Genomic DNA, 72,089 nt, shown 5'->3' with positions numbered 1-72,089 from the left:
AACTGGACTGTGGGCGCTCCTTCCAGCACTTGCAGAGGGTGTGCAAATGGTGGAAGGAGCAACCTCTTCCCATCCAGTGTTGGGAAGGTCAGGCATCGCAACCGCCGACACACTTGGACTCTCCTTGGGGATTTATGATACCATCTTAGAACACACAGTTCTTTGCTGTGCTTTTGCCAGTTTAACTCTTTTCATTTTTCTAGCGGGAGGATAAGGGCTTCAATCGTCATGTAAAGCTGAACCACTAGTTATGAACATAGGCCAGGGCCTTAGCCATTCCTTGCTACTCCGTGTCGTATATTGCCAAGTTTACGTTTCTCCTCAGACAATTGAAATTTATTTTTGTGGGTAATTTTACTGAAATTTGGCTTTTTGGATTTTACATGCCCTCTACTATGACATTGGGTATCGGCCTTAGCAGACGATGTTGATGGCATTTCATCGTCTATGTCACCATGACTAGCTTCATCACCAGGAGGAAGTAGTTATTGATCTTTCCCTATTTTAGCCTCCAATTTTTGTTCTCCATTATTTTTCTGGCGTTATATAACACAATATGCAGCACAGGAGATCATACCCCTACACCACACAGGGAAAACCCTGTAAAAATGATTTGGATTAAATATTAATAACCCCTTTATATGTTGTAAATAATATACAGCAAAGGACAGCACCACTGGACTTATACGGCAGTACCCCTGGACTTATATGGCAGTACCCCATGACTTTTACGGCAGTACCGCTGGACTTATACGGCAGTACCCCTGGACTTATATGGCAGCACCACTAGACTGGACTTATTTGGCAGTAAACAAAATCTAACCAAAAAACGACTTGGCGCTCCTTGCTAAATAGACTTCGTGCGCATATATTAAATGCTAAAAAAGTCCACACAAATTTATTAGCAGCTGTTAAAAAGGGAGAGTACTCAACCCTTAAAGAAACACAATATATACACACAAATAACAGCGCTTATTAAAAAGGTGTGTTCTTTTATTTTCACAATTTAAAAATTAAAGACAGTTTCTCAAATAACAGATCTCATCACAAGTGCCGGTCACTCCTGCAAAGGATTGCATTAATTCAAAAGGCAATTAGTTCCAAACATCAGCGGTGATATTAATAAGCAAGTTTTCCAAATTTAGCTAATTAGTTAGTCTCTTGACTTATTAGATAGTATATTGGGGGTCATTCCGAGTTGTTCGCTTGTTATTTTTTTCCGCTACGGAGCGATTAGTCGCAAACTGCGCATGCGCAATGTACGCAGGGCTCCTGCGCCAATAAATTAGCACAAAAGTTTGGTATTTTACTCACGGCGTAACAAAGTTTTTTCATCGTTCTGCTGATCGTAGTGTGATTGACAGGAAGTGGGTGTTTCTGGGCGGAAACTGACCATTTTCTGGGAGTGTGCGGGAAAACGCAGGCGTTTCAGGGAAAAATGCGGGAGTGTCTGGAGAGATGGAGGAGTGGTTGGCCGAACACTGGGCGTGTGTGTGACGTCAAACCAGGAACGAAACTGACTGAACTGATCGCTATTTGTGAGTAGGTCTGGAGCTACTCAGAAACTGCCAAGAAATTTCTATTCGCAATTCTGCTACTCTTTCGTTCGCAATTCTGCTAAGCTAAGATAAACTCCCAGAGGGCGGCGGCTTAGCATGTGCAATGCTGCTAAAAGCAGCTAGCGAGCGAACAACTCGGTATCACCCCCACAGTCCTTTGCAAGGTATTAGTTGCTGCCGCTGATAGCAGCCACTTGGTTAGTTGAATCAAGCCTTACAACATTATAACAATGTTGTAAGGCTTGATTCAACTAACCAAGTGGCTGCTATCAGCGGCAGCAACTAATACCTTACAAAGGACTATGGGGGTAATTCCAAGTTGATCGCAGCAGGAATTTAGTTAGCAATTGGGCATAACCATGTGCACAGCAGGGGAGGCAGATTTAACATGTGCAAAGAGAGTTAGATTTGGGTGGGGTGTGTTCACTCTGCAAACTAATTTGCAGTGTAAAAATTAAGCAGCCAGTATTTACCCTGCACAGAAATAAAATAACCCACCCAAATCTAACTCTGTCTGCACATGTTAAATCTGCCTCCCCTGCAGTGCACATGGTTTTGCCCAATTGCTAACTAAATTCCTGCTGCGATCAACTTGGAATGACCCCCTATATACTATTTAATAAGTCAAGAGACTAACTAATTAGCTAAATTTGGAAAACTTGCTTATTAATATCACCGCTGATGTTTGGAACTAATTGCCTTTTGAATTAATGCAATCCTTTGCAGGAGTGACCGGCACTTGTGATGAGATCTGTTATTTGAGAAACTGTTTTTAATTTTTAAATTGTGAAAATAAAAGAACACACCTTTTTAATAAGCGCTGTTATTTGTGTGTATATATTGTATGGCAGTACCCCTGCACTTATATGGCAGCACCACTGGACTGGACTTATATGGCAGTACCCCTGGGCTTATATGACAGTACCACTGGACTTTTACCGCAGTACCGCTGGACTTATACAGCAGTATCCCTGGACATATATGGCAGCACCACGAGACTGTACTTATATGGCAGTACCCCTGGACTTATACAGCAATACTGCTGGACTTATATGGCAGCACACTGGACTAAACTTATACAGCAGCACCACTGGACTTGACTTATACAGCAGTACCCTTGGACATATATACGGCAGTACCCCTGGACTTGTACAGCAGCATCACTGGAATGAACTTATATGGCAGTACACCTGGACTGATACAGCAGTACTGCTGGACTTATATGGCAGTACCCCTGGACATATACGGCAGTACCCCATGACTTATATGGCAGTACTCCTGTACTTTTACGGCAGCACCACTGGACTGGACTTATATGGCAGCTTACTGGACTGGACTTATACTGCAGTAGCACTGGACTGGACTTATACAGCAGTACCCCTGGACTTATACGGCAGTACCGCTGGACTTATACGGCAGTACCCCTGAACTTATACGGCAATACCCATGGACTTATATGGCAGTACCCCTGGACTTATACGGCAGTACCCCTGGACTTATATGGCAGTACCCCTGGACTTATACAGCAGCACCAACCGACTGCACTTATATGGCAGCACCACTGGACTGGACTTATACGGTAGCACCACTGGACTTGACTTATACGGCAGCACCACTGGACTGGACTTATATGGCAGCACCACTGGACTGGACTTATACGACAGTACCCCTGGACTTATACGGCAGTACCGATGGACTTATACGGCAGTACCCCTGGAGTTTTATAGAAGTACCCCATGACATATACGGCAGTACCCCATGACTTATACGGAAGTACCCCTGGACTTATATGGCAGTACCCCTGGACAAATATGGCAGCACCACTGGATTTATATGGCAGCACAACTGGGCTGGACTTAGACGGCAACGCCACTGGACTGGACTTACACGGCAGTACCCATGGACTTATACGGAAGAACACCTGGACTTATACAGCAGCACCACTGGACTATCACACTAGCACCACTGGATTGGACTTATACAGCAGTACCGTTGGACTGATATGTCAGTACCCCTGGTCATATACGGCAGTACCCCTGGACATATACGGCAGTACCCCTGGACTTATACGGCAGTACTCCTGTACTTTTACGGCAGCACCACTGGACTGGACTTATATGGCAGCACCACTGGACTGGACTTATACAGCAGTACCGCTGGACATATACGGCAGTACCCCTGAACTTATACGGCAGTACCCATGGACTTGTATGGCAGTAAACCTGGACTTATATGGCAGCACCACTAAACTTATATGGCAGCACCACTGGACTGGACTTATATGGCAGCACCACTGGACTGGACTTATACGGCAGTACCCTTGGACTTATATGGCAGTACCCCTGGACTTATACAGCAGCACCACTGGACTGCACTTATACGGCAGCACCACTGGACTGGACTTATACGGCAGCACCACTGTACTTGACTTATACAGCAGCACCACTGGACTGGACTTGTATGGCAGCACCACTGGACTGGACTTATACGACAGTACCCCTGGACTTATACGGCTGTACCGATGGACTTCTATGGCAGTACCCCTGGAGTTTTATAGAAGTACCCCATGACATATACGGCAGTACCCCTGGACTTATTCGGAAGTACCCCTGGACTTATATGGCAGTACCCCTGGACAAATATGGCAGCACCACTGGACTTACACGGCAGCACAACTGGGCTGGACTTACACGGCAGCGCCACTGGACTGGACTTACACGGTAGTACCCATGGACTTATACGGCAGCACACCTGGACTTATACGGCAGCACCAGTGGACTTATACAGCAGCACCACTGGATTGGACTTATAGAGCAGTACTGCTGGACTGATACGTCAGTACCCCTGGACATATACGGCAGTACCCCTGGACATATACGGAAGTACCCCTGGACTTATATGGCAGTACCCCTGGACTTATACAGCAGTACTCCTGTACTTTTATGGAAACACCACTGGACTGGACTTATATGGCAGCACCACTGGGCTGGACTTATACGGCAGCACCTCTGGACTGGACTTATATGACAGCACCACTGGACTTATGGCAGCACAGGATGCCATTACTGGACTTATGGCAGCACTGGACACCACCACTAGACTGATGCAGCACAAGATAGCACCACTGGACTGGACTTATACAGCAGCACTGAACTTATGGTAGCACAGGACACCACCACTGGACTCATAGCAGTACAGAACACCACGACTGGACTAAGACAGCACAAGACAGCACCAGTGGACCAGACTTATACAGCAGCACTGGACTTATGGCAGCACAGGACACCACCAGTGTGACTGTACTGATGCAGCACAAGACACCACAACTGGACTGATGCAGCACAAGACAGCACCACTGGAATGATACAAAAGAGCAGGTCGCCAACCCATGTGCCATGCTTTTTCCCGCACAGTCACTGAAGAGACACATCCTCTCGCTACACTCTCCAGGACTGGAGTGAAAATGGCATCGACGCGCGGCTCCTTATAAGAAAATCCAAAACCCGCGAGAATCCGACAGCGGGATGATGATGTTTTGCCTTGCTCTGGTTTCCGAGTCTGGTGGGAAAACCCGAGCCGGACTCAGATCCGGACTCGGAGCGTGACGTTCTTGGGGGGTTCAGTACTCAGGGAACATACAGTAGTATAATTTTCACCTGATTGTCAGAAAAAAGAGCCTACAGATCACTGCTTCGCTATGACAGTGCAATTACATTGTCAGCAGATGCATTGTACAGTCAGCAGAAAATATAGCAAGCAGTTAAACCTTATACCAGTAGCAAGAACATATGAGCTCCACTAATGATAAATGTCTGAAAGCAGAGCGTTAGTGTCAGGGAGAATTTGAAAATGCCAATAGCTCTTCTGAATAAGGATTGTGTGTCTAATTACCATCACTGCTGAGAAATGTAAATTCTACACCATTGAGATTTTATTAAACATTCATTGTACTGTAAATGTCACTTTTTATGTGTTATTTTCTTCTGGCTTTAAGTAATATAAAATTTTCCAGGAGACAATGGAATCATCTGCGCAAATATGTGTTCTGGGTACACAATACACTGTCTCCTACAATATGTATCACAAAGAGCCATACATGTATGCAAAGTGAATTCTAATACTATATGCAAAATGAATTCTATCAATACTATTTTTTCAGTGGTTAATTTACCTTTTTGTATCACAAATGATAGGCAGACGTAAAAATCAACCTAACCTTTTACTATGCCATAAAGATGGTCTACAGGTGTTGTAGAACAATTTTGGAGGACACAAGAATGTGGTACAGTATAATAGCTGCTTCCTTTATACAGCCCCACTGTGTCCACAAAAGCATGTACTGTATCTTGCTATTCATCACTGTGCAATAATACTGTACAGTAGACACCACTGATTTGGATGTATGTTATGTATTATGTAATGCACCAGTTATAGTAATTACTGTATTCTGTCATTCAGGGCTACAACTGGGGGGGCACTAGATTTGCAGGGGCGCAAAGATTAGCACTTTTAAATCTATCAGCAGTGGGAAGACTTGCGGCTGTGTGATACAGAGTGGCCGACACGCATTGGAGACACACCGCAGACATCTAGCCATTTCTCCCATCATCCCACCACCTTGTCTCCACTTCATCCGGCAGATACAGCCAACCCAGAAGTCACATTTCCCAGGAAGCACTGCAGGGCCATGCCAGTTGCCAATGTGTGTTCATCCACACCAGGGCCGGCTCCAGGCATGTTTGAATTGAGCGGTCGCGTAGTGCGCCACCCTTATTGGGCGCCGCCATATTGGAGCCTGGAGCCAGCCTGGTCCTGTAGCCTGCAGCAGTCTACGAGGTCCGTCCCGGCCCGCCTTCGATTACCAGTCGCTGCCTGTGTGTTAGGGGGAGTGCTGTAGGCAGTACTATGCTAAACTTCTCTGTGCGCGCTGTGCGGCACCGGCGTTTGGCATCAGGCACCAGCTCCGCACAGCGTGCATAGCGTGCACTGAGTAGTTCAGCCTTTAGTCCGCCCGCGGCCCACAGTACTCCTCCTCCCTCATTGCCGGCACAGGTACTGTGGAGGCATATCTGGCACACTGGAGACATGTGTATCTGGTACTGTGGGGGCATGTGTATCTGGCACTAGGGGCATATCTGGCACTCTGGGAACATGTGTATCTGACCCTGGGGGCATATATGTATCTGGCACTGTGGGGATATATCTGGCATTGTGTGGACATGTGTATCTGGCACTGGGCATATATGTATCTGGCACTGTGGGGGCATATATGTATCTGGCACTGGGGGGGCATTTATGTATCTGGCACTGTGGGGAAATTTATGTATCTGGCACTATGGGGCATTTACTTATCTGGCACAGTGGGGGCATTTATGTTTCTGGCACTGAGGGCATATATGTATTTGGCACTTTGGGGCATATATTTACCTGGCACTGTGGGGACATGTGTATCTGACACTGCTTGGGGAGCATATCATGTGTATCTGACACTGCTGGGGGGCATATCATGTGTATCTGGCACTGCTGTGGGGCATATTATGTGTAGCTGGCACTGCTGGGGGGCATATCATGTATTTCAGGCACTGCTGGGGGGCATATCATGTCTATCTGGCATTGCTGGGGGGCACATCATGTCTATCTGGCACTGCACTACTGTAGACATTATGTGTATCTGGCACTATACTGTTGGCATTATGTGTATCTGGCACTATACTGGATACATGATGTGTACCTGTCACTATACTGGAAACATTATGTGTAATTAACACTACTGTGGCTGTTATTTGTAAGGCTGCTAATTGTGTGCGTAGAGGGGGTGTGAATATATATTTATTTATAGCTTGAGAATATGACGTTGCGAGGCCACGCCCACTTTTTCAGGTGTGCCGGGGGAGGGGGGCGCTTTGACATTTTCTCGCTCAGGGTGTTAGTAGGCCTGGAGCCGACCCTGCTCCACGCACACCAAAATAAGGACCAACAAGACAGGGCTCTGTAACAGGTACCACCATGTTATTGAGGAGCGTACTACATTGCACACTGCCAGGACTGACTGCTCCTTCCCTGGCTGCACATCCTCCGGGCACTGGCTGCACTGTGGGTTCCCTTTATGTAGCACCGTAGTATCAGGGAGCATACTGCATCGCACACTGCTTGCAGCTGGCACAGCACTAGCCTTAGCACTACTGGTCATATAAGGTGATTGGGAGATTAAGTAAAGTAAGTGTCCCCAGCTGTAACTTCTTTCCTACACTGCACACCCCCTGTCACCCGAAAACCATACGCTCCCCGGTGAACTGAGCCTATCGACGTAAGGTGGTGGCAATGGCAGTGATATGACAGTGAAGTGGGTATAGGATAGCATCCCACAGAAAGCTAAAAAGGGACTGAACACCAGACTATGGGGGTCATTCTGAGTTGATCGCTAGGTGCTGTTGTTCACAGCGCAGCGATCAGGCTAAAAATCTGCACTTCTGCGCATGCGTATGCGGCTCAATGCGCACGCGCGACGTACTTTCACAAAAGCCGATGCAGTTTTACACAAGCTCTTACTACGCTTTTCAGTCGCATTGCTGGCCGCAGAGTGATTGGGAAGTGGGTATTGGAAGTGGGTGTTTCTGGGAGGTAACTGATAGTTTTCGGGGAGTGTGTGTAAAAACGCAGGCGTGTCAGATACAAACGCAGGTGTGCCTGGGGAAATGCGGGCGTTGCTGGCCGAACGCAGGCCGTGTTTGTGACGTCAAAACAGGAATTAAATACTCTGAAGTGATCGCAAGGTAGGAGTAGGTCTGCAGCTACTCTCAAACTACACATTTTTTTTTGTAGCCGCTGTGCAATCCTTTCGTTCGCACTTCTGCTAAGCTAAGATACATTCCCAGAGGGCGGCGGCTTAGCGTTTGCACGGCTGCTAAAAGCAGCTAGCGAGCAAACAACTCGGAATGAGGGCCAATGAGTGACACCACAATGTTCTAATGCTGCTGTTTTGGGATTTATTGCATACATCCATCACTGTAGTATCTGATTCCTATGGTGTCAGTCACCTCTGTACTAGGGTTACGTGCCTACGTTTAGCCTCTGGTTCTGTTAGTGTTGTGTGTACTTGAAACGTGGCATGGCACATAGTTTTATACTCTATTGTTTTTAATAGCTTTTTGTCTATTGTTTTTAAAAGTTGTTTGCAATTAATAAATTGATTCCTTTTACTACAGCAGTTTCATCCCTCAATAATCACAATTCTATAATGACCACTATTTACGAGTTACTTACATCATCTGCTTATCCTGATTACCAGTTTGGTCACCATTGCTACCAGACAAATATTTGTAGCGGGGGCGTCAAATTGCTGCTTTGCCCCGGTGACAAAAATCCTAGTTTCGGCCCTGCTGTCACAAAACGACTAATGGGGGGTAATTTAGAGTTGATCGCAGCAGAAATTTTTTTAGCAGTTGAGCAAAACCATGGCCCTCATTCCGAGTCGTTCGCTCGGTAATTTTCATCGCATCGCAGTGAAATTCCGCTTAGTACGCATGCGCAATAATCGCACTGCGACTGCGCCAAGTAATTTTACCATGAAGATAGTATTTTTACTCACGGCTTTTTCTTCGCTCCGGCGATCGTAGTGTGATTGACAGGAAATGGGTGTTACTGGGCGGAAACACAGCGTTTTAGGGGCGTGTGGATAAAAACGCTACCGTTTCCGGAAAAAACGCAGGAGTGGCCGGAGAAACGGGGGAGTGTCTGGCCAAACGCTGGGTGTGTTTATGACGTCAAACCAGGAACGACAAGCACTGAACTGATCGCAGATACCGAGTAAGTCTGAAGCTACTCTGAAATTGCTAAGTAGTTTGTAATCGCAATATTGCGAATACATCGGTCGCAATTTTAAGAAGCTAAGATACACTCCCAGTAGGCGTAGGCTTAGCGTGAGCAACTCTGCTAAATTCGCCTTGCGAGCGATCAACTCGGAATGAGGGCCCATGTGCACTGCAGATGTGGCAGATATAACATTTGCAGAGAGAGTTAGATTTGAGTGGATTATGGTGGTCATTCCGATTTGATCGCTTGCTAGCAGTTTTTAGCACCTATATTGTTTCTGTGCAGGGTAAATACTGGCTGCTTTATTTTTACACTGCAATTTAGATTTTAGTTTGAACACAGCCCACCCAAATCTAACTCTCTCTGCACATGTTATATCTGCCACCCCTGCAGTGTCCATGGGTGGTCATTCCGAGTTGATCGCTCACTAGCAGTTTTTAGCAGCCGTGCAAACGCTATGCCGCCTCCCACTGGGAGTGTATCTTAGCTTAGCAGAAGTGCGAACGAAAGGATCGCAGAGCGGCTACAAAATAACTTTGTGCAGTTTCAGAGTAGCTTCAGACCTACTCAGCGCTAGCGATGACTTCAGACTGTTCAGTTCCTGTTTTGACGTCACAAACACGCCCTGCGTTCGCCCAGCCACGCCTGCATTTTTGCAGGCACGCCTGCGTTATTTCTGGCACGCCTGCGTTTTTTCAAACACTCCCTGAAAATGGTCAGTTGACACCCAGAAACGCCCTCTTCCTGTCAATCACTCTGCGGTCAGCAGTGCGACTGAAAAGCTTTGCTAGACCCTGTGGGAAACGACATCGTTCGCTGTAATAATACAACGCGCGTGCGCATTGCGCCGCACACGCATGCACAAAGTGCAGTTTTTTTGCCTCATCGCTGCACAGCGAACGAATGCAGCTAGCGATCAACTCGGAATGATCACCTATATTGTTTCTGTGCAGGGTAAATACTGGCTGCTTTATTTTTACACTGCAATTTAGATTTTAGTTTGAACACAGCCCACCCAAATCTAACTCTCTCTGCACATGTTATATCTGCCACCCCTGCAGTGTCCATGGGTGGTCATTCCGAGTTGATCGCTCGCTAGCAGTTTTTAGCAGCCGTGCAAACGCTATGCCGCCTCCCACTGGGAGTGTATCTTAGCTTAGCAGAAGTGTGAAAGAAAGGATCGCAGAGCGGCTACAAAATAACTTTGTGCAATTTCAGAGTAGCTTCAGACCTACTCAGCGCTAGCGATGACTTCAGACTGTTCAGTTCCTGTTTTGACGTCACAAACATGCCCTGCGTTCGCCCAGCCACGCCTGCATTTTTGCAGGCACGCCTGCATTGTTTCTGGCACGCCTGCATTTTTTCAAGCACTCCCTGAAAATGGTCAGTTGACACCCAGAAATGCCCTCTTCCTGTCAATCACTCTGCAGTCAGCAGTGTGACTAAAAATCTTCTCTAGACCCTATGTGAAACTACATTGTTCGTTGTAATAATACATCGCGCGTGCGCATTGTGCCACATACGCATGCACAGAAGTGCCATTTTTTTGCCTCATCGCTGCACAGCGAACGAATTCAGCAAGCGATCAACTCGGAATGACCCCCATGGTTTTGCCCAATTGCTAACAAATTTACTGCAGCGATCAACTCTGAATTATTATTTATTATTATTAGCAGTTTCTTATATAGCGCAGCATATTCCGTTGCGCTTTACAATGACCCCCCATGTTCACTGCAGGTGTGGCAGGTATAACATGTGCAGAGAGAGTTAGATCTGAATTACCCCCAATGCTCATATACCAGTGATGGACAACAAGAAGACTGAGGGCTTTGGAACATTGGGTAAATGTGAAAAATATTTTGGACTGCATGTGGGATCCATTCTAAGCGCAGCCAATGTCTTGTTTTTTAGTTAATGTATTATTTTAACATGTCACTGAGAATGGGGTCCATAAAGGGTATCAGGTTACTGATCATTTTCACATACTGTACTGCACTGCTGATTTGATTCTAATTATACCTTGCCAAAGAAAGTTTTTGTATACCACTTATTATTCTCTCTGGTGCTTATTGAATATGTAGACCTTGCCCTTTCAAAGCATTGCATTAATTAATGGCATGCTGTATGTATCATAGTTTGCTAAGTCAGCCATAAGATTCAACCTGGTTCACTGGCAATAACTTCTCCATGCTTTCTTGGGAGGAACACTATATACCACAAAGAGTAAGTGCGCTAGGTAAATCAGAACAAAGTGAATGATTAAAAGGTGTTTGCTTTCACTCACAGAATCCAAGAGACTTTAAGTTTAAGATACAAAAGTTTACTAAAACACATACATAGTCACAATTAAAAATACTGAAACAATTGTAGCAGCTACAGTTAGCACACCAAAAAATCAATAGCATATATTGGCATATATTAGCATAAATATGCCAAAAAAACAATAAAACTGGTAGATGATTTAGCTAATATTGTTCAATTTATGAAGGTAATAACCTCTCAATATACACGTTCAATGTCGCTCAAAACAGTCACTATTGCCCGCAGGGTATATGCACGTGCCTGTAATGAGGAACAATATGGTCTCCCAGCTACAGAGGGGATATAGGCCCTCATTCCGAGTTGTTCGCTCGCAAGGCGATTTTAGCAGTATTGCACACGCTAAGCTGCCGCATACTGGGAGTGAATCTTAGCATCTTAAAATTGCGAACGATGTATTCGCAATATTGCGATTACACATCTCGTAGCAGTTTCTGAGTAGCTTCAGACTTACTCGGCATCTGGGATCAGTTCAGTGCTTGTCGTTCCTGGTTTGACGTCACAAACACACCCAGCGTTCACCCAGACACTCCTCCGTTTCTCCGGCCACTCCTGCGTTTTTTCCGGAAACGGTAGGGTTTTTTCCCACACGCCCATAAAACGGCCTGTTTCCACCCAGTAACACCCATTTCCTGTCAATCACATTACGATCGCCTGAGCGAAGAAAAAGCCGTGAGTAAAAATCCTAACTACATAGCAAATTTACTTGGCGCACTAAGCGGAAAAACGCTGCGATGCGAAGACATTTTCCGAGCGAACGACTCGGAATGACCTCCATACTGTCTCCAATCTTCCTGTCACTGGCGTCTCAGTGCAGGGTGAGTTCCCACTGTGACTTTTACCCGATCAAGCGGGATTTTTGTGATCAATATTTCCCCCCTCTGGATACACAATTCCACTGCCGGCACCTTAGCACTGGTGTAGGGATCTTTATCCTGGCGGGTCCATTGTGTATTTCCAACTGGCGGGTGGTGCGGCAGTAGGAGCGGTCGGAGACCACAGTAGGCAGCCCGAGAGCAGGAGCGGCAGAAGACCACAGTGAGCTGCACACAAGCAGAGGCGGCAAGAGCGTTTAGGCTGAGGATTTGGAAGTGTGCAGTACTCCAAGAGGTGACGTCAACGCATTTCGTCCCGTCAATTCTTGAGACTTTCTCAAGACTGGGTAACTGTCAGAGTGCAGCCTTTTTATCTGTCCCACAATGAGGTCATCAACACAAGTGGATCCACCTATATTACACAGCTGTATCACTGGCAGCATAATAAACACCTTATATGAATATACCGAGTTCGTTTCTATAATGTCAAAGCATATATCTATAGATAAATATAAACAGGTTGAGTATCCCATATCCAAATATTCCGAAATACGGAATATTCCGAAATGCGGACTTTTTTGAGTGAGAGTGAGATAGTGAAACCTTTGTTTTTTGATGGCTCAATATACACAAACTTTTTTTAATACACAAAGCTATTAAAAATATTGTATTAAATGACCCCCAGGCTGTGTGTATAAGGTGTATATGAAACATAAATGAATTGTGTAAATGTACACACGCTTTGTTTAATACACAAAGTTATAAAAAATATTGTCTAAAATGACCTTCAGGCTGTGTGTATAAGGTGTATATGTAACATAAATGCATTCTGTGCTTATATTTAGGTCCCATCACCATGATACCTCCTTATAGTATGCAATTATTCCAATATACGGAAAAATCCGATATCCAAAATACCTCTGGTCCCAAGCATTTTGGATAAGGGATACTCAACCTGTACTAATTAATTATCGGTATTCCTCTTTTAACATATTTATTATATTTATTATATCCATTATATTCATTATATTTTACTAAATGTACAACAACCAAACAAAACAAGTCTCTTAGTCTTAATTACACTAATTTATAAATATATATAAAAAGACATGTATTAATTTTCGTTTTAGCATATCATTACATATTTATATATTTATTTAATACTCATGTACCTATATAACATCTCATTAACTGACTCCAATCTATAAACTACCTAAACCTCCTAACCTCATTTCTTATGTTCTTCGTAATCAGTAACAGGAAAAATGAATTCAATTTAATATACATATCCATCACTACAGCCTATTGCTCGTATACAATATAGAATATAGTATAATTTCATATAATATAAAGACACAAAATATCTATTTATTAGGTACACGGTATGCAGCACAGGGACGTGTGACCACTGCAGAAACCCATGTAAGTGACATTTTCATGAGTGATATTGTTCACTTTTTTACGTTATTGATCCATAGGTTGATTATCTCTTGTGTTATTGGTTATGCAGCACCCCTTGCAGCCCTGTATCCCTGTGGCTGCATCTAAGTAGCAGCCTTTATATCTACAGGTACGTTTGATGTGAGCACTGCAGGATCTGATCGTATATTGATTCCATGTGTTTTCTGATGACTTTTGTTGTATCATTATTTTTAGATGTATATGACACCCTTGTGTACATTTATGACTTTAATGCTGGTGCATTTACCTGCTACCCACTCCCCATAATATACTATGGTGGAATTGACCCCAGGAGAGTCAGAGTCTATATGGGGATTTGAGATGGTGATACCACAGGTGAAGGAGGGGCTTTGTTGAGCAGTATGCGAGTCATTATCACTGATTGAGTCGGTGGCGGGCTGCGATGAGACTATGGATATATTAAGATTTTTCCTATCTATCACTATGTATTTTGAGATTTGGATGTCATATGGCCTGGGAGGCGGAGTCTCCTAACATGCGTATTTTGTTTATGTTATAGACACATTACAAACCTATGGCAATTGATGTTGACACTACTATTATGTTTTGCCGGTCTTGAGAAAGGTTCGTCATCAAACCGAAACGTCGACACCAAGGCTTTTTTGATGGCTGCAATAAAATTTCCTTCTTTTATGCATGGACTGATTTCTATACATGCGTGAGTGCACCTTCCACACTGTGGAAAAATTGCTATTTATTAATTAATGTATTAAATAAATTAAATTCAATTTAAATTAAATAATATAAAATAAAATAAAATCACCTACTCAACCCCCTTATCCTAATTGTCTCAATCTAGAGACATATGTTCAGAACTTAATTTCTCATTAAACCATTTAAACTTAAGATGTCTAGTACATAATTATTACTATAATAATAATAATAATAATAATAATAATAATAATAATAATAATAATAAAACAGCTATTTCAAGACTATTTGTCAGAAGACCCCTAAGAAATCAAGTTACTCTTCTAGCTACCATAATCTATCCAAAGCAGAGAGAGTAGCTCTAAAAGAACTTAAAGAGACTTTCTCTCTGATTATTAAACCTGCGGATAAGGGGGGTTGGATCATTGTGCAAAATCAAGAAGACTATATTATGGAGGCAAATAGATAACTACAAGATCACAAATATTACGTGCCTCTGAGGGGTGATCCCACCTCCCCATTTCTGTCAGAATCTAAAATGATGTTAGATACAGCTAAAATTGAGAATGCCATATCTGACGATGAACTTTATTTTTTGTTGTGCACTCACCCTATCACTCCTGTTTCTCTAACGTCCTAAGTGGATGCTGGGGACTCCGTCAGGACCATGGGGAATAGCGGCTCCGCAGGAGACAGGGCACAAAAGTAAAAGCTTTAGGATCAGGTGGTGTGCACTGGCTCCTCCCCCTATGACCCTCCTCCAAGCCTCAGTTAGATTTTTGTGCCCGGCCGAGAAGGGTGCAATCTAGGTGGCTCTCCTAAAGAGCTGCTTAGAGTAAAAGTTTGTTAGGTTTTTTATTTTCAGTGAGTCCTGCTGGCAACAGGCTCACTGCTACGAGGGACTTAGGGGAGAGAAGTGAACTCACCTGCGTGCAGGATGGATTGGCTTCTTAGGCTACTGGACACCATTAGCTCCAGAGGGAGTCGGAACACAGGTCTCACCCTGGGGTTCGTCCCGGAGCCGCGCCGCCGACCCCCTTGCAGATGCCGAAAAGTGAAGAGGTCCAGAAACGGCGGCAGAAGACTCTTCAGTCTTCATAAGGTAGCGCACAGCACTGCAGCTGTGCGCCATTGTTGTCAGCACACTTCATAGCAGCGGTCACTGAGGGTGCAGGGCGCTGGGGGGGGGCGCCCTGGGCAGCAATGATAGTACCTTATTCTGGCTAAAAATACATCACATATAGCCCCTGGGGGCTATATGGATGTATTTAACCCCTGCCAGGTCTCAGAAAAACGGGAGAAGAAGCCCGCCGAAAAGGGGGCGGGGCCTATTCTCCTCAGCACACAGCGCCATTTTCCCTCACAGAAATGCTGGTGGGAAGGCTCCCAGGCTCTCCCCTGCACTGCACTACAGAAACAGGGTTAAAACAGAGAGGGGGGGCACTTATTTGGCGATATGTATATATATATTAAAATGCTATAAGGGAAAAACACTTATATAAAGGTTGTCCCTGTATAATTATAGCGTTTTTGGTGTGTGCTGGCAAACTCTCCCTCTGTCTCCCCAAAGGGCTAGTGGGGTCCTGTCCTCTATCAGAGCATTCCCTGTGTGTGTGCTGTGTGTCGGTACGTGTGTGTCGACATGTATGAGGACGATGTTGGTGAGGAGGCGGAGCAATTGCCTGAAATGGTGATGTCACTCTCTAGGGAGTCGACACCGGAATGGATGGCTTATTTAAGGAATTACGTGATAATGTCAACACGCTGCAAGGTCGGTTGACGACATGAGACGGCCGGCAAACAAATTAGTACCTGTCCAGGCATCTCAAACACCGTCAGGGGCTGTAAAACGCTCATTTACCTCAGTCGGTCGACACAGACACAGACACGGACACTGACTCCAGTGTCGACGGTGAAGAAACAAACGTATTTTCCTTTAGGGCCACACTTTACATGTTAAGGGCAATGAAGGAGGTTTTACATATTTCTGATACTACAAGTACCACAAGAAGGGTATTATGTGGGGTGTGAAAAAACTACCTGTAGTTTTTCCTGAATCAGATAAATTAAATGAAGTGTGTGATGATGCGTGGGTTTCCCCCGATAGAAAATTATTGGCGGTATACCCTTTCCCGCCAGAAGTTAGGGCGCATTGGGAAACACCCTTTAGGGTGGATAAGGCGCTCACACGCTTATCAAAACAAGTGGCGGTACCGTCTCCAGATAGGGCCGCCCTCAAGGAGCCAGCTGAAAGGCTGGAAAATATCCTAAAAAGGTATATACACACATACTGGTGTTATACTGCGACCAGCGATCGCCTCAGCCTGGATGTGCAGCGCTGGGGTGGCTTGGTCGGATTCCCTGACTGAAAATATTGATACCCTTGACAGGGACAGTATTTTATTGACTATAGAGCATTTAAAGGATGCATTTCTATATATGCGAGATGCACAGAGGGATATTTGCACTCTGGCATCAAGAGTAAGTGCGATGTCCATATCTGCCAGAAGATGTTTATGGACACGACAGTGGTCAGGTGATGCAGATTCCAAACGCACATGGAAGTATTGCCGTATAAAGGGGAGGAGTTATTTGGGGTCGGTCCATCGGACCTGGTGGCCTCGGCATCAGCTGGAAAATCCACCTTTTTTACCCCAAATCACATCTCAGCAGAAAAAGACACCGTCTTTTCAGCCTCAGTCCTTTTGTCCCCATAAGGGCAAGCGGGCAAAAGGCCAGTCATATCTGCCCAGGGATAGAGGAAAGGGAAGAAGACTGCAGCAGGCAGCCCATTCCCAGGAACAGAAGCCCTCCACAGCTTCTGCCAAGTCCTCAGCATGACGCTGGGGCCGTACAAGCGGACTCAAGTGCGTTGGGGGGTCGTCTCAAGAGTTTCAGCGCGTAGTGGGCTCACTCGCAAGTGGACCCCTGGATCCTACAAGTAGTATCCCAGGGGTACAGACTGGAAATTCGAGACGTCTCCCCCTCGCAGGCTCCTGATGTCTGCTTTACCAACGTCTTCCTCCGACAGGGAGGCAGTATTGGAAACAATTCACAAGCTGTATTCCCAGCAGGTGATAATCAAAGTACCCCTCCTACAACAAGGAAAGGGGTATTATTCCACACTATATTGTGGTACTGAAGCCAGACGGCTCGGTGAGACCTATTCTAAATGGGAAATCTTTGAACACTTACATACAAGGGTTCATATCAAGATGGAGTCACTCAGAGCAGTGATAGCGAACCAGGAAGAAGGGGACTATATGGTGTCCCTGGACATCAAGGATGCTTACCTCCATGTCCCAAATTGCCCTTCTCACCAAGGGTACCTCAGGTTCGTGGTACGGAACTGTCACTATCAGTTTCAGACGCTGCCGTTTGGATTGTCCACGGCACCCCGGGTCTTTACCAAAGTAATGGCCAAAATGATGATTCTTCTTCAAAGAAAAGGCGTCTTAATTATCCCTTACTTGGACGATCTCCTGATAAGGGCAAGGTCCAGAGAACAGTTGGAAGTCGGAGTAGCACTATCTCAAGTAGTTCTACGACAGCACGGGTGGATTCTAAATATCCAAAATCACAGCCGTTTCCGACGACACGTCTGCTGTTCCTAGGGATGGTTCTGGACACAGTCCAGAAAAAGGTGTTTCTCCCGGAGGAGAAAGCCAGGGAGTTATCCGAGCTAGTCAGGAACCTCCTAAAACCAGAAAAAGTGTCAGTGCATCATTGCACAAGAGTCCTGGGAAAAATGGTGGCTTATTACGAAGCGATTCCATTCGGCAGATTCCACGCAAGAACTTTTCAGTGGGATCTGCTGGAAAAATGGTCCGGATCGCATTTTCAGATGCATCAGCGGATAACCCTATCTCCAAGGACAAGGGTGTCTCTCCTGTGGTGGTTACAGAGTGCTCATCTTCTTGAGGGCCGCAGATTCGGCATTCAGGATTGGATGCTGGTGACCACGGAGGCCAGCCTGAGAGGCTGGGGAGCAGTCACACAGGGAAAAAATTTCCAGGGAGTGTGATCAAGTCTGGAGATTTTTCTCCACATAAATATACTGGAGCTAAGGGCAATTTACAATGCTCTAAGCTTAGCAAGACCTCTGCTTCAAGGTCAGCCGGTATTGATCCAGTGGGACAACATCACGGCAGTCGCCCACGTAAACAGACAGGGCAGCACAAGAAGCAGGAGGGCAATGGCAGAAACTGCAAGGATTTTTCGCTGGGCGGAAAATCATGTGATAGCACTGTCAGCAGTGTTCATTCCGGGAGTGGACAACTGGGAAGCAGACTTCCTCAGCAGGCACAACCTCCACCCGGGAGAGTGGGGACTTCATCGGGAAGTCTTCCACATGATTGTGAACCGTTGGAAAGGACAAGTATTGCGCCAGGTCAAAAGACCCTCAGGCAATAGCTGTGGACGTTTCTGGTAACACCGTGGGTGTACCAGTCGGTGTATGTCTTTCCTCCTCTGCTTCTCATACCCAAGGTAGTGAGAATTATAAGACGTAGAGGAGTAAGAACTATACTCGTGGCTCCGGATTGGCCAAGAAGGACTTGGTACCCGGAACTTCAAGAGATGCTCACAGAGGACTCATGGCCTCTGCCGCTAAGAAGGGACTTGCTTCAGCAAGTACCATGTCTGTTCCAAGACTTACCGCGGCTGCGTTTGACGGCATGGCGGTTGAACGCCGGATCCTAAGGGAAAAAGGCATTCCGGAAGAGGTCATTCCTACCCTGGTCAAAGCCAGGAAGGAGGTGACCGCACAACATTATCACCACATGTGGCGAAAATATGTTGCGTGGTGTGAGGCCAGGAAGGCCCCATGAAGAAATTTCAATTCGGTCGTTTCCTGCATTTCCTGCAAACAGGAGTGTCTATGGGCCTCAAATTGGGGTCCATTAAGGTTCAAATTTCGGCCCTGTCGATTTTCTTCCAGAAAGAATTGGCTTCAGTTCCTGAAGTCCAGAAGTTTGTCAAGGGAGTACTGCATATACAACCCCCTTTTGTGCCTCCAGTGGCACTGTGGGATCTCAACGTAGTTCTGGGATTCCTAAAATCACATTGTTTTAAACCGCTCAAATCTGTGGATTTGAAATATCTCACAGGGAAAGTGACCATGCTGTTGGCCCTGGCCTCGGCCAGGCGAGTGTCAGAATTGGCGGCGTTTGTCTCAAAAAAGCCCATATCTGATTGTCCATTCGGACAGGGCAGAGCTGCGGACTCATCCCCAGTTTCTCCCTAAGGTGGTGTCAGTGTTTCACCTGAACCAGCTTATTGTGGTACCTGCGGCTACTAGGGACTTGGAGGACTCCAAGTTGCTAGATGTTGTCAGGGCCCTGAAAATATAGTTTCCAGGACGGCTGGAGTCAGGAAAACTGACTTGCTGTTATCCTGTATGCACCCAACAAACTGGGTGCTCTTGCTTCTAAGCAGACGATTGCTAGTTGGATGTGTAGTACAATTCAGCTTGCACATTCTGTGGCAGGCCTGCCACAGCCAAAATATGTAAATGCCCATTCCACAAGGAAGGTGGGCTCATCTTGGGCGGCTGCCCGAGGGGTCTCGGCTTTACAACTTTGCCGAGCTGATACTTGGTCAGGGGCACACCCTGACTGAGGAGGACCTGGAGTTCTCTCATTCGGTGCTGCAGAGTCATCCGCACTCTCCCGCCCGTTTGGGAGCTTTGGTATAATCCCCATGGTCCTGACGGAGTCCCCAGCATCCACTTAGGACGTTAGAGAAAATAAGAATTTACTTACCGATAATTCTATTTCTCGTAGTCCGTAGTGGATGCTGGGCGCCCATCCCAAGTGCGGATTGTCTGCAATACTTGTACATAGTTATTGTTACAAAAATCGGGTTATTATTGTTGTGAGCCATCTTTTCAGAGGCTCCGCTGTTATCATGCTGTTAACTGGGTTCAGATCACAGGTTGTACAGTGTGATTGGTGTGGCTGGTATGAGTCTTACCCGGGATTCAAAATCCTTCCTTATTGTGTACGCTCGTCCGGGCACAGTATCCTAACTGAGGCTTGGAGGAGGGTCATAGGGGGAGGAGCCAGTGCACACCACCTGATCCTAAAGCTTTTACTTTTGTGCCCTGTCTCCTGCGGAGCCGCTATTCCCCATGGTCCTGACGGAGTCCCCAGCATCCACTACGGACTACGAGAAATAGAATTATCGGTAAGTAAATTCTTATTTTTTTTATCACCTTTCTAAAATTCACAAAGCACTTATGTCACCTCCTGGGCGTCCCATCATTTCAGTTATTAGGTCCCTCACATCTAATTTATCACATTTTGTGGATACACATTTACAAAATCATGTCGCTAATTTACAATCACACATTCAAGATACCACACATATTTTACAATAAACATTAGGGATGCACTGGACAAAGGGGTGGGGTTTCCTGACCCTAGATGTCCAGGCACTTTATACAAATATACCACACCAGGGTGGAATTGATGCTGTTAAATATTATCTTATGAAAGATGAAAATTTGATGGACAAGCAACGTGATTTCATCTTACAGTCTATCTGGTATATTTTAACTCATAATTACTTTTTATTTCAAGATGTTTATTATTTACAAGCACAGGGAATGGCCATGGGGACCAGGTTTGCACCAAGCTTTGCAAATCTCTACATGGGCCACTTCGAGGAGGAGTTTATATGTTTTCACAGTGTACTATATTCTATATTGTATATGAGCAATAAGGCTGTAGTGATGGATATGTATATTAAATTTAATTCATTTTTCCTGTTACTGATTACGAAGAACATAAGAAATGAGGTTAGGAGGTTTAGGTAGTTTATAGATTGGAATCAGTTAATAAGATGTTATATAGGTACATAGGTATTAAATATATAAATATGTAATGATATTCTAAAATGAAAATTAATATGTCTTTTTATATATATTTATAAATTAGTGTAATTAATACCAAGAGACTTGCTTTGTTTGGTTGTTGTACATTTAGTAAAATATAATGAATATAATGGATATAATAAAAATAATATATATAATAAATATGTTAAAAGAGGAATACCGATAATTAATCTCCTATATAATAGCCCTGTGACTCTGTGCCTGGCCCTCTAACGCTGGGTGGAGTCACAGGGCTTGGCCGGAGTCACAGAGTCCGCCCACCACACTTGCAGCAAGTGTCTGCTTCGAGTGCTGCTGCCTGTCCATCTCCCCCCTCCGCCATCAGCAAATCCGACTCCCTCCGGCCGCGGCTCCAGCCGAACAACAGCTGCCAGCATACACACTTATGAGGGACGGGTGGAGCAGGAGAAGACTTTCATAGCCCTCCCTGCGCCGCGCACACAGACCCGCCGCCTCCTCCACGCACGGCGTCAGGGGGTCAGAGGGTCCCCGGTGATGAAGTACACACAAAATGGGGCTGTAGCACCTACACTCTTATGACATTTTTACACTTATAGTCTGACCGGCCGCCGTCCCGCCTTAGCCTGTCACTGGGTTCATCCTGGTCGTGCCGCTGCGCCTGCCCTTCCCACTCGAACTGCCGCAGATGCCGTGGAAAGGGCAGGACACCAAACCTCTGCCCCAGCCTTCCTGCCGGTGCCGAACCCAGCGATAGTGTCAGTGGCGTCAGAAGGGTGGGTGGGTGGGGACCCGCACCAAGGTGTCAGCTCTCCTGCTGTGACAGGAGCCGAGTGCTGCAGTGATACACGCCACTTTCATAGCAGGTCACGCCCCCTTTTCGGCCACGGGGGGAGGGGGGAGAGATGTGTGTAACAGTAATACTGACTGCGCTCCGACACCCGGTGACACCTCTGGACACTGTACTGTTTACCAGCCTGCAGCAGCCGCCCACAGCCCCAACGGTGAGTCCCTCCGGCCATCCTACCCACTGATTCTATGTGTGGTCGCCACTTTACAATTGTCTCCCCTTCTGGTGTCCACCCCCTCCACTACTTTCCCCCCTCTCTTCATCAGCTTCCTCACTGGGGACCCTGCCTACCGCCCCGTGTCTCTGTATCCCCTCCCTGCCGCCCCGCGTCTCTCTATCCCCTCCCTACCGCCTGCGTCTCTCTATCCCCTCCATACCGCCCGCGTCTCTCTATCCCCTCCCTGCCACCCTGCGTCTTTCTATCACCTCCCTGCCGCCCGTGTCTCTGTACCCCCTCCCTGCCGCCCCGTATCTCTCTATCCCCTCCCTACCACCCCGCGTCTCAGTATCCCCTCCCTGCCACCCTGCATCTCTCTATACCCTCCCTGCGTCTCTCTAGCCCCTCCCTGCCGCCCCGCGTCTCTCTGTATCCCCTCCCTGCCGCCCCGCGTCTCTGTATCCCCTCCCTGCCTCCCCACGTCTCTGTATCCCCTCCCTGCCGCGTCTCAGTATCCCCTCTCTGCCGCCCGCGTCTCTGTATCCCCTCCCTAACGGCCCGCGTCTCTCTATCCCCTCCCTGCCACCCCGCGTCTTTCTATCCCCTCCCTGCCGCCCGTGTCTCTCTATCCCCTCCCTGCCGCCCGCGTCTCTGTATCCCCTCCCTACCGCCCCACATCTCTGTATCCCCTCCCTACCTGTATCCCCTCACTACTGCCCCACGTCTCTGTATCCCCTCCCTACCTGTATCCCCACCCTACCGCCCCGCTTCTCTCTGTCCCCTCCCTACCGTGTCTCTTTATTCCCTCCCTACCGCCCCGCGTCTCTGTATCCCCCCCTACCGCCCCGCGTCTCTGTATCCTCTCCCTACCGCCCCGCGTCTCTGTATCCTCTCCCTACCGCCCCGCGTCTCTGTATCCTCTCCCTACCGCCCCGCGTTTCTGTTTCCCCTCCCTACTGCATCGCGTATGTATCCCCTCCCTACTGCCCCACGTCTCTGTATCCCCTCCTTACCGCCCGCATCTCTGTATCCTCTCCCTACCGCCCCGCGTCTCTGTATCCCCTCCCTACTGCACCACGTCTCTGTATCCCCTCCCTACCGCCCCACATTGATGTATCCCCTCCCTACTGCCCCGCATCTCTGTATACCCTCCTTACCGCCCTGTGTCTCTGTATCACCTCCCTACCGCCCCGCATCTCTGTATCCCCTCCTTACCGCCCTGCGTCTCTGTATCCCCTCCCTACCGCCCTGTGTCTCTGTATCACCTCCCTACCGCCCCGCGTCTCTGTATCCCCTCCCTACCGCCCTGTGTCTCTGTATCCCCTCCCTACCTGTATCCCCTCCCTACTGCCCCACGTCTCTGTATCCACTCCCTACCTGTATCCCCTCCCTACCGCCCAGCGTCTCTGCATCCCCTCCCTACCTGTATCCCCTCCCTACCGGCCCGTGTCTCTGTATCCCCTCCCTACCTGTGTCCCCTCCCTACCGCCCCACGTCTCTGTATCCCCTACCTACCTGTATCCCCTCCCTACCACCCCGCGTCTCTGCGTCCCCTCCCTACCTGTGTCCCCTCCCTACCGCCCCGCGTCTCTGTATCCCCTCCCTACCTGTGTACCCTCCCTACCGCCCCACGTCTCTGTATCCCCTCCCTACCTGTATCCCCTCCCTACCGCCCCGCGTCTCTGCGTCCCCTCCCTACCTGTGTCCCCTCCCTACCGCCCCGCGTCTCTGTATCCCCTCCCTACTGTTGTACCCTCCCTACTGCCCCACGTCTCTGCATCCCCTCCCTACCTGTATCCCCTCCCTACCGCCCAGCGTCTCTGCATCCCCTCCCTACCTGTGTCCCCTCCCTACCGCCCCGCGACTCTGTATCCCCTCCCTACCTGTGTCCCCTCCCTACCGCCCCACGTCTCTGTATCCCCCCCTACCTGTGTCCCCTCCCTACCGCCCCGAGTCTCTGTATTCCCTCCCTACCTGTGTCCCCTCCCTACCGCCCCGCGTCTCTGTATCCCCTCCCTACTGCCCCGCATCTCTGTATCCCCTCCCTACCTGTGTCCCCTCCCTACCACCCCGCGTCTCTGTATCCCCTTCCTACCTGTGTCCCCTCACTACCGCCCGCGTCTTTGTATCCCCTCCCTACCGCCCGCATCTCTGTATCCCCTCCCTACCGTTCCGCATCTCTGTGTCCTCTCCCTACCGCCCCGCATATCTGTGTACCCTCCCTACCGCCCTGCGTCTCTGTGTCCCCTCCCTACCGCCTGCTTCTCTGTGTCCCCTCCCTACCGCCCCACGTCTCTGTGTGCCCTCCCTACTGCTCTGCATCTGTGTCCCCTGCCTACCGCCCTGCATCTCTGTGTCCCCTCCCTACTGCCCTGCGTCTCTGTGTCCCCTCCCTACCACCCCACGTCTCTGTATCCCCCCCTACCGCCCCACGTCTCTGTGTCCCTTCCCTACCGCCCTGCATCTCTGTGTCCCCTCCCTACTGCCCTGCATCTCTGTGTCCCCTCCCTACCGCCCCACGTCTCTGTATCCCACCCCTACCGCACCGTGTCTCTGTGTCCCCTCCCTACCGCTCTGCATCTCTGTATCCCCTCCCTACTGCCCTGCGTCTCTGTGTGCCCTCCCTACCACCCCGCGTCTCTGTATCCCCTCCCTACTGCCCTGCATCTCTGTGTGCCCTCCCTACCACCCCGCGTCTCTATGTGCCCTCCCTACCGCCCCGCGTCTGTGTCCCCTCCCTACCGCCCCACGTCTCTGTGTGCCCTCCCTACCGCCCTGCGTCTCTGTATCCCCTCCCTACCGCCCAGCGTCTCTGTGTGCTCTCCCTACCGCCCCGCATCTCTGTGTGCCCTCCCTACCGCCTCGCATCTCTGTGTGCCCTCCCTACCGCCCCGCATCTCTGTGTGCCCTCCCTACCGCCCCGCGTCTCTGTGTGCCCTCCCTACCCCCCTGTGTCACATACAGGGTCCATACCACCGGCTCCTGGATACCTCCCTGACAAACCCTCACCAGGAGGACAGGAGACATAGCCCCTTGCTGTGCCCCCCGTAGTTATTGGTATATCGGTGATGCTCTGCCCTGCCGCCTCCTCCCTGTCCCTCACACAGCAAGCGCAGGGCGCAAGCCCAGCACCGAGCACATGACCGCGCTGCCAATGGCCATTGGCCCTGGGAGCAGCTCCAACCTGCGCCCCCTCCTCCTTCTGCACCTGAGGGGGCCGCGCACATAGCGCATGCAGAGGGGACTGGTGCACCTGCGGCCGTGTGGAGACACAACATGTCCGCGTTGCTACACCTGAAGGATGGTATGGTGTAGAGAGAGGACACAGCTGCCCCTGTTCCTCATTGTACCTCTTCATGCCAGTATGTCTATACCACATACATCCTTATCCATGTCCTATATATTGTTACACATACAATCACATAGTTATAGGTCCCGTACCCCCCCCCCACCTGCATCCACCCCCCCCCCCTCCACCCGCAGCATCTACATACTCCCTGCCTCATCCGCGGTCCCCCCCGCACCCGCTACATTCTATACTTCGTGCCCTGCAGGCACTGTTCATGCCGTCGCAAGGGCCTACACCCCCTTCACCATCGGACGCCCGTTCGTCGTGCAATGTTTCACCACTAACAAACCTAGGAAGGCAGATAATACTCCATATAATACAAATATTAAACCCCAGCAAGGCGTACAGGGGTTAAGGGGGCGTAGCCCCTTGCGATGGTGTGAAGAGCGCCCCGTAGGGCGCGATGAAGCGCCTAGTTAGTATATATATTTATCTATAGATATATGCTTTGATAATATAGAAACAAACTTGGTATATTCATTTAAGGTGTTTATTATGCAAGTGATACAGCTGTGTAATATAGATGAATCCACTTGTGTTGATGACCTCATTGTGGGACAGATAAAAAGGCTGCACTCCGACAATTACCCAGTCTTGAGAAAGTTCTGAGAATTGACGGGATGAAAAGCGTCGACGTCACCTCTTGTCGGAGTACTGCCCACTTCCAAATCCTCAGCCTAAACGCTCTTGCTGCCTCTGCTGGTGTGCAGCTCACTGTGGTCTTCTGCCGCTCCTGCTCTCAGGCTGCCTACTGTGGTCTCCGGCCGCTCCTACTGCCGCACCACCCGCCAGTTTAAAATACACAATGGGCCCGCCAGGATAAAGATCTCTACACCAGTGCTAAGGTGCCGGCGGTGGAATTGTATATCCAGAGAGGGTAACTATTGATCACAAAAATCCCGCTTGATCGGGTAAAAGTCACAGTGGGAACTCACCCTGCACTGGGACGCCAGTGATAGGAAGATTGGAGACACTCTATCCCCTCTGTAGCTGGGAGACCATATTGTTCCTCATTACAGGCACATGCAAATACCCTGCAGGCAATAACGCCTGTTTTGAGCGACATTGAACGTGTATATTGAGAGGTTATTACCTTCATAAATTGAATATTATTAGCTAAATCCTCTACCAGTTTTATCGGTTTTATTGCATATTTATGCCAATATATGCTATTGATTTTTGTGTGTTAACTGTAGCTGCTACTATTGTTTCAGTATTTTTAATTGTGACTATGTATGTGTTTTAGTAAACTTGTATCTTAAACAAGTCTCTTGGATTCTGTGAGTGAAAGCAAACACCTTTTAATCATTTACTTTGTTCTGATTTACCTAGCGCACTTAAGGTGCATACACACGGAGCGATACAGCTGAGAGATTTTTACTATATAGTCAAAATCGCTCAGAAAGTTAGTGCATATCGCTCTGTGTGTACACAGCCAGCGATAGCGATGCGCGTCCCCGCCAGGTCGCTATCGCTGGGAAAAATAGACTGTGCAGGCAAGTCAATTTAGACTATGTCGCTGGAAAGGTTAGTTAAAATCGTTCATATTTTCTGTCACTAGCGATTTTAACCAGCGATAGCGATCTGATTAATTTTAGCCACTCCCCGGAGGCTGAAGAGACAGAAGCATTTAGGAGCTCCAGACACTACCATAAAAACCATATGAACACTTGCCTGCCACTGGGGATGCCGCTGTGAGTGGGGACACAGGTCCGCAGGGCGCACGGACTCAGGTCTGACAGAAGCTTGCTGTGGGGGTGCCGCAGCTCTCCCCTCTGCGTAGCTACTGCTCTGGGAGGTGGGAGATTGGCGGGGGGGATGCCGCTGTGAGTGGGGACAGAGGTCCGCCGGGCACACGTCTACAGTACGGGGAAGGGGGGTGGGGGGTCCGCCGGTGGGCGGCCGCACGCGTACCTGGTCTGGGTGGTGTGAAGCTGCTGGGAACCGTTACCGCAGTGCAGAAGGCTGCGTGTGCAGGGTGCGAGGGGGTGCTGGTCGGCATCCAATTGGCTGATGACAGTGACAGGTCGTGAGGGCGGGGGTACCGCTGCTGCTGGAAATTGCGGTGACGGCTGCCAGGGATGGCAAAATACGCGCTCTTCCCGTCCACAGCCCTCCCTCTCCTCAAACTGCTCTCAGCCTGTGCTCCAACTTCCAGCAGGGCACATAGTACAGTATGTGGGGGATATTTAGAAAGTACGTGCTGGGGGGGGGGGGGTGTAGTTCGGGGGAAGGGCGCTGTTTGCCCTAATGTGTAAAATGGGTGCGCTGTCTACCGTAATGTGTAAAATGGGGGGACGCTGTCTGCCGTAATGTGTAAAAAGAGGGCGCTGTATGCCGTAATGTGCAAAATGGGTGAGCTGTTTGCCATAATGTGTAAAATGGGTGCGCTGTCTGCCATAATGTGTCAAATGGGTGCGCTGTCTGCCGTAATGTGTAAAAAGGGGGCGCTGTTTGCCATAATGTGTAAAATGGGGGACACTGTCTAACGTAATGTGTAAAAAGGGGCGCTGTCTGCCGCAATGTGTAAAATGGGGGACGCTGTCTGCCGTAATGTGTAAAAAGGGGGCGCTGTCTGCCGTAATGTGTAAAAAGGCGGATGCTGTCTGCCGTAATGTGTAAAATGGGTGCGCTGTCTGCCGTAATGTGTAAAAAGGGGACGCTTTTTTTTTTAAATACAGGTACCCCTATTGGATTCTACTGGACAAGGGGACGTGATTGGCGGCGTGGGATGTAGGTAAGTATGTGTGAGTGTGTAAGTGTCTTTAAATAAATTTTTACTTTCATGGTGTGTGAGTTGTGTTTTAATTTGGGTATTTCTTTTGTTGTGGAACTACAGGTACCAGCGGGCCCGTTATTTCCCCACATGCTGGTACTTGTGGTTTTCCAAGTACCAGCATGCGGGGGAGGCTTGCTGGGACTTGTAGTTCCACAGCAAAAGACAATATTCTTTTCTGTCACTTTGAAAGACTATCAGTCCCCCATCCACCGCCCAGGGATGGGGGGACAGCCTCGGGCTTCACCCCTGGCCCTTGGGTGTCTGGGGGTTGACCCCTTGTTTTTAGGGGTCCCCACTCCCCCAGGAAACCCCGGCCAAGAGTGACTAGTTGGGGGGTAATGCCATGGCCGCAGGAACCAGTATAAATGTGTCCCCCGGCTGTGGCATTATCTCTCTAGCTAGTGGAGCCCAGTGCTGGTTTTAAAAATACGGGGGACCCCTACGTCTTTTGTCCTCCGTATTTTTGGAACCAGGACCGGACAAAGAGCCCGGTGCTGGTTGTCTAAATACGGGTGAACCCTATGCATTTTTTCCTCTGTATTTAAACAGCCAGGACCGGCTCAAAGAGCCCGAGGCTGGTTATACATAGGAGGGAGGATCCCACGCAATTTTTTTTTTTTTACTTTTAACTTTTTAAATACTGTGCACAGTGAAGCCCTGCACGGATCTCACTGATCCGGCCGGGCTTCATTGTGTAAAGTTTGGCAATGTTTTAGTATTCACTCCCGTAATACACTGCCGGCAATATGAATTACACCGACACTGGTGAATTTGATTTGAAAAAACACGGTAGTTTAGTAACTTACCGTGTTATTTCTCAAAAAGTTGCATTCTCACACTGCCAATGTCAGCCGAGATTGATCTCGGCTGAAATCGGCAGAAATGAGAATGTTAGTAAATATACCCCTTTGTCTCAATCATTATCTCTTTCTCTCCCTGCCTCTGTGTCCCTGTCTCTCTTCCTGTCTATCTCTCCATCTCTCTCTCTCTCCCTGTCTCTCTGCCCGTCTGTCTTTCCCTTTCTCTCTCTCTTCCTCCGTCTCTCTCTTGAATCCCAGTGGCTGTACCAAGTGTCCAAAAAGTCATCTGTTGGGAGGCCATCGTTCAGTATACCGATGCCGGCATTCCAAACGCCGTAATGCCGACAAGGGTGCCGAGAGTACCCAAACCTCCCTCCCGTACCCCTAACCCTCCCACTCTGCAGCCTAACCCTAACCCCCCTTACCCACAGCCTAAACCCACCCCCCTTTCCCGCAGCCTAAACCTAAGCGCCCCCTTAGTGCCTAACCCCCATCCCCCCCGAGTGTACCTAACCATAACCCCCCCTGCGTGCTGTGGCAGGACCTGGCTCCAGGCATGTTCCAATAGTGTCCGTGCAGGGCACCAGCCTTAAATGGCGGCGCATGCTAGTGCCACCATATTGGAGCCTGCCTGGAGCCAGGTCCTGCAGTAGTGGCTGTGTGTGCCAATGAGGGGGAGTGCTGTGGGCGGGACAAAGCTAAACTACTCTGCACGCTGTGCGGCATCGGCATCACACAGCACGCGCAGATTAGCTTGGCTTTAGTCCGCCCCCACAGCACTCCCCCTCATCGGCACACACACCCACTGATAGGACTCAGCCAGGAGGTGGGCCGCGGGATGGACACTGCTGCAGACTCAGTGCGGCTGTCCCGCAAGTGCGAGTGCAACTGGCACTCTGGGGGTGAGTGTATCTGGCACTATATCATCCTGTATATGACACACCACCACTCATCCCCTTATTTAAATGAGATAGTCTAAATCTCCTATAGCCAAAATCTCCCATAGCCAAAAACTCTTGCACACTTAGTCAAAATCTCTGGTAAAGTTAGTCAAAATCTCCTACTGCCAGTTCAAGGGAAATCTCTCAGTCAAAATCTCTCATAGTCAAAATCTCTCCGTGTGTATGCACCTTTACTCTTTGTGGTATATAGTGTTTCTAATTTAAGGCTCTTGCAAAGCCTTTGTTTGTGCAGCTGGTGAATCTTGAACAAAAGTGAAATAAACTAATTATTGATTATTGCGCCGGGAGTATTGGTGGTATTTCCACCTCATTATTCTTTTGGTATTTCTTGGGAGGAAGCCTGATTTACAAAGACAACAGCAACACAAGTACCAATATATAACTGTCAAAGGTCCATGTGGGGACTGAAACATTGATTATTGGAATTATGCCTATTTCTATCATAATTTCACTACTGATTCCATATGGAATCATTTGGGGACGTCTTCTTACTTAGTTATTTTTTCAATGTATATTTCGCTCTGCCATATGGCCTGGGATGCGGAGTATTTTAATATGCATTTTTTTGTTTTTGTTTTAGACATATTACATGCTTATTATATCCGTTACACATATTACCATGATGCATTGCCGGTCTTGAAAAAGGTTCGTCTTCGAACCGAAACGTTGACACCAAGGCATTTCTGATGACAGCAATACATCTTTAATCTTAAAAACTCATGGCCCTCATTCCGAGTTGTTCGCTCGCAAGCTGCTTTTAGCAGCATTGCACACGCTAAGCCGCCGCCTACTGGGAGTGTATCTTAGCTTAGCAGAATTGCGAACGAAAGATTCTCAAAATTGCGAATAGAAATTTCTTAGCAGTTTCTGAGTAGCTCGACACTTACTCTGCCACTGCGATCAGTTCAGTCAGTTTCGTTCCTGGTTTGACGTCACAAACACACCCAGCGTTCGCCCAGACACTCCCCCGTTTCTCCAGCCACTCCCGCGTTTTTCCCAGAAACGGCAGCGTTTTTTCACACACACCCATAAAACGGTCAGTTTCCGCCCAGAAATACCCACTTCCTGTCAATCACACAATGATCACCAGAACGAAGAAAAAACCTCGTAATGCCGTGAGTAAAATACCTAACTTCTTAGCAAATTTACTTGACGCAGCCGCAGTGCGAACATTGCGCATGCGCAGTTAGCGGAAAATCGCACCGATGCGAAGAAAAATAACGAGCGAACAACTCGGAATGAGGGCCCATGGACTGATCTTTGTTTCTGTGAGAGTGCACCCTCCACTTTGTGGAATCCTCGCTATTTCAAGTGGACCTAACTTGGGTCTATTGGGAGCACCCGCTACAATGGAACTGTTGAGATGAGAGTGCGGGATCTGCTTGGATATCTATATATATATATATCTATATATATATATATCTCTCCAAAAAGAACGGCACTCAGGGACTAGTAAATATGCAAACGTTGTATTGTAGTTGAAATCGAACGTAAACGTTTTCGGGGACACAGCCCCTTCGTCAGGATCAAATAGACAATAACATTTAAAACAGGGACAAACACACATTTAAATACCTGCTGGTGACTCACCTGATCTCCTCCGTTCATCAGTCCCTGCAGCGCCGGCCGCCCACTATGATGAACTTCCTGTGAAGACAGGAACCGTAACCATGGAGACGCTAAGCTTGCGTCTCACCTGCTGGGCTTCCTGTTTGACACAGCCGTCGTTAGTGCGCATGTGCAGACGCCGTGGTTCCTATGAATGGAGAGAACAAGGACACACACAGCAAAAAAGACATTGTGAAACATGACATGCATATGAATAATGACATCCACAGTAAAAGTGCAATTAAACATAATTAATAATAACAGACTGCCACATACAAACAAAGGGGAGCCAATATATGGAAACCACCTCTGTAAAAATACCATCAAGTGATATCAATACCGCTACCTGATAATGTTAAATATTCAGAGTAATATTACAGGGTGTTCCAGTTTATTTTTTCATTAAGACCCATAGGGTAAATGGTACCCAGTCGCAGAATCCATTGGGATTCTCGAATTAACAGGTTTTTGGGTCTATTCCCCCCACGTAATGATGCTGGAATATGATCAATAATGAAATATTTCAAAGAGGACAGGGGGTGACCCAATTCCTTGAAATGTTTGGCCACAGGTTGATCAATATGTCTCCCCTCTAACGTGAGACGTATGGCCGACCGGTGTGCCGCCATACGCTCACTAAATTTACGTATAGTTTGACCCACATAGTAAAGCCCACATGGGCAAACTATTACGTAAACGACAAATGAAGTGCTACAGGTGAGAACATGTCTGATCTCATATTTCTTATCAGTATGTGGATGCTTAAAGGATTTGCAGGCTATTAAATGAGTACATGTAGCACAGTTCACACACCTATAGCAACCTGGCTTTTTAGTATATACATTATGAGGTCTAATAACCCCAAGGCCCGTGATGTCTGTATGGACAAGACGATCACGCAGGTTGCTCCCTCTCCTAAAGGCCGCTACAGGTCTACTATTCCTGAAAATTGGTAAATCTGGATCGGACTTTACCAAAGGCCACAACGCATGTGTAGCTCTTCTAATAATGGGACTAGCCACTGTATAGTCCGATACCATAGGTAATATGTCCTGTTCAGCTTTACGTTGTGGGTAGAGTAAATCTGTGCGAGACATACCCAATACCTTAAATTTTTGTTCTAACAAAACAGCCCTATCATAACCTCTATCAAGAAATTTGACTATGAGGCTGTCTATATACCCTTCAATTTTAGAAGAATCACTAGTGATTCTAGCAATCCTCATCATCTGAGAGAGTGGGAGGCCCTTTTTCAAGGAATCGGGATGATGGCTAGATGCTTGAAGCAGGGTATTACGGTCAGTAGTTTTATGGTGTATTTCAGTCTCAAACTTACAGTTATTCAATGTAATCTTGACGTCTAGAAAAACTGCTTCTGTTAGACTATAAGTATACGTCAACCGAATGGGAGACTGTACACCATTAATCACTGCCAACAGCTGTTCTAACTTCTCTACACCGCCCGTCCATAACATGAACATATCATCAATGTATCTGGTGTACCATAATACATTGTGACAGATTTCCAGATCCTCGAAGAACATGACATCTTCAAAACTAAACATAAAAACATTGGCATACGAGGGGGCCACAGGCGACCCCATGGCACACCCCCGTAGCTGCAGGTAAAAATTACCATCATGCAAAAAATAGTTTCTTCGTAATGTCAGTTCCAAGAGGGTCAAAAATAAATCATGATTAAATTCTTCAGCATCTAAGAATGTATTGAGGAATTGGCGCATGGCCCTTAGACCCCCGTCATGGGGTATGGAGGTGTACAGACTGGAGACATCCATACACACCATCAATGTTCCCGGAACGACTCTATCAAATTTAGAGAGTTCTAACAGAAACATTGTGGTGTCTTTAAGAAATGCTTTTTTCTTAGATAAAAGTGGTTGTAGGATACAATCAAGTAGCTGAGCCACTGGTTGATACAGTGACTCACGTGCTGACACGATAGGGCGACCTGGTGGGTGTGCCCTATCTTTATGCACTTTAGGTAGGGTATATAGGACAGGGACCTTCGGAAATTGTACCACCAATTTATGATATACCTTACTAGAAATCAACCGGTCATCACAGGCTTTTTTAAGAATGCTATTTAATTCTAATTGGTACTGCTCAGTAGGATCTCTAGGTAATTTTAGATAGACCAATTTATCAGATAATTGTGACTTAATTTCTGCTCGGTAGTCCCCAATGTCCTGGATGACGATGGCACCGCCCTTATCGGCTGGCCTGATAACTATATCGTCATACTGGGCTAGATCACGTAAAGCCAAGGTTTCCTCTCTCGTCAAGTTGTGTCGAATGGCTCCTGGTGCTGCTGTATATCTTGAAACTGCACCATCCAATAGTCGTCCAAATGTTTTAATGAAGCATTATTGGAGACAGGATCATATTTGGAGCTCGAGGATGACTTTAAGAAAGGATCCAAAATAGTGGTCACCGCAGGTTCTTGTTGGTATTGAAAATGTTCTTTTAATCGTAAATTCCTAGAGAATTTGTGAGCGTCCCTCTTCCAGTTGAATTCATTATGTTTATTGGTCGGTACAAAACTTAGGCCTTTATTCAGTACTTGTACTTCAAGAGGTTTCAAATGTCGTTGTGACAAATTGAATATTAGGTCTTCTTGGTTTCTTGAATTTTTCTTCCACCTCTTGTTTTGGCCCCCCCGGCGGGTGGGAGGATGGCTTGTGGGTCCATACCATTCCTGGGTCCCCTGCCTAAAGGGACACTTGCTGGACGTGACGTGTCTTCTGAACTGTGCTACATGTACTCATTTAATAGCCTGCAAATCCTTTAAGCATCCACATACTGATAAGAAATATGAGATCAGACATGTTCTCACCTGTAGCACTTCATTTGTCGTTTACGTAATAGTTTGCCCATGTGGGCTTTACTATGTGGGTCAAACTATACGTAAATTTAGTGAGCGTATGGCGGCACACCGGTCGGCCATACGTCTCACGTTAGAGGGGAGACATATTGATCAACCTGTGGCCAAACATTTCAAGGAATTGGGTCACCCCCTGTCCTCTTTGAAATATTTCATTATTGATCATATTCCAGCATCATTACGTGGGGGGAATAGACCCAAAAACCTGTTAATTCGAGAATCCCAATGGATTCTGCGACTGGGTACCATTTACCCTATGGGTCTTAATGAAAAAATAAACTGGAACACCCTGTAATATTACTCTGAATATTTAACATTATCAGGTAGCGGTATTGATATCACTTGATGGTATTTTTACAGAGGTGGTTTCCATATATTGGCTCCCCTTTGTTTGTATGTGGCAGTCTGTTATTATTAATTATGTTTAATTGCAATTTTACTGTGGATGTCATTATTCATATGCATGTCATGTTTCACAATGTCTTTTTTGCTGTGTGTGTCCTTGTTCTCTCCATTCATAGGAACCACGGCGTCTGCACATGCGCACTAACGACGGCTGTGTCAAACAGGAAGCCCAGCAGGTGAGACGCAAGCTTAGTGTCTCCATGGTTACGGTTCCTGTCTTCACAGGAAGTTCGTCATAGTGGGCGGCCGGCGCTGCAGGGACTGATGAACGGAGGAGATCAGGTGAGTCACCAGCAGGTATTTAAATGTGTGTTTGTCCCTGTTTTAAATGTTATTGTCTATTTGATCCTGACGAAGGGGCTGTGTCCCCGAAAACGTTTACGTTCGATTTCAACTACAATACAACGTTTGCATATTTACTAGTCCCTGAGTGCCGTTCTTTTTGGAGAGATATGGATTGCTTATGAAATGGACACCGGGGCAATTGTCTTCTGTATGTGAGTGCCGACTGACTTGGAACTGTATATATATATATATATATATATATATATACATACGTACATTACACACAAGTCCTCTTTATACCTCATTCATGCACTTAATTTGAGAGATCGTTGTTATTCAGTTACAATATCTTTTATTAAATAACACATTTCAATGTACGCCCATACCCAGGATTCAAGCCTATAACCTTTTGTATTCCAGTGAAACACCCTACTCATTGAGATATTTGATGCTGCATAATAACTCTTAGGACTATATAAAGCTACTGGTACTTTCTAAAAAAAATCATCTGCAATTGAGCAGATTTACAGTATGGAGTGTGCAGCCATACATCTAATCTTTTGCAGCCAAACACTACATACTAGATCTGCACAGCCGCAGTGCTGATCATTTTTTCACAAAGTACAAGATAAGATTCAAATAGTCAAAATTCTCTAGTTTTCTATGCAAGGACAGATAGCTCAATTACTAGATTGTCTGACTGCATTGCCACAGGCAATGGATTCAAAACCTGTGTATGTCAGCATATTGATACAATAAAGGACATTGTGACTGAATAACAAAGAAATCTCAAGTTGAGTTCATGATTGTTGTACAGGTATTAGCGACAGATGGGGCCAGGGTAGGAGACAGCGGTGGCCAGGAGATGCTTGTCTTCAAATGGGGGGGGAAAGCTGTAAGTGAAAGTATTTAAAACAGATAATTAACAAGTGCTGCCAACAGAATCCCCTACCCTGCAGCGCTATGTGTTGTGCCCCCACCGTACACACCCAGGAAACATTATTCAAGCAATGTATGTGAGATTTATTGAAATCTGTGGAGTGCCGCTCACCTCTATCTTCCTGCTATATACTGTACATAGATATAATGTATATTGTTACATGGGTACTGGAAATAAGGACTCATAAGCATAGCATGCACAGACTTGGGCCTGGTCACACAGGTACAAACAGAAGATAAAACAAACTATCATGACAATTACCTCTCTCCACTCCAAACTATCCTCAATGCTGCAGCCCGGCTCATCTTCCTCACCAAATGCACTACGTCCACCTCCCCTCTCCTACAGGCCCTTCACTGGCTTCCCTTCCCTTTCAGAATTCAATTCAAACTTCTCACACTCACTTACAAAGCACTCACCCGCTCCTCACCCATTTACATCTCTGACCTTATCTCCCTTTACTCACCCACCCGTCCTCTTCGCTCTGCTAATGCACGCCGCCTCTCCTGCCTTCTGATTACTTCTTTCCACTCTTACAGTATCTCCAAGATTTTTAACGTGCTGCTCCCTTACTCTGGAATTCTCTACCTCTCCCCCTCATACTCCCCCACCTCTCTACATAACTTCAAACGGGCTCTTAAGACCCACTTCTTTACCAAACCCAGCCAAATATCATCCTAACCCTCTGTTCCATGCTCGGTCTACCCCATCTGTGTCACCCCTGTCTGTCTGCCACTCCCCTTTAGAATGAAAACTCTCACGAGCAGGGCCCTCTTCTCTCATTTCCTTATCCTTTTTCTACTCTAATAATCCTTGACTGCCCCAATTCCTGCGGTTTTCGGCAACCCTGATATTTATTTCAGAGTCATCTGCTGATGTAGCTATGTTTAGTTTAAAGATGTGCGGCGGGCACTTTTCGTGTTTTGTGTTTTGGTTTTGGATCTGGATCCCCGCTCGTGTTTTGGATCTGGATTGGTTTTGCCAAAACTAACCTTTCGTGTTTTGGTTATGGTTTTGGATCTGGATGATTTTAAAAAAAAAAACATAAAACCAGCTAAAATCACAGATTTTTGGGGGTAATTTTGATCCTGCTGTATTATTAACCTCAGTAACAGTCATTTCCACTCATTTACAGTCTATTCTGAACACCTCACACCTCATAATATTGTTTTTAGGCCAAGCGACACAAGTGGGCGGCACAACACCTGGCCCATCTAGGAGTGGCCATATATAATGGTAGATCAATCAGCTTAATGATATCATTCAGGTGCTCGAAAGAGAGGGGTATTTCTAAGCAAGAAAAAAAGAGAGACATTGTTTCCCCCAGCACCCTGAATGATAACAGTAACCAGATATAAATCCCATGTAATATTGGAATTCAGAGATCTTCATTACACATATTTGCGCAAATGTGTGAATAAGCCCCAAAGCCGCATCAAGGCGTCTCTGTATATTTGGGGTCCCTATCGCTATATCTATGTGCAGGGTGTGGCACCCCAAAACACCAACATAAGCCAAAAAGCCCAGGGTAGCATACCAGTGAAAAAACTATAGTGTTAATAAATTAGTATTTAGGAAGCCGAAGCTATAGAGAAGGTGATACAAAAATGAAATGTAATTAAAATAGAGAAATAGTGTTAAAAAATTAATAAGTGAAAAGTGTTAATAGAATGTAAAGGTATGCCACACTAAAGCCATCCAGCTCAGCCAGTCCAGAGGCACCACACCCCACAACTCCATTACCTCAATCTGGGTCTATGATTAACCAGCAAGGAGCCACATGATAATGGCTCCTTACTACAATATGTCTAAGCTAAGAGCTATCTACCTTGGAGCAACCCCATAATGCTCCATGTGGCATGTCAGGGCCTGCACCTCCTCCTAATGCAGGAACCTCTCTGCCTCTCACAACAGACATATACAGTATAATGGTAGAAGCTCAATCAACTTAATGATATCATTCAGGTGCTCGAAAGGGAGGGGTATTTCTAAGCAAGAAAAAAAGAGAGACATTGTTTCCCCCAGCACCCTGGATGATAACAGTAACCAGATATAAATCCCACATAATATTGGAACTCAGAGATCTAGGAGTGGCACTGCAGTGTCAGACAGGATGGCACTTTTAAAAACTAGGCTCCAAACAGCACATGATGAAAAGAAAAAAAGAGGTGCACCGAGGTTGCTGGATTACTAAACTAAGCAAAACAAGTGTGCTGTACAAACGCCTAATCCATCTAGGAGTGGCACTGCAGTGTCAGACAGGATGGCACTTTTAAAAACTAGGCCCCAAACAGCACATGATGCAAAGAAAAAGAGATGTGCACCGAGATCGCTGGATGACTAAGCTAAGCGACACAAGTGTGTTGCAGTGCCGTAACTAGACATTTTAGCGCTGTGTGCAAGAATCAGCATCTCACATACAATATATCATATCACATACACATATCACATACAAAACAGGGCCAGTGCTCACCATAGGCGTGCGCCAAAAATATAGGGGTAATGGCTTCATGGGGAAGATAATAAAATAATACCAATTCATATTACGCTGTACAGAAGTCTCCATTATTCAATTTATGCTACACAGTAGCGCCACTTACACGCATAACACCAGGTACAGCCCCTGTTATACGTTGCTGCAGGTAGAGCCCCTGTCACATATTATGCCAGGTAGAGTCCCATTTACACATTACTCCAGGTAGAGTGCCCTTTTACACAGTACGGCAGGCAGAGTATCCCTTTTACACAGTACGACAGGCAGACTCTCCCTTTTACACAGTACGGCAGGCAGAGTCCTCTTCTGATGCTACAGTGCTGTGCAGCTGTGGCCAGCAATGCACAATCCCATCCAATCCCCACTGCCTGAGCTTAGACACACCCCATTCGCACTGCCGGAGCTTATACCCACCCCATCCCCACTCTCCCTTTTACACAGTTCGGCAGGCAGAGCCTCCCTTTTACACAGTACGGCAGGCAGAGTCCTCTTCTGATGCTACAGTGCTGTGCAGCTGTGGCCAGCAATGCCCAATCCTATCCCATCCCCACTGCCTGAGCTTAGACCCACCCCATTCACACTGCCAGAGCTTATACCCACCCCATCCCCACTGCTGGAGCCCAGACACGCCCTCCACCTGACGGGAGGTTTAATTGAGCTGCAGGCAATACTGCCCGATCCCCCCACCCATGCTGCCGCCACTGGAGTATGCAGTGACAGTAAGCCGTGCAGACTATAATGCCGGATCCCCCTCCCCATCACCTCTGTCCGCCGGAGATACATTGAGCACTGACAACTCCCTTCCCTTCAGGACAGTGAACCCGCGGCTCATTTGTTCAGCTGCATTCACTCACTGTAACTCTGGCAGCAGGGATCGGACATTATATACTGCAGCCCAGACAACCCTCCCCACTGAGCCGCGGACAATACTGCCCGATTCCCCAACCCCCCAGAGTATACAGTGAGCCGCATGGACTATAATTTCCGATCCCAGCCACACGAGTTACAGTGCGTGAATGCTGCCGAACAACTGAGCCGCGGGCTCACAGTCCTGAAGGGATGGAGTTGTCAGCACTAAATGTAACTTCGGCGGACAGGGGATGGGGAGGGGGATCAAGTATTATAGTCTGCGTGGCTCACTGTCACTGTATACTCTGGCAGCGGCAGCATGGGTGGGGGGATCGGGCAGTATTATCCGCTGTTCAGTTTAACCTCCCGTCAGGGGGACAGGGTGTCTGGGCTGCAGTATAAGCTCAAGGCAGTGGGGATGGGGTCGAATCGAGTATTGCTGCCCGCAGCTGCACAGCATACCGAAACTACGGGTGTTACCAACGGTACTGCGCCCACAGTGCACATGCGCTGTGTGCAAGGCACCGCCGGCACACACCTAGCTACGGCTCTGGTGTGCTGCACAAACACCTGGCCCATCTAGGAGTGGCACTGCAGTGACTGACAGGATGGCACTTTTAAAAATAAGGCCCCAAACAGCATATAATGCAAAGAAGAAACAGAGGTGCAATGAGGTAGCTGGATGACTAAGCTAAGCGACCCAAGTGGGTGGCACAAACACCTGGCCCATCTAGAAGTGGCACACAGTGGCTGAATGTTGAAAGTGGCATGCAATTTTTCGGGCCACCGACAGCATCTCCTGCATGGCCCTGTCATTTTTCCAAAAATTCTGCACCACCAAATTAATTGTATGTGCAAAACATGGGACGTGCTGGAATTTGCCCAGATGTAAAGCACGCACAATATTGGTGGTGTTGTCCGATATCACAAATCCCCAGGAGAGTCTAAGTGGAGTAAGCCATTTTACGATGATGTCCCTCAGTTTCCATAAGAGGTTGTCAACGGTGTGCCTCGGAGCACCTTTTTTTTTCTTTGCATCATGTGCTCTTTGGAGCCTTATTTTAAAAGTGCCTGCCCAGGAACGAGCTGGCGTTTGTGAGATGCTGCTACTGGTGCCATTGCTGATGTTGTTGTGGCAGGCAATACATCTGCCCAGTGGGCTGTCACAGTCATGTAGTCATTAGTTTGCCCTGCTCCACTTGTCCACATGTCTGTGGTTTAGTGGACACTGGGTACAACCGCATTTTTCAGAACACTGAGGACACTTTTCTTAATGTCCCTGTACAGTCCGGGAATCGCTTTCCTAGTGAAGTGGAATCTAGATGGGATTTGATTTTGGGGACACACTACCTCCATCAATTGTTGAAATCCCACTGCATTATTGGTGGATGCCGGATGCACGTCTAACACCAACATAGCTGTCAAGGCCTCAGTTATCCGCTCTGCAACAGGATGACTGCTGTCATATTTCATCTTCCTCGCAAAGGACTGTTAAACAGTCAATTGCTTAGTTGAAGTAGTACAAGTGGTCTTCCGACTTCCACTCTGTGATGTTGATCGATTCCCAGCAACAACAACAGCAGCAGCGGCAGCAGCAGCAGTAGGAGGAAGTGGCTCTTGATCTTTTTCCCTATTTTATTAGAGATGAGCGCCTGAAATTTTTCGGGTTTTGTGTTTTGGTTTTGGGTTCGGTTCCGCGGCCGTGTTTTGGGTTCGAACGCGTTTTGGCAAAACCTCACCGAATTTTTTTTGTCGGATTCGGGTGTGTTTTGGATTCGGGTGTTTTTTTCAAAAAACACTAAAAAACAGCTTAAATCATAGAATTTGGGGGTCATTTTGATCCCAAAGTATTATTAACCTCAAAAACCATAATTTACACTCATTTTCAGTCTATTCTGAATACCTCACACCTCACAATATTATTTTTAGTCCTAAAATTTGCACCGAGGTCGCTGTGTGAGTAAGATAAGCGACCCTAGTGGCCGACACAAACACCGGGCCCATCTAGGAGTGGCACTGCAGTGTCACGCAGGATGTCCCTTCCAAAAAACCCTCCCCAAACAGCACATGACGCAAAGAAAAAAAGAGGCGCAATGAGGTAGCTGTGTGAGTAAGATTAGCGACCCTAGTGGCCGACACAAACACCGGGCCCATCTAGGAGTGGCACTGCAGTGTCACGCAGGATGGCCCTTCCAAAAAACCCTCCCCAAACAGCACATGACGCAAAGAAAAAAAGAGGCGCAATGAGGTAGCTGTGTGAGTAAGATTAGCGACCCTAGTGGCCGACACAAACACCGGGCCCATCTAGGAGTGGCACTGCAGTGTCACGCAGGATGTCCCTTCCAAAAAACCCTCCCCAAACAGCACATGACGCAAAGAAAAAAAGAGGCGCAATGAGGTAGCTGTGTGAGTAAGATTAGCGACCCTAGTGGCCGACACAAACACCGGGCCCATCTAGGAGTGGCACTGCAGTGTCACGCAGGATGTCCCTTCCAAAAAACCCTCCCCAAGCAGCACATGACGCAAAGAAAAAAAGAGGCGCAATGAGGTAGCTGACTGTGTGAGTAAGATTAGCGACCCTAGTGGCCGACACAAACACCGGGCCCATCTAGGAGTGGCACTGCAGTGTCACGCAGGATGTCCCTTCCAAAAAACCCTCCCCAATCAGCACATGATGCAAAGAAAAAGAAAAGAAAAAAGAGGTGCAAGATTGAATTGTCCTTGGGCCCTCCCACCCACCCTTATGTTGTATAAACAAAACAGGACATGCACACTTTAACCAACCCATCATTTCAGTGACAGGGTCTGCCACACGACTGTGACTGATATGACGGGTTGGTTTGGACCCCCCCCAAAAAAGAAGCAATTAATCTCTCCTTGCACAAACTGGCTCTACAGAGGCAAGATGTCCACCTCATCTTCACCCTCCGATATATCACCGTGTACATCCCCCTCCTCACAGATTATCAATTCGTCCCCACTGGAATCCACCATCTCAGCTCCCTGTGTACTTTGTGGAGGCAATTGCTGCTGGTCAATGTCTCCGCGGAGGAATTGATTATAATTCATTTTAATGAACATCATCTTCTCCACATTTTCTGGATGTAACCTCGTACGCCGATTGCTGACAAGGTGAGCGGCGGCACTAAACACTCTTTCGGAGTACACACTTGTGGGAGGGCAACTTAGGTAGAATAAAGCCAGTTTGTGCAAGGGCCTCCAAATTGCCTCTTTTTCCTGCCAGTATAAGTACGGACTGTGTGACGTGCCTACTTGGATGCGGTCACTCATGTAATCCTCCACCATTCTATCAATGTTGAGAGAATCATATGCAGTGACAGTAGACGACATGTCCGTAATCGTTGTCAGGTCCTTCAGTCCGGACCAGATGTCAGCATCAGCAGTCGCTCCAGACTGCCCTGCATCACCGCCAGCGGGTGGGCTCGGAATTCTGAGCCTTTTCCTCGCACCCCCAGTTGCGGGAGAATGTGAAGGAGGAGATGTTGACAGGTCGCGTTCCGCTTGACTTGACAATTTTGTCACCAGCAGGTCTTTCAACCCCAGCAGACCTGTGTCTGCCGGAAAGAGAGATCCAAGGTAGGCTTTAAATCTAGGATCGAGCACGGTGGCCAAAATGTAGTGCTCTGATTTCAACAGATTGACCACCCGTGAATCCTTGTTAAGCGAATTAAGGGCTGCATCCACAAGTCCCACATGCCTAGCGGAATCGCTCCCTTTTAGCTCCTTCTTCAATGCCTCCAGCTTCTTCTGCAAAAGCCTGATGAGGGGAATGACCTGACTCAGGCTGGCAGTGTCTGAACTGACTTCACGTGTGGCAAGTTCAAAGGGCATCAGAACCTTGCACAACGTTGAAATCATTCTCCACTGCGCCTGAGACAGGTGCATTCCACCTACTATATCGTGCTCAATTGTATAGGCTTGAATGGCCTTTTGCTGCTCCTCCAACCTCTGAAGCATATAGAGGGTTGAATTCCACCTCGTTACCACTTCTTGCTTCAGATGATGGCAGGGCAGGTTCAGTAGTTTTTGGTGGTGCTCCAGTCTTCTGTACGTGGTGCCTGTACGCCGAAAGTGTCCCGCAATTCTTCTGGCCACCGACAGCATCTCTTGCACGCCCCTGTCGTTTTTTAAAAAATTCTGCACCACCAAATTCAAGGTATGTGCAAAACATGGGACGTGCTGGAATTTGCCCATATTTAATGCACACACAATATTGCTGGCGTTGTCCGATGCCACAAATCCACAGGAGAGTCCAATTGGGGTAAGCCATTCCGCGATGATCTTCCTCAGTTGCCGTAAGAGGTTTTCAGCTGTGTGCGTATTCTGGAAAGCGGTGATACAAAGCGTAGCCTGCCTAGGAAAGAGTTGGCGTTTGCGAGATGCTGCTACTGGTGCCGCCGCTGCTGTTCTTGCGGCGGGAGTCCATACATCTACCCAGTGGGCTGTCACAGTCATATAGTCCTGACCCTGCCCTGCTCCACTTGTCCACATGTCCGTGGTTAAGTGGACATTGGGTACAACTGCATTTTTTAGGACACTGGTGAGTCTTTTTCTGACGTCCGTGTACATTCTCGGTATCGCCTGCCTAGAGAAGTGGAACCTAGATGGTATTTGGTAACGGGGGCACACTGCCTCAATAAATTGTCTAGTTCCCTGTGAACTAACGGCGGATACCGGATGCACGTCTAACACCAACATAGTTGTCAAGGACTCAGTTATCCGCTTTGCAGTAGGATGACTGCTGTGATATTTCATCTTCCTCGCAAAGGACTGTTGAACAGTCAATTGCTTACTGGAAGTAGTACAAGTGGGCTTACGACTTCCCCTCTGGGATGACCATCGACTCCCAGCGGCAACAACAGCAGCGCCAGCTGCAGTAGGCGTTACACGCAAGGATGCATCGGAGGAATCCCAGGCAGGAGAGGACTCGTCAGAATTGCCAGTGACATGGCCTGCAGGACTATTGGCATTCCTGGGGAAGGAGGAAATTGACACTGAGGGAGTTGGTGGGGTGGTTTGCGTGAGCTTGGTTACAAGAGGAAGGGATTTACTGGTCAGTGGACTGCTTCCGCTGTCACCCAAAGTTTTTGAACTTGTCACTGACTTATTATGAATGCGCTGCAGGTGACGTATAAGGGAGGATGTTCCGAGGTGGTTAACGTCCTTACCCCTACTTATTACAGCTTGACAAAGGGAACACACGGCTTGACACCTGTTGTCCGCATTTCTGGTGAAATACCTCCACACCGAAGAGCTGATTTTTTTGGTATTTTCACCTGGCATGTCAACGGCCATATTCCTCCCACGGACAACAGGTGTCTCCCCGGGTGCCTGACTTAAACAAACCACCTCACCATCAGAATCCTCCTGGTCAATTTCCTCCCCAGCGCCAGCAACACCCATATCCTCCTCATCCTGGTGTACTTCAACACTGACATCTTCAATCTGACTATCAGGAACTGGACTGCGGGTGCTCCTTCCAGCACTTGCAGGGGGCGTGCAAATGGTGGAAGGCGCATGCTCTTCACGTCCAGTGTTGGGAAGGTCAGGCATCGCAACCGACACAATTGGACTCTCCTTGTGGATTTGGGATTTCGAAGAATGCACAGTTCTTTGCTGTGCTGCTTTTGCCAGCTTGAGTCTTTTCATTTTTCTAGCGAGAGGCTGAGTGCTTCCATCCTCATGTGAAGCTGAACCACTAGCCATGAACATAGGCCAGGGCCTCAGCCGTTCCTTGCCACTCCGTGTGGTAAATGGCATATTGGCAAGTTTACGCTTCTCCTCCGACAATTTTATTTTAGGTTTTGGAGTCCTTTTTTTACTGATATTTGGTGTTTTGGATTTGACATGCTCTGCACTATGACATTGGGCATCGGCCTTGGCAGACGACGTTGCTGGCATTTCATCGTCTCGGCCATGACTAGTGGCAGCAGCTTCAGCACGAGGTGGAAGTGGATCTTGATCTTTCCCTAATTTTGGAACCTCAACATTTTTGTTCTCCATATTTTAATAGGCACAACTAAAAGGCACCTCAGGTAAACAATGGAGATGGATGGATTGGATACTAGTATACAATTATGGACGGGCTGCCGAGTGCCGACACAGAGGTAGCCACAGCCGTGAACTACCGCACTGTACTGTGTCTGCTGCTAATATATAGACTGGTTGATAAAGAGATAGTATACTCGTAACTAGTATGTATGTATAAAGAAAGATAAAAAAACCACGGTTAGGTGGTATATACAATTATGGACGGGCTGCCGAGTGCCGACACAGAGGTAGCCACAGCCGTGAACTACCGCACTGTACTGTGTCTGCTGCTAATATATAGACTGGTTGATAAAGAGATAGTATACTCGTAACTAGTATGTATGTATAAAGAAAGAAAAAAAAACCACGGTTAGGTGGTATATACAATTATGGACAGGCTGCCGAGTGCCGACACAGAGGTAGCCACAGCCGTGAACTACCGCACTGTACTGTGTCTGCTGCTAATATATAGACTGGTTGATAAAGAGATAGTATACTCGTAACTAGTATGTATGTATAAAGAAAGAAAAAAAAACCACGGTTAGGTGGTATATACAATTATGGACGGGCTGCCGAGTGCCGACACAGAGGTAGCCACAGCCGTGAACTACCGCACTGTACTGTGTCTGCTGCTAATATATAGACTGGTTGATAAAGAGATAGTATACTCGTAACTAGTATGTATGTATAAAGAAAGAAAAAAAAACCACGGTTAGGTGGTATATACAATTATGGACGGGCTGCCGAGTGCCGACACAGAGGTAGCCACAGCCGTGAACTACCGCACTGTACTGTGTCTGCTGCTAAAATAGACTGGTTGATAAAGAGATAGTATACTCGTAACTAGTATGTATGTATAAAGAAAGAAAAAAAAACCACGGTTAGGTGGTATATACAATTATGGACGGGCTGCAGAGTGCCGACACAGAGGTAGCCACAGCCGTGAACTACCGCACTGTACTGTGTCTGCTGCTAATATATAGACTGGTTGATAAAGAGATAGTATACTCGTAACTAGTATGTATGTATAAAGAAAGAAAAAAAAACCACGGTTAGGTGGTATATACAATTATGGACGGGCTGCCGAGTGCCGACACAGAGGTAGCCACAGCCGTGAACTACCGCACTGTACTGTGTCTGCTGCTAATATAGACTGGTTGATAAAGAGATAGTATACTCGTAACTAGTATGTATGTATAAAGAAAGAAAAAAAAACCACGGTTAGGTGGTATATACAATTATGGACGGGCTGCCGAGTGCCGACACAGAGGTAGCCACAGCCGTGAACTACCGCACTGTACTGTGTCTGCTGCTAATATAGACTGGTTGATAAAGAGATAGTATACTCGTAACTAGTATGTATGTATAAAGAAAGAAAAAAAAACCACGGTTAGGTGGTATATGCAATTATGGACGGGCTGCCGAGTGCCGACACAGAGGTAGCCACAGCCGTGAACTACCGCACTGTACTGTGTCTGCTGCTAATATATAGACTGGTTGATAAAGAGATAGTATACTCGTAACTAGTATGTATGTATAAAGAAAGAAAAAAAAACCACGGTTAGGTGGTATATACAATTATGGACGGGCTGCCGAGTGCCGACACAGAGGTAGCCACAGCCGTGAACTACCGCACTGTACTGTGTATGCTGCTAATATAGACTGGTTGATAAAGAGATAGTATACTCGTAACTAGTATGTATGTATAAAGAAAGAAAAAAAAACCACGGTTAGGTGGTATATACAATTATGGACGGGCTGCCGAGTGCCGACACAGAGGTAGCCACAGCCGTGAACTACCGCACTGTACTGTGTCTGCTGCTAATATATAGACTGGTTGATAAAGAGATAGTATACTCGTAACTAGTATGTATGTATAAAGAAAGAAAAAAAAACCACGGTTAGGTGGTATATACAATTATGGACGGGCTGCCGAGTGCCGACACAGAGGTAGCCACAGCCGTGAACTACCGCACTGTACTGTGTATGCTGCTAATATAGACTGGTTGATAAAGAGATAGTATACTCGTAACTAGTATGTATGTATAAAGAAAGAAAAAAAAACCACGGTTAGGTGGTATATACAATTATGGACGGGCTGCCGAGTGCCGACACAGAGGTAGCCACAGCCGTGAACTACCGCACTGTACTGTGTCTGCTGCTAATATATAGACTGGTTGATAAAGAGATAGTATACTACTAATATTATATATACTGGTGGTCAGGTCACTGGTCACTAGTCACACTGGCAGTGGCACTCCTGCAGCAAAAGTGTGCACTGTTTAATTTTAATATAATATTATGTACTCCTGGCTCCTGCTATAACCTATAACTGGCACTGCAGTAGTGCTCCCCAGTCTCCCCCACAATTATAAGCTGTGTGAGCTGAGCAGTCAGACAGATATATAATATATATAGATGATGCAGCACACTGGCCTGAGCCTGAGCAGTGCACACAGATATGGTATGTGACTGACTGAGTCACTGTGTGTATCGCTTTTTTCAGGCAGAGAACGGATATATTAAATAAACTGCACTGTGTGTCTGGTGGTCACTCACTATATAATATATTATGTACTCCTGGCTCCTGCTATAACCTATAACTGGCACTGCAGTAGTGCTCCCCAGTCTCCCCCACAATTATAAGCTGTGTGAGCTGAGCAGTCAGACAGATATATATAATATTATATATAGATAATAGATGATGCAGCACACTGGCCTGAGCCTGAGCAGTGCACACAGATATGGTATGTGACTGAGTCACTGTGTGCTGTGTATCGCTTTTTTCAGGCAGAGAACGGATTATAAATAAAACTGGTGGTCACTGGTCACTATCAGCAAAACTCTGCACTGTACTGAGTACTCCTAATGCTCCCCAAAATTAGTAAATCAAGTGTCTCTCTAATCTATTCTAAACGGAGAGGACGCCAGCCACGTCCTCTCCCTATCAATCTCAATGCACGTGTGAAAATGGCGGCGACGCGCGGCTCCTTATATAGAATCCGAGTCTCGCGATAGAATCCGAGCCTCGCGAGAATCCGACAGCGTCATGATGACGTTCGGGCGCGCTCGGGTTAACCGAGCAAGGCGGGAAGATCCGAGTCGCTCGGACCCGTGAAAAAAAACATGAAGTTCTGGCGGGTTCGGATTCAGAGAAACCGAACCCGCTCATCTCTATATTTTATCCTCCAAATTTTTTGTTCTTTCTGGAGTTATAAAACAATATGCGGCAACGGAGAGTGTATCCCTACACCACACAGGGCAAACCCTGTAAAAAAAATTGGATTAAATATTAATAACTCCTTTGTTTGGAGTAAATAATATTCAGCACAGGACAGCACCACTGGACTTTTACGCCAGTACTCCTGGACTTATACGGCAGCACCACTGGACTTATACTGCAGCACCACTGGACTGGACTTATACGACAGTACCCCTGGACTTATACGGCATTACCCCATGACATATACGGCAGCACCACTGGAGTTATACGGCAGCACCACTGGACTGAACTTATACGGCAGCACCATTGGGCTGGACTTATTTGGCAGTACCCTGGGACTTATACGGCAGTACCCCTGGACATACACGGCAGAACCGCATGACTTATACGGCAGTACCCCTGGTATATACAGAAGTACCCTTGGACTTACAGTATACGGCAGCACCACTGGAGTTATACGGCAGCACCACTGGACTGGACTTATACGGCAGTATCGCTGGACTTATATGGCAGTACCCCTGGACTTATACGGAAGTACCCATGGACTTATATGGCAGCACCACTGGACTGGACTTATACGGCAGCACCACTGGATTGGACTTATACGGCAGTACCTCAGGACTTATACGGCAGTACCCCTGGACTTATATGGCAGTACCGCTGGACAAATACTGCAGTACCCCTCAACTTATATGGCAGCACCACTGGACTGGACTTATGTGGCAGCACCACTGCACTGGACTTTCAAGATATGGCATCACCACTGGACTGGACTTATACAGCAGCACCACTGGACTTATGGCAACACAGGACACCACCACTGGACTGATGCAGCACAAGACAGCACCACTGGAATGGACTTTTACAGCAGTACTGGACTTATGGCAGCACAGGACACCACCACTGGACTTATGACAGCACAGGATACCACCACTGGACTGATGCAGCACAAGACAGCACCACTGCACTGGACTTATACAGCAGCACTGAACTTATGGCAGCACAGGACACCACCACTGGACTTATGGCAGCACAGAACACCACCACTGGACTGATGCAGCACAAGACAGCACCACAGTTCGTGGGGGTTCAATTCTCAGGGAACTGAACCCGCTCATCTCTATTTTAGTTACCCTATACTTGTCCTTTATTGTCTTAAACTGTAAGTCACTGTTTTCCTGTTTTAGTCATTTGCTTACGTACTCTGGAATTGGGTGCTGCGGAACCCTTGTTGCGCCATATAAATAAAGAATAATAATAATAACAATAATAATGGTCCCATCACTCCTCAGTTATTCTGCTACAATGACATTGTCACAAGTTGGGGGATAACCTCCAGAGCCGGGTCCAGTGTTTGCCCATCCAGCTACTGGAGGTGTGTTGCGGCCATGGAGATACTCAACGGGGCTGGCGGTGATGATGGTGCAGCTTCCAGAGAACAGGAGACGGTGGACCCAGTAGGTGTATGAGCACGCTCTTCTATGTCTGCAGCACTGGGGGCTGCCATGTTGGAAACCAAGTTGCCCTGCATCCAATGGCTGAGCACTGTGGGATGCTCAGTCCAGTTAGAGGCAACTTCCTCTTACAAAAGGGGTCAGCCCACTCTTTCATGGTGCCAGTTCTTATGTTACTACCCTGTGCAGAAGCTGCAGCTCTGAGCTCCCTCAGATTTTCCCTGTGGTTCTCCCATGCTCCAAGGGTCTCTAGCTCTGCTTTTCAAGTATTCTTGCCACCTCTCATTACACCGTTGCCGGTGGTTTCTTGCTTCTATGGCTTATAGCTGCCCGCCCTCCGGGCAGCATCCTCGGGTGCCCTGTGATCGTTGAGGGGCCTCTCGTCATATGCAGTGTCCTTCAGCCATGACTGTCTGGCATTCATTCATCAGTCCTCTAGCACCATTCTTCAGTCCGCAAGTCTTTAGTGTTCAGTGCTCTTCAGCCTCGTCTTCCAAGTATACATTCTTCAGTAACAAGTCTTTATTCTTCAGTGTTCTTCAGCCTTGTCTGCCATGTATACATTGTTCAGTCCTCACGTCTTTATTCTTCAGTGCTCTTCAGCCAAATTTGCCAAGCATTCATTCTTCAGTCTTCTTTCTTCAGTGTTCTTCTGCCACATTTGCAAAGCATTCATTCTTCATTCTTCAGTGTTCTTCAGCTACATTTGCCAAGCATTTCATTCTTCAGTCTTCATTTCTTCAGGGTTCTTCAGCCACGTTTGCTAAACAAGCACTCTTAATCTTCAAGTCTACATTCATCTGTGATCTGCAGTCTTGCTTGTCAGGAATATCTTTCCATCCTCCCTATACTTCATTAGCCTCCTCTAGAGCTCCAAGTTTCATGAGAAGGAACTACATTCGACCACCTCAATTCCTACCTGCTCTGGCATCCACTTTTTCAGCAAATGCCCATGTGTCAGATCTTCATCCTGTTCATCTTCAGCCCATGACAGACATGCAGCCATCATCCATCATGCTTTCTTGGAGCTGCCAAAGGCCCTCATTCCAAGTTGTTCGCTCGCTAGCTACTTTTAGCAGCCATCACCATCACGGGGAGTGTATTTTCACTTTGCAAGATTGCGAACGCCTGTGCAGCTGTGCGGTACAAAAACATTTTGTGCAAAACAAGACCAGCCCTGTAGTTACTTATTCTGTGCGATGATTGCTGCAACGAAGGACCCGGTATTGACGTCAGATACCCGCCCAGCAAACGCCCGGCCATGCCTGCGTTTTTCCAAACACTCCCAGAAAACGGTCAGTTGCCACCCAGAAACTCCCACTTCCTGTCAATCTCCTTGCGTCCGCCAGTGCGACTGAAAGCGTCACTAGAACCTGTGCAAAACCACAAAGCTCTTTGTACTTGTACGACGCACGTGCGTATTGCGGTGCATACGCATGCGCAGATTAGCCCCATTCTGCCATAAAAATCCATAGTGAGCTATCAACTCGGAATGACCCCCAAAGTCCACAGTCCCTGGTGCTACAAACTGTTCCCTGCTCACTGGCCTCCTACAGGCATCAGCAGACAGAACTCTGGGTAAATGAGACTTTAAAACTTCTCTCCTATTTCTGACTTTCTGCTGTCTCTGGGTGAGCTGGAAAACCCAGACCTCTGTTTCTCCAATTGCAGCTGTGCAATTCAGAAAGCCTATATATATTTAATCTTTTACTAACATATACCGTATCCCACCTGGTAAGAGAAACGTGTCCTTACCGGGTGGGATCCGGCATTTGGTCTCCTTTGATGGTTTTCCGACCCAGCAATATACCGGGTCGGTTGCCATAGCAGCAGGGGGGGGGGGCGCAGCAGAGGCAGGGGGGGGGGGGGGTGGAGGCGGCGCTGGGAGATGAGCTCATCTCCTGCGCCGCCTCTCCCTATGCTGTGAATGGGAACCGTGTCGCATCGACGCGGCTCCCATTCACACTGCGCCTGACCAGGTATTCAACCCGGGTATAATCCTTCTTTTATTCCGGGTTGAATTACCGGGTCAGGCGACCCGCTAATTCGCCGAAAGTGCTTTCACATCGCACACTGACCCGTGTCGACACGGCAATATGCCGTGTCGATACCGGGTTATTTGTGCGATGTGAAAGGGGTATAAGCTCACACATGCAAGTATTCCTTCAGGCCATGGGGGTAATTCTGAGTTGATCGCAGCAGGATCTTTGTTAGCAGTTGGGCAAAACCATGTGCACTGCAGGGGAGGCAGATATAACATGTGCAGAGAGAGTTAGATTTGGGTGGGTTATTTTGTTTCTGTGCAGGGTAAATACTGGCTGCTTTATTTTTACACTGCAATTTAGATTGCAGATTGAACACATCCCACCCAAATCTAACTCTCTCTGCACATGTTATATCTGCGCCCCCTGCAGTGCACATGGTTTTGCCCAACTGCTAAAAAATTTCCTGCTGCGATCAACTTGGAATTACCCCCCATATCCGGGCCTTTATCACTAAAACTGCTAACATGCAATTGCCCGGTTATATTTTATTGATAAATAGAGTTATATTAACAAATACAACCATCAGTCTGAAAGCATTCAGCAATGGAATTGGAAATGGATTGCTTTACTGTAACCATGCTTAAATACTGTAGTATGGTGATTAGCATCTGTCAAATCTCTGAACAAATGGCCACAGGAAACTTTCTGTTTCCCTAGGAAATTGTTATTCTGGCTAAAATAAAGCAGAAGTATAACATGCATCCTGGTACATATGTGAGGCATGTTATATGAATCTGTGACATGCAGAGCAATACACCTTTCCACACTGCAATGTGTAACTGTTGAAATAATCCCATTGTCCTGTTAAACTACATGCTGTGCTCACATGCAGCTATCAGTGAACACAACCCTTTGAAGTAGTGCTGGCAGAATTATATCTTTATCTACTAGCTGAGTCATTTCCAGCCAGATTTAGAAAAATGAAATCACTTTAAAATGTGTGAATTGCCTGAAGCTACAATGGAAGCATCTTCCTCAGTCCTGACATTCATTTCTGTGTATTTTGGTCCTAACCCATCTTTGAAATTAGAAGAAAACCAAAATTATTCTCAGGGTGGAAAATGGATATATTAGATATGCTCGACACAGATGTCTCTTCTCCTCAAGTCTTGCACTTCTTCCAAACTACTATGTTAAAATTGGACAAGTGTTCAATCCTATTATTTATTTCCCAAACTATTTATATCTATATTATTTAAATTTCTGTAGCTCTAATCTATGGGCATTGATTCAGTATTCTTACACATACAAATTGTTCTGCTCAATTACCATAAATTGTTGATTTTGCTAATTGGTAGTTGAAAATAAAGTCTAACACATCTTGTGCTACTTAAAAAGGAAACTTGGTAACCCAATACTCAGGGTGCTCTCTATGGTATGCAGTCAGCATACCGCTCGTTGGGATCCCGGCTGTCACAATACTGAGGCTGGGATCCCGACTGGGGTACCATACTGCTGCCGGTATACCGAAGAGGTAGGTGATTCCTCCTCTATAGGTGTCGACGACACCCATAGAGGGAGAATAGAACCTGTGGCGAGTGAAGGCTTTGTTGTGCTCGCCCCCCTGCCAGCATTCCACCACTCGGGATGTCGATGACAGTATACTGGCATTCGGCATCCCATGTGGCGGTATAACATACCGAACCCATCTCTATCACTGCTATAACCCTAAAGGTGGAGACTCCAGCTCACAAGCTGGGATCAAGGGCCTTATTCAGGTTTGTGAGCAAACCTAAAAAGCACACAACTGGGCAAAACCATGTTGGGCAGATGTAACATGTGCAGAGAGATTTAGCTTGGGCTTGGGTGTGTTCAAACTGAAATTTAAATTACAGTGCAAAAAAAAAGCAGTCAGTATTTACCATGCAGAGAAACAATATAACCTACCCAAATCTGAATCTGTCTGCACTTGTTAAATCTGCCCCACCTGCAGTGCAACATGGCTTTGCCCAGTTGCTTGCTTTTTTGCTTTGCTATCACAACTGAATAACCCCAGAAGTCCACAGGAGGTACTTCTGCTGTCCCAGCATGTCCTGGTGAGTTGGCACTGGTAATGTTAGCACTAGATAAGGGTATGAGCGAGCTGACAAGATGTACTCCCCAAATTAGTTGATGTTCCATTGTATTATCCTAAGTCTAAATCCTGACTAGATATAGTACAGAAGTCTTTTGGAGATAAAGAAGAGTTGTTGCTCCAAAAAGGGAGCCATGTATGGAGTACTGTTGCAAAGATGATAGATTGTCAAACATGGATAATTAAAACATGTAACAATACAGATATCCATGAGTATACAGTATATAGATGCAAATCAGCATATGAAATCAAAACAAATCAAATCAAATAAGGCATGGCAAATCATAATATCAACTGCTTATAATACCATCTTGACAAGAAGTAAAAATAATTGGAATATCAACCAACAATTGCCTAGTCTTGTACCATTGGGTAGAATAGAAACATTTGTGTCAATGCTGCTTAATATCAGTGACTAATTAATCAATCAATCAATCAATCAATCAATCAATCAATCAATCTCTCAACCAACCAACCAACCAACCAACCAACCAACCAACCAACCAACCAACCAACCCTTCCCAGATATCAAAGAACTTTTCTGTGAAGACTTCCTTAGGCAAGGTGGCTTCCAACCTGTCCATGCAAAATACATAGAAAAGCTTTGAGTGAAATAAAGCCATAGTACGAGGCTCTGCCTGAATCCACAAATGTAAAATACATTTTCTTGCAACTGCAGACACTATAAGTAACACCTTTTATGGCCATGCAGCAGAATAGTGGATGAGGGAGTGATACATAAAATTGACGATGGACCTGTCTCCAACAATAGGAAATAAGGGGACACTCCCAAATGCAATGCATGAATGTGGCATTGTTACATATAGGGTAAGACCCGCTATTAGAAATGCCTATAACAAATATACAGTGTTGAGAAAAAGAATCATTATAGAAAATAGAATAAACAATTTCTCTATACATACTAGAGATGTGCGGCGGCCACTTTTTCGTGTTTTGTGTTTTGGTATTGGATCTGGATCGCCGCTTGTGTTTGGATCTGGATTGTTTTTGCCAAAACCACCCTTTCGGGTTTTGGTTTTGGATATATGTGATTTTTTAAAAAAACATAAAAACAGCTAAAATCACAGAATGTGAGGCTAATTTTGATCCTACTGTATTATTAACCTCAATAACATTCATTTTCACTCATTTCTAGATCTATTCTGAACAACACACATCTCACAATATTGTTTTCAGGCCAAAAGGTTGCACCAAGGTCGCTGGATAACTAAGCTAAGCGACACAAATTGGTGGCACAAACACCTGGCCCATCTAGGAGTGGCACTGCAGTGGCAGACAGGGTGGCAGTTTTAAAAACTAGGCCCCAAAGAGCATATAATGCAAAGAAAAACAGAGGTGCACTGAGGTCGTTGGATGACTAAGCTAAGCTACACAAGTGGGCGGCACAAACATCTGGCCCATCTTGAAATGGCACTGCAGTGGCAGACAGGATGGCAGTTTTAAAAACTAGGCACCAAAGAGCATATAATGCAAAGAAAAAAAAGAGGTGCAAGATGGAACTGTCCTTGGGCCCTCCCACCCACCCTTCTGTTTTATAAACAGGACATGCACACTTTAACAAACCAATCATTTCAGCGACAGGGTCTGCCACACGACTGTGGCTGAAATGACTGGTTGGTTTGGGCCCCCACCAAAAAAAGAAGCAATCAATCTCTCCTTGCTCAAACTGGCTCTACAGAGGCAAGATGTCCACCTCATCATCATACTCCGATTCCTCACCCCTTTCACTGTGTACATCCCCCTCCTCACAGAGTATTAATTCGTCCCCACTGGAATCCACCATCTCAGGTCCCTGTGTACTTTCTGGAGGCAATTGATGGTGAATGTCTCCACAGAGGAATTGATTATAATTAATTTTTATGAACATCATCTTCTCCACATTTTGTGGAAGTAACCTCAAAATGATTGGTTTGTTTGGGCCCCCACAAAAAAAGAAGCAATTAATCCCCCCACCAAAAAAAAAAAGCAATTCATCTCTCCTTGCATAAACTGGCTCTACAGATGCAAGATGTCGTCCTCATCCTCATCCTCCGATTCCTCACCCTTTCAGTGTGTACATCCTCCTCCTCACAGAGTATTAATTTGTCCCCACTGGAATCCATCATAACAGGTCCCTGAGTACTTTCTGGAGGCAATTGCTGGTAAAGGTCTTCTTGGAGGAATTTATAATTCATTTTAATAAACATCATCTTCTCCACAGTTTGTGGAAGCAACCTCCTACGCCGATCGCTGACAACGTTACCAGCTGCACTAAACACTCTTTTGGAGTACACACCAGAGGGGAGGCAACTTAGGTGAAATAAAGTCAGTTTATGCAAGGGCCTCCAAGTTGCCTCTTTATCCTGCCATTATACATATGTACTGTCTGACATGCCTACTTGGATGCTGTCACCGATATACAGATGGAGACTCCGTCATCTTTGCCTGCCTAGTTACAGGCGTGCACTCCCGACGTAACTAGGTGATCTGTCTGCTTAGTTACGCTGGGAGTGCACAGAGATGCTCCCATTCAGAGTGTCTATGTCCAGGTGTGCGAACGAAGACGCTCTCCATTAAAGTGAATGGGGCGCATCTCCGTCAGGGTGCGCTTACCCGTCCAGACGGAGACGCTCACAGTGACTAGGTGCATGCAGGCGGGCGCACCTAGTCACAGAAAAAGAACAGATAACGGAGGATCCATCTGTAATCCTCCACCCTTCATTCAATGGTGACAGCATCATATGCAGTGACAGTAGACATGTCATTAATCGTTGGCAGGTCCATCAGTCCGAACCAGATGTCAACACTTGCTCCTGACTACCCTGCATCACCACCAGCAAGTGGGCTAGGAATTTTTATCCTTTTCCTCGCGGCCCCAGTTGTGGGAGAAACTTAAGGAGGAGCTGTTGACGGGTCACGTTCCGCTTGAGTTGACAATTTTCTCACCAGCAGGTCTTTGCACCTCTGCACAATTGTGTCTGCCGGAAACAGAGATACAACGTAGGCTTTAAACCTAGGATTGAGCACGGTGGCCAAAATGTAGTGCTCTGATTTCAACAGATGACCACCATTGAATCCTGGCAAAGTAAATGAAGGGCTCCATCCACAAGTCCCACATACTTAGTAGAATCGCTCCATCTTAGCTCCTCCTTCAATTTCTCCATCTGCTTTTGCAAAAGCCTGATGAGGGGAATGACCTGACTCTGAACTGACTTCTTATGTGGCAAGTTCGAAGGGTTGGAGAAAATTGCACAACACGGAAATCATTCTCCACTGCGCTTGAGTCAGATGCGTTCCCCCTCCTTTGCCTATATTGCATGTGGATGTAGAGGCTTGAATGGCCTTTTGCTGCCCTCCATCCTCTGAAGCATATAGAGTGTTTAATTCCACCTTGTTACCACCTCTTGCTTCAGGTGATTGCAGGACAGGTTCAGAAGTGTTTGATGGCGATCCAGTCTTCGGCATACAGTGGCTGAATGTCAAAAGTGGCCCGCAATTTTTCGGGCCACCAACAGCATCTCCTGCACGGCCCTGTCATTTTTCCAAAAATTCCAATTTTGATAATCCCTTTATCAAGACAACCAGAGACAATCCATAACATACCTTTTATCCAGTGCACCATCACCACCTCCAGCGCTCCTGTCGGAGTCCCGATGACGTCATTGAGGTGCGCTAGCGCCGACGGACCAGTACTTCAGGGGGCGTGGATCTCACCTCCGTGACTGTAAAACAATCAAATACATAAACATCCAACAAATACAAACCAAGAGTAGCCGAATTGTCAGGACTAAGCAGTGCATGTACATTATTGAATCAGGATCCAAATCCCAAATGTGTGTAGTAACAGCAATATTGTTACTAAGCAACCAATACAAACTACACACAGATGGCTCTGCACCATTAAATCTTAAAATTAAACATGAGCACCAACTCGAGCAAGATGATCCTGTATGGCAACCAACCATAATGCTATTAAAACTTAGCTATTTGGTACAAAAAGATTATAATTCTGAAAGGAGAGAACAGCACAATCCACTGATCGTGAAGCTAAATGCAAGTATAGGTAATGCTTCATGAATATCTGCACGTACAAACAGAAAATAAACTAGTTTGTACCCATTGGGCAACTAATCATAACGATAAATTACTATAAAAATGGTGTGAAAGATAACACATCGTTAAGCCCATGCGGTTTCACAGTTTTGAGAGTGTAAATCCAGAAAGCCTCTTTCTGTAGCAATTTGCGGTCACGGTCTCCCCGTCGGATACTGGCTAGCACAAAGTCTATCATTTTGTAGCAAAGCGTAGACAGATTATGTTTGTATTGTGCGAAATGTCGCGCCACGGGCTGATCTGAGCCCTTTCCTTCAATGGCTGCTCTAATAGTGGACCTCTGCATCGCCATCCTCTCCTTTAGTTGTCGTGTCGTCTTTCCGATGTACATAAGCCCACAGGGTCATCTAATGTAATATACAACAAAGGTAGAAGAACAGGTCAAGGGGTATCTGATTTTGTATATTTTACCCGTATGCGGATGTGCAAAAGTCAGTCCTGTTTCTAGGAAACCACAGGTGGTACAACCCGTGCATCGTAGTTGCCTGGTTTACGGGTGAGAAAATGTTCCTTACCAGGGACCTTAAAGTTGGAAATGTCATTATGGACCACCTTGTCCCTGATGTTACTGCCTCTTTTAAAAGATGGCAGTATGGCTGCTTTATTCAATGTTGCTAATTGTGGATCTGAAGTAATAATTGGCCAAATGTGTCTGGCCTGCTGTACCAATTTCTTGCTAATCCCGGAATAGTGTTGTGACCACACCATTCTCTTAGCATGGACTCTATCCAGAATTTTTTTAGCCATATGAAGGGCCTCATCTCTTGATATAGCAAGGGTTTGATTTCTGCCTATTTTTAATGCCTTATGATCAGAGGCGTAACTAGCACGGGGGTGAGCAGGGCACGTGCCCTGGGCTCCATGACAGCCCCAGCAGAGGGGGGCACCACCGGCACCTGCACGGCCCGCTCGCCCCATGCGATAGGATTTTGGCACCGGCGCTGCGGTCGGGCAGTAAGGGATGGGTATGCCCCTAATCAATATGGCCGCTGCTCCAGGAGAATGCTGCTGTGCATGCACAGATGCAGCAGCTCCTCCTCACACCGCCCAGCCTACTCGCCGTCATTTCCTCGCGGTGTGGCGTCAGCACGTCACACCGCACGCCCACCCTCCCTTCCTTCCCCACTGCCCTGCGCTCAGTGCCGGATTAAGGGAGGGAACTCCTGGGCCCCGCAATCACTGGGGCCCCCCGGACGGACTTGCAGTGTTGATTCTACTTTTCTCCAGGCTTCACTGCCAGCAGCAGACTCCCAACCGCAGCGGAAGCTGCTGGTAGAGCTGCTGCTGGCTGCGGAGAAAAGTAGAATCATTCCGATGCCTGCACCTCACCTACTAGCTACTATTACTGCAGCGCCGGCGAATACTAGCAGACGCCGGTGCTGTGCGACTGATGGTGCTGCGGCAAGGTGGAGTGGGAGCATGGGGAAGCTGTCTGACTGGATTGCACTCCTATCAATCAGCAGAGGTCAGTGTTTAGTGATAGGAGGGGGGAAGGGGGGGTAAATATATACAAGAGGGGGGGTTGGTGAGGGGGTTCATTAAATATCAAATGGTGGAGCCACAGTGGGCACAGCCAAGGGTGTGGTGCTGACATAAGGGAGCAGGTCCCCCTGTCTAAAATGCCCCGGGCCGCCGAAAGCTTTATCCGGCCCTGCCGGCCTGCCGCTCTTCAGGAATGGGAACGCTGGAGGAGGACACAGTGGTGGTGAGTGACAGTGTGTGTGTTTGTGCCAGGGAGGAGCTGCCTGCGCCTGTCACCAGAGAAACCAGAGACATCCGCGCTGAGTGGAGAAGACGCCACAGAAGAGGAGGAGTCCAGCCAACCGCAGGACTGGGGAAGGACATCCAACCTTCCGGGACCTTGCAGCAAGGGAGGATATTGACCAGCGACGGGAGCACCAGCATCGCGGAGGACACCCGCTTACCGAAGCAAGGACCCACAAAGACCCTGGCTGGCTTAAAGAAGATGACACGGAACAGCGGGCAGGACGGCGCACATCGGGATCCTGCAGCAGGAGAGGAGATCCCCCTTTCAGAGCGCAGAAGACCACACTGAAAAGGGTGCATCCCCGGTGAGGTGCTCTGCATCCCGGGTGGCGCTGAAGACGTGTAGTGTCGGAGGTGGCAGAAGCAAAACAGCTTTGGGTGAGAAACCGCTGAAACCCTTCCGCTGCTAAAATCTGCAATTAGTCAATTAAGGAGGTAGGCTCCCCTCACCACAGTGCCCCGCAGGATTAGTTCATTAAGGGGGTAGGATCCCCTCACTCTATAATGTGAATTTTGGCTCATACCATGTGCTATATTGTGAATTTTGGCTCATACCGTGTGCTATAATATGAATTTCCGCTCATACCGTGTGCTATAATGTGAAAGGGGCACCAGTACTAGATAGTATAAGGGGTTCTACTACACTGAATGGCATGCCCCTTTTGAGTGACCCTGCCCCCTTTTCTGGAGCGCGCATTACTACCTACACTTTTTCATTCCCCCTTCAAAAATTCCACTTTAACCACTGCACCTACATCTATACATACACACCCTGACATCTTTATATACAGTGACACCGGTGGTGGGTGCACATACTTTCCTTTTGTAGTTTTTTTTTTTTTTTTTGGGGGGGGGGCGCCATTATTGATCTTGCCCTGGGCTCCAAAAACCCTAGTTACGCCTCTGGTTATGATGATATCCTCTGTGAAGAAATTTTATCAGCATTTTGTCCATTTGCAAGATGCCATCTTCATCATTGCTGCATATTCTCCTCACACGTAAAAATTGCGAGTACGGGAGCCCACGTTTGGTTGAAGATGGATGATCACTTTGAGCATGCAATAATGTGTTACGGTCAGTAATTTTTTTGAACATGGTGGTCTTCATATCATGTTCACATCCTATAGAAACCAACACATCCAGATAATGATAATCTACTTTCCCAGGTGAACTTGACATCTGTATCCAATAGGTTGACTTCTTTCATCATACTGTCAATCTCACCCTAACTTTTAGACCACAATACAAATATGTTGTCGATATACCGACAATAATGCACAATGTTGGTAGCTGCCGACTCGTTGGCCAAAAATAGATCTCTCTCCACCTCAGCCATGAATATATTAGCAAAGCTAGGGGCCACGCAGGACCCCATGGCACAGCCAGAGTGTTGAATATACAGCTAGGAATCAAACAGAAAGTTGTTTCTGGACAAGGTGATTTCCAATAATGTCATGAAAAAGTTCATATCAGGCCCAGTGTATAGGGGGTTATTTGTTACCCATCTACGTACCGCATTAAGGCCCTCATTCCGAGTTGTTCGCTCGCTAGCTGCTTTTAGCTGCACTGCAAACGCTAGGCCGCCTCCCTCTGGGAGTATATCTTAGCTTAGCAGAATTGCTAACGAAAGGTTAGCAGTTCTGCTATTAAATATTTCCCTGCAATTTCTGAGTAGCTCCAGATCTACTCCTAGATTGCGATCACTGCACACTGTTTGGTTCCTGGTTTGATGTCACAAACACGCCCTGTTTTCGGCCAGCCACTCCCCCGTTTTCCCAGCCAATCCTGCGTTTTCGTCTGGCACGCCTGGTTTTTTTTAGCACACTCCGGGATAACGCTCAGTAAACTCCCAGAAACACCAACTTCCTGTCAATCACTCACTGATCAGCAGAGCGACTGAAAAGCGTCGCACAGCCCCGTGTAAAATTGCATAGTTATGTGTGAAAGTACTTAGCACGTGCGCTCTGCGGCCCATACGCATGCGCAAAATTGCCGTATTTTAGCCTGATCGCAATTCTGCTAAAAACGTCAGCGAGCAAACAACTCGGAATGACCCCCTAAGTCCCCCCTCATGTGGAATGCAGGTATACAAACCAACCACATCGGTGGTGCATAACAGCCAGTTACCATTCATGGGGGATAAATCCTTCAACTTCAACAAAAAAGCTGTAGTGTCCTTTAAAAAAGTAGTAATGCCTCTAACAACCAGTTGGAGGTAGAAATCTAGATATTGAGACAGGGTATAGGTGTTATGCACACCAGTGCCAGCAGGAATGTACTGGTGTCTGAATGGAGAGGGATGCAAAACAAATGAACTCACAGACAGACTGGGGAATATGACATTACATACACAGAAGGTGATAGGGTAACAAAATAAACACAAAGTGAACAGAGAAGCCCAAAGGCTAAGAAACTGGGTGTCTCCCTAGTATTAGGAATGCTCAGATGGAAAGAAGCGAGATGTTGTGATTTAATACGTAGAGAACCCGAAATGCTGTTGCTAAGGGCAACAGCAAAACCCTAAAGGGTTACCAACGGGTGTGGCAGTAAACTCCTTGGTCAGAGATGGAATAATAGACACAAGGAGAGTCTCCACAATCCTAGTCCTCACTTGCAGTGCACTGGTTCAGCTTACTGCCACTAAACTGACACCTGAACACCTTGCACAGTGAGAAAGGATTTTGGCAGGCAAGTCTGAGAATACAGCCGCAAACCTGCTAGGTTCACAGAGTAGCAAAAGAACCCCAGCAGGTTAAACGACTGACTCCAGTCTTACTGCTAGGTCTGGATTGGCAGAGTGTAGTACCAAATCCCAAGGCCTATTTGCAGTAAGCAACAAACAAATACAAAGTTACACAGTACTAGCTAACTTTCAGGAACTGACTAACCAACAAAGATTCAGCAGCATCTGCCTAACCTGAGAAGAGGGTTTATATAGCAGGTGCTGTCCACGCCCCACTCAGACCTCACAGACTGTGAGCACAAAAACCAGCACCGGATCCCCTGCCGTGCACAGAGCCTGTAACCACTGCACAGCAAAAGACCCGAACCGGAGTATCAGCTACGCTCAGGTTACTCCGCTAGCACTTGTCTCCCGGTTGCCATGACGACGTGGCAGCACAGAGCAGGAGACCCTAACAGTACCCCCCCTCTGACGAGGGGTCAAAGAACCCCTACCACAGGGTTTATCGGGGAACTGCGAGAAGAAAGAGCGTAACAGTCTGGGGGCATGAAGATCACAACTGCGCACCCACGACCGCTCCTCCGGGCCATACCCCTTCCAGTGCACCAAAAATGACAGCCGACCCCGAACCATCTTGGAGTCAAGAATCCTTTCAACAACAAACTCCCTCTGGCCACGTATCAGAAGAGGGGAAGGTCTTCCACTGGAAGAAGGATTACTAATCGCCCGTTTTAAAAGGGAACAATGAAATGTTTTATTGATACCCAAAGAACGGGGTAGATCTAACTGAAATGCCACCGGATTGATAACCCTAGTGATCTTATAAGGACCGATGAACCGGGGGCCTATCTTATGAGATGGCTGTCTCAACTTCAAATTCTTGGTAGACAACCAGACGAAGTCTCCTAATTTGAAGCTGCAGGGTCTTTTCCGCTTATCAAAAACCCTTTTGGTCACTAATGACACAGACACAAGGGCTTTCTTCACTTTCCTCCAAATACCTCTAAGGACCGAAACCACAGAGGAACCACCAGGCGTGGAGTCCAGGGGGTCAAAAGAATTGGCCTTAGGATGATGCCCATACACACAAAGGAAGGGAGAGATCCCTGTAGCAGAGTGAGCCGCGTTGTTATAGGCAAACTCCGCCATGGACAGATGAGCAACCCAGTCAGTCTGACACTTGGAGACATAACACCTGAGGAACTGCTCCAAGGACTGGTTCACTCTTTCAGTCTGCCCATTAGACTGCGGATGGTAGCCTGACGACAAGCTGACAGAAATCTGGAGATCGGAACAAAATGCCCTCCAGAATTTGGCCACAAACTGGGATCCGTGGTCAGAGACCACATCAAGTGGCAACCCGTGGAGGCGCACAACATGCAGCATAAATAATTCAGACAGGCATCTGGCCGATGGCAGCCCAACCAGTGGAACGAAGTGCGCCATCTTCGAAAACCTGTCAACGACAACCCAGATGGCTGTCATCCCCGAGGATTTGGGCAAGTCCACCACAAAATCCATTGAAATGTGGGTCCATGGCTTAGATGGAATAGAGAGTGGATGTAATGGGCCAACAGGAACCCCTCTAGGAGTCTTATTTCGGGCACAGATGTCACATGCCCGAACCCACTGATCCACATCCCTAGCCACCGAGGGCCACCACACCGCCCTAGATAGCAAGTCCCGAGTTCTGGCAATACCCGGGTGACCTGCCGACTTCTTGGCATGGAATTCCAGGAACACTCGCTGTCTTCACCTAGGAGGCACAAACAAAAGACCTACCGGAAGGTCTGGAGGAGCCTGCTCCTGTGCTCTAAGGACTAATGACAAGAGGTCCTGGGTAATGCCCACTTTAATAAATGATGGGGACACAATGGGCAATGGCTCCTCGGTGGTCTCCTGGATTGGAGCAAAACTCAGCGAGAGCGCATCAGCCTTGATGTTTTTTGACCCAGGGCGATATGTTATCAAAAAATTAAAGCGAGCAAAAAGCAAAGCCCATCGTGCCTGCCTGGCATTGAGGCGCTTCGCTGACTCTAAATATGCCAAATGCTTATGGTCGGTGAGAATTGAGACCACAAACTTAGCCCCCTCAAGCCAGTGTCTCCACTCCTCGAGTGCATCCTTAATAGCCAACCATTCCCGGTTACCCACGTCATAATTCATCTCGGCAGGCGAAAATTTACGGGAAAAGTAAGCACAGGGATGAAGGCAATTATCAGACACCCCCATCTGAGAGAGCACTGCCCCAATACCCATCTCAGAGGCATCCACCTCCACCACAAAAGGACGCTCTGGATCTGGGTGTCGCAGCACCTTGGCCGAGACAAATGCCCTTTTGAGATGGGCAAAAGCCGCTTTGGCCTCACAAGACCAGTGAGCAACATCTGCCCCTTTCTTTGTGAGTGCCACCAAGGGCGCCACTATAGACGAAAATCCAGCGATAAATCGTCTATAAAAATTCGCAAAGCCCAGAAAACGCTGAAGTGCCTTCAAACTAGTGGGCTGCACCCAATCCAGGACTGCCTGTACCTTGGAACCCTCCATTTGGAAACCTTCTGGGGAGATAATATATCCTAGAAATGCGATTTGCTGAACTTCAAATTCGCACTTCTCCAGCTTCGCCCCAAGCCGGTGGTCTCTGAGTTTCTGGAGGACTAAGCGTACATGCTTCCGATGTTCCTCCAAGGAATGGGAGAAGATTAGGATGTCATCTAAGTATACAACTAAGAATCTATCCAAATATTCCCTGAGCACATCGTTCATGAAGTCCTGGAAGACTGCCGGGGCATTACAGAGCCCAAAAGGCATCACCAAATATTCATAATGCCCTGAATGGGTATTAAAGGCAGTCTTCCATTCATCCCCCTCTCTTATTCGGATTAGATTGTACGCACCGCGTAGGTCAATCTTAGAAAAAATGGTGGCAGTACGAAGCTGGTCAAACAAGACCGAAATGAGAGGCAGTGGGTATGAGTTTTTAATCGTGATACGTTTCAGTTCCCTGAAGTCGATGCAGGGTCGCAACGAACCATCCTTTTTACCCACGATGAAGAACCCCGACCCAACTGGAGACTGTGAAGGTCTGATAAATCCCTTAGCCAAGTTCTCCTGAATGTACTCTGCCATAGCCTGAGTCTCAGGACGTGACAGGGAGTACAACCTGCTCTTGGGAAGCTTAGCATTCGGCAACAAATAAATAGCACAGTCATAGGGGCGATGGGGAGGTAGTACCTCTGCAACTTTTTTGGAGAACACGTCCGCAAAATCTGCATAACATCCTGGCAATCCTGGCAAACTTAGCTGCGAAAGCCTGACTGGAAGGCTCAAGCAACTCCTGAAACAATCAGTACCCCAACTAAGAATCTCCCCAGAGACCCAGTCAAATTGAGGATTGTGGGCCCTTAACCAAGGTAACCCCAACACCAATGGGGCAAAAGTACAGACAGTCACATAAAAGGACAATTTTTCAGAGTGTGTGGCTCCAATAAACAAAGAAATCTGGCTAGTGCAAGAGGTAATTTTACCCTGGGATAATGGTTCCCCGTTTAACCCACAAATCTCAATTTCCGATGCCAAGGGTACTAAGGGAACAGAGTGTTTCAGGGCGAATTGGCGGTCCATAAAAACCCCGTCGGCCCCACTGTCCACAAAGGCCTCAGTCTTGACAGTTTGACCGAGGATCTTCAAGGTCACCGGAATGATAAAAGTCTTCTTGGGAAATTCTGACTTCTGGCCTGACAGGATATTTCCCATCACCCTCAGGCCCTGAAGTTTTCCGTCTTTTCTGGGCATGATACTACCACATGACCTTTATTCCCACAGTACAAACACAACCCCTGCTGTCTCCTCCGCGTCTTCTCACGCGAGGAGAGGCGGGTAGCCCCAATCTGCATAGGCTCCTCGGAAAATTCCTCAGAGTCTGAGGTTCCCTTGGGAAAGAAGGAAACCTCGGTCTCCCTTTCAAGCCTACGCTCTCTCAGCCGTCTATCCACCCGGATGGATAACTGCATGAGCTGATCCAAGCTATCAGGCAAGGGATATTGTACCAGTTGGTCTTTTATCTGGTTAGAAAGACCTCTTCGGTACTGGTGTCTCAGAGCTGGGTCATTCCACTGGGTATCATGGGCCAACCTCCGAAACTCTGTACAATAAACCTCAACTGGCCTTCGCCCTTGCTTAAGGATCGAAATCTGAGCCTCGGCTGAGGCCGTCTTGTCAGGGTCATCATACAACATGCCCAGTGCCGTAAAAAAAGCATCAACACTTTTAAGCGACGGACAGTCAGGCTGCAACCCATATGCCCAGACCTGTGGGTCTCCTTGTAGCAAGGAAATCACTATGCCCACCCGCTGAATCTCCGACCCAGAAGACTGAGGCCTAAGCTGGAAATATAGCTTGCAGCTCTCCTTGAAACAAAAGAACTGCGAGCGATCTCCAGAAAAACGATACGGGAGATTTACTTTCGGCTCCTTAACCCCTTAACGATCCGGGAGATTTACTTTCGGCTCCTTAACGCTGCTGCGGGAGCTCCGCCAGCGGCCTGCGAGGTGTGCATTTTAATGGACAAATCATTAAATTGTCGAGTCAGGACCTGCACCTGATCGACCACCTGTTGCAAAGTATTTTGAGGGGTTTGCTCCATATTCCCACAAAATTTCAACAGGAGTATTAGGCTGCTGAATATGTTATGCACACCAGTGCCAGCAGAAATGTACTGGTGTCTGAACGGAGAGGGATGCAAAAAAAATGAACTCACAGACAGACTGGGGAATATGACATTACATACACAGAAGGTGATAGGGTAACAAAATAAACACAAAGTGAACAGAGAAGCCCAAAGGCTAAGAAACTGGGTGTCTCCCTGGTATTAGGAATGCTCAGATGGAAAGAAGCAAGATGTTGTGATTTAATACGTAGAGAACCCGAAATGCTGTTGCTAAGGGCAACAGCAAAACCCTAAAGGGTTACCAACGGGTGTGGCAGTAAACTCCTTGGTCAGAGATGGAATAATAGACACAAGGAGAGTCTCCACAATCCTAGTCCTCACTTGCAGTGCACTGGTTCAGCTTACTGCCACTAAACTGACACCTGAACAACTTGCACAGTGAGAAAGGATTTTGGCAGGCAAGTCTGAGAATACAGCCGCAAACCTGCTAGGTTCACAGAGTAGCAAAAGAACCCCAGCAGGTTAAATGACTGACTCCAGTCTTACTGCTAGGTCTGGATTGGCAGAGTGTAGTACCAAATCCCAAGGCCTATTTGCAGTAAGCAACAAACAAATACAAAGTTACACAGTACTAGCTAACTTTCAGGAACTGTCTAACCAACAAAGATTCAGCAGCATCTGCCTAACCTGAGAAGAGGGTTTATATAGCAGGTGCTGTCCACGCCCCACTCAGACCTCACAGACTGTGAGCACAAAACCAGCACCGGATCCCCTGCCGTGCACAGAGCCTGTAACCACTGCACAGCAAAAGACCCGAACCGGAGTATCAGCTACGCTCAGGTTACTCCACTAGCACTTGTCTCCCGGTTGCCATGACGACGTGGCAGCACAGAGCATGAGACCCTAACAATAGGACAATGAGTCTCGTGCCACTATGATGGGGCACCCAGGTGGCAGGACAGGGTCCTTATGTAATTTAGGTAGTAGATAAAATACTGGAATAATGGGCTTAGCCACCAAAATGTAATCTCGTTTGCGTATGGAAATGATATCTGCTGAGACTGCCTGATCAAGAATCTTGAGTAGTTCATTTTAAAATTTGTCAGTCTGATCATTAGGTAGTTGTAAACCTTGCTGTCATACAATTGTTTATAGGCTTCATTCCTATAGGCTGTCAAGTCCTGAACCACCAGCACGCCTCAATGACATCATCGAGACTCCAACGGGAGCACTGGAGGTGGTGATGGTGCACTAGGTAAAAGGTATGTGTATTGTCTCTGGTTGTCTTGATAAAGGGATTAGATTATGAAACGTTGATTGTCACTACCGTTGTCTATTGTGCTATTGTGCTTCTTAGTCCCTGAGTGCCAGACGTTGTTTTCCAGTTTGCATTATACCAGTCACGGCACCAGGGCAGCTACAAAGGGCAAAGTGAGTGCCGGGCATCCATGGCAACATATATATAGTATGTATATACTATAATTAAATATATATATATATATATACATACACACACGTATGTGTGTATATATATATATATATATATATATATGTATACATACATATACAGCACACATTCATATAGTATATACATTACCTACACAAACACACATGAAACATATACACATACTGTGCATACACAAGCTCACACATACATAAATACAAACATACAAATACAGATACAGTACACACATAAATACAGACATCACACTTACATATGCAGTGTTATATGTCTGTAATCCACCAGGCGCTGGCAGCAGAGAGGCGGCAGTTTGAGAGGATGGAGGGAGCTGCTGTGGCTGAGCATGCGCAGTCAACAGCTCCCCTGGCCCCGGGACATTCTGTAAGCAGAGAGCTCCATAGCACTCTGCTGCTGCAGCTCCGCCGTGGTGATCGCGATCGTGAACGCGGTCGCAGCTTTTGCTGAGACGGAGACAGCTGTCTCCGTCTCAAAATAGAAAATTCAACTCTTCAGGGACTCGGAACCCCCCAACTGCGTGTGACCACTGTATAGTGAGGCATCTTCTGCCTTTCGTGACAATTAAAGACCTTGCCCCTCAAACTTTAGAGGTGTAAAAAACTGAAAACCACTAAAGAAGCCAAACAAACTGTGCAAACTTCAGAAACAGAAATTTCTAAAATAAGTGAGGAGAGTCCAATTGCATCCCCAATTCCTATGTGTGAGCCTAAACTCTCAGAGAAGCTGCCGTCCACCGTTACTGCTCCCTCTGTATGTGTGGAGATGAGCAGCATAAGTATTGCTGGTGACCTAACCATTGAAGATGCCGCCATGGAGATACAAGAGAATGAGGAGGGAACAATATTTGTGTAGCAGACCAGGACACCAATGAGGATCTTGAGGATGAGAATGAGGATGTTGTGTGTATAAGTCAGGCACAAGTGGAAGCATCTGTTGGCCATGATAAGACAGCCATTGTCATGCCTGGGCATCGGACCAACAAATTCACCTCCTATGTGTGGAATTATTTTCACCCAAATCCTGACAACATTTGCCAAGCCATCTGTAGCCTTTGTGGAAACAAAATAAGTAGAGAGGTAAGGATTTTAAGCATTTAGGAACCTCCACCCTATTACGTCACCTGCAGCGAGCTCATGGCAGGTGTAGGGTGTCAAAGAAAATAACAAGCAGTCCAGCAGCAAATGTCTCCCTTCTGTCTACTATAACCCAGCACATGCGATCTCGACCATCAACACCTTCATCCTCAACCTCAATATCCTTAGTTTTGACCAGAGATGATTGTGAAACCAATTTGTTAATACTAAGTGAACCCTCCCCTTTCCAAAATTCCGCAGAAGAATCCTTAAGCACAAGGCCTGCTGATGCTGGTTCTGCTGCTGCTGATGGGGGTAGTTCATCATCCCAGAAGTGGACCAAGAAAACTGCTAGTACTAGTAGTATTTCCCAAAAACAATTGACTGTTCAGCAATGCTCGGCAAGGAGAAACAAGTATGTCAGTTCTCACCCAGTCGCACAGCGTATCACTGACACCATGACTGCTTGGATAGTAACAGATCTGCGTCCAATATCTGCCATCAATTCAGTGGGCTTTACGCAGTTAATGGAGGCCGCGTGTCCACGGTACCAAATTCCATCTCGGTTCCATTTCACCAGAAAGGCCATTCCTCAGCTGTACCAGGACATTAAGAAAAACCTCATTCACAACCTAAAAAATGCCATTGTAGCCAATGTCCACCTAACCACAGATATGTGGACAAGCGGGAGTGGGCAAACTAAAGATTATATGAAAGTGACAGCCCACTGGATGGTTGAATCACCTTTAGCAGCAGCAGCAGCAGTACTATCTAGAAAACATCGCCAGCTCATTCAAAGGCAGGATACTCTGTGTATCACCGGCTTTACTAAGAGACATACCTCTGACAACCTCTTAGAGAAACTAAGGGATGTGATAGCGACATGGCTTAACCCACTTGGACTCTCCCCAGGATTTGTAATTTTGGATAATGCCAAAAATATAATGAAAGCATTACAGCTGGGTGAATTCCAACACGTTTCCTGTTTTGCTCACACGATAAACCTGGTGGTTCAGCATTTTTTTTTTTAAATGACAGGGGCGTGCAAGAGATGCTGTCCCGAAAGATATTGGGGCATTTTTGGCATTACGCAACAGCATGCAGGAGATTGCAGCAGCTGCAAGAAGAGTTGAATCTGCCCTTCCATCAACTGAAGCAAGAGGTGATGACAAGGTGGAACTCCACCCTTCATATGCTTCAGCGGATGGAGGAGCAACCGAAAGCCATTCATAACTATACAACAAGCCATGACTTTGGGAGAGGAGGGGGTGGTATGTACCTCAGCCCAGCGCACTGGAAATTGCTTTCTGTCTTGTGTAAAGTCCTCAAACCCTTCGAAGTAGCCACCTGTGAAGTCAGTCCCACCACTGCTAGTTTAAGACATTGATGAGATAAAACAAGGCGAATCTGCAAAATATGCCGGACTTGTAGATCAAGCCCTTTTTTTTGCTAAGCGAGGATATAAGGGTTGACAATATCTTGAAATCGGATCACTACATTTTGACAACCATGCTGGATCCTAGGTTCAAGTCGTATGCGTTGTCTTTCTTTCCAAATGAAACAGATCTTAAGAGATGTAAAGAGCT

Source organism: Pseudophryne corroboree, chromosome 9 (genome assembly GCF_028390025.1).
Source record: "Pseudophryne corroboree isolate aPseCor3 chromosome 9, aPseCor3.hap2, whole genome shotgun sequence".
In the NCBI taxonomy this organism is placed as follows: domain Eukaryota; kingdom Metazoa; phylum Chordata; class Amphibia; order Anura; family Myobatrachidae; genus Pseudophryne; species Pseudophryne corroboree.
This window is presented reverse-complemented; position numbering follows the sequence as displayed.